This window comes from Erythrolamprus reginae, chromosome 7, assembly GCF_031021105.1.
Source record: "Erythrolamprus reginae isolate rEryReg1 chromosome 7, rEryReg1.hap1, whole genome shotgun sequence".
Lineage (NCBI taxonomy): Eukaryota > Metazoa > Chordata > Lepidosauria > Squamata > Dipsadidae > Erythrolamprus > Erythrolamprus reginae.
The window spans coordinates 1,465,823-1,537,751 of NC_091956.1; the positions used below are offsets into that span (position 1 = coordinate 1,465,823).

A 71,929-nucleotide genomic window follows, 5' to 3' on the forward strand; every position below is an offset into this window, starting at 1 on the left:
TATCAGTTCTGTGATACTTAGCTTGCAGCAGGGAGGCAATTCACAGTCCTCCTTCTTTCACAAAGTGAAACACACTTTGCTCTGATTTAGTTTCCAAGCGGGGAAAAATCAGCACACAAAAGGTCAAAGTCAGTAAAGCGGTCACGAAACACAACGATCAGATAATCCTCCACAATGGCCAAACCCACAGGCTGCTCTTTATAGCAGCCTCACTAATGACCACAGCCCCACCCAGCCACAGGTGGCCTCATTTTCTTTGATAATAATCTCTCAGTTGTTGCTGCCTATGCATCGCTCTCTGCATGCGTGGCTGTATCATTAACTCTTGTTCTGAATCCAAGGAGGAGCTAGATAATTGATCTCCTTCTGAGCTGTCTGCCCCACTCTCCTCCTCCCTGTCACTCATGTCTTCTTGGTCAGAGGAGCCTTCATCAGCAGATTCCACCGGGGGCAAAACAGGCCTGCAGCATGTGGATGTCTCCCCCACATCCACAGTCCTTGGGGCAGGAGCTAACCACAACAGTTATGATGTGCATATGCTCTGTACAGAAGTCTTTAGAGGAGAAACTCTTGAACCCAGAAGGATCTTGAAAAGTACAGGGGGTCCTTGACTTTACATGACAAAAGTGACTTATGGCTGTTTTTTGCATTTCAGACCATTGCAGACCATCCCCATGGACATGTGACCAAAATTCAAACACTTGCCATCTGGTTTATATTTGCAATGGCTGCAGTGTCCCAGGGTCAAGCGATCTCCTTTTGTGACCTTCTGACAAGCCAAGTCAGCAGGGAAGCCAGAGTCACTTAACAATCAGGTAAACTATCTTAACAAGGGCAGTGGCTCAGTCAACAACTGTGGCAAGAAAGGCCGTAAAATGGGGCAAGACTCACTTAACAAATGTTTCACTAAGCAATGGAAATGTTGGGCTCAATTATGGTCATAGGTTGAGGACTACCTGTAATGAAGGGCGGGAGTGGTTTTTATTTTATTTTGCAAAGTTTTCATGGGAGTAAAGGGAGATATTATTTCCCTGGCTAAATATGGTGCAAGAGTCAATATGTAATCCAAGGTCTCCAGTATCCTGGTTTTTAATAACAGAACAAGTGGTTTCAGTCAGCTATGGAACATAGTTTCCCAAAGGCCCAATTCTATATTATTTTATTTTGGGGGGACCAGGAACTTGGCATAAGTTACAAGAGATGCCTTTTTACAAGCCCGTGGCTAAAAAACAGGAGACCCTGAGTTCTAGTCTCACCTTGGGTGCAAAACTAACGGGTGACTTTGGGTGAAGTCCCATCCTCTCAGCTCTAGGAAGAAGGAATCGCCCCCTTCCCCACTCCCAAAAGTGCATAAACTTGTCCACATAGTCACTGGGAGTCAAGACTGACCTGTGAGCAGCAAAAAAATAGAAAAAAATGTAGTTTCAGGACATAAGGTCTTTGAAAGTGTGCCAAGACTCTTAGTTCATCACTCACTTGGGAATACATAATTTTTTTCCATTTAAGCAACTGTTTGCTAGGCCAGTCTCTCCCCACATGAACACGTGGCATCAGAATTTATACATTTTTGTTTGGCTGTCTTCTATTTTAGATTATTTCATTCGGCCCATATCTGACAAAACACTGATGCCATGAAGTTGATTCAAAATTTTATTCTACACCACATGATGGATCTATGGAAACACTGAAAGGTAAGCAATTAATTGCAAGGAGAGAATTCTGATCTTTTAATTAGTTTAATTAATTTGACTTCTATGCCACCCAATCCCAACAGGACTCAGGGTGGCTTACAACAGTGAAGGAAAAACCCATTGTGTATAAAATAATTTAAGTTCTATTTTAAGAATATCAGTATTTGCTGTCTGTAGTTTCTGTGTTTAACAAGATAAGGATTTCCTGTTTTTCCTTATCTTGTGACTGTCATTTTGGGATCTGTTTTTAACAAGATAAATGTTTGCTGTTTAACATGATAAATGTTTGCTGTTTACCCAATAAACCATATAAGGTACTATTCATCTCCAGGAGAAAGAAACAGGATCTAGACCATATTTAGGCAAGGAATTCTGTGTACCCCTGTGATAAGTTGAGGAATTCTATGTACCTTTGGGATTTGTAAAACCTATATAACCTGCTCTTTAGCTTCTGTACAAGTATCTCTTCTCTTGTGAAGAGTACCTGCTTTGCAAAACATTTTGGTATACGCAGAGAGAATAAACATTTCTGTTCTCTTTGTCCAAAAGTCTCGTGTGAACTTTTTCATAAAATTTCAGCGCACAACAGTAAATAGTATATTCAATAAACAAAGTCAAATAATTAGTAATAAGAACAGTAAAACCCATAATAAACCCTAGTGAACTATCTAATCGAACCCACATATATACAGAATCAATTACAAATCGGATGTGATAAGATGTTACATTCACATTGCTTGCCGACAAAGCCAGGTCTTCATGGCCTTTTGGAAGGACAATGTGGGCAAAGTGTTCACTAAGGTGTTAGCGGCCTTGGCAGATCACCTGACAAAATTCCCCATGCGTGTCCACTGTTACCTGGACGTCATCCTCCTTCTGGCTTATTCCAGGGCTCAAGCCATTCACAATATTCAGGTAACCCTAGATACCCTCAGACACCACGGGTTTTCCATTAATGAGGAGAAGAGTCACCTATCTCCTTCCACTTGTATTCCCCATTTGGGAGCTATCATGGACTCCCTGGAGTATAGAGCGTTCCTGTCCCAGGAGCGACAGGACAGCATCCTGTACTTATCATCTGTAGTCCTGTGCCATCGCTTAGTTTCTCTAAAAACTCTATCAACCCCCTGGGGAAACTAATTTCAGCAATTAATATTGTCCCTTGGACACGTTTACACTCCAGGGACCTGCAATGGTTCCTTTTACCTTTCCAGAAATCTGGCAGGGGCTCCTCTTCAGCAAAGGTCCTGCTTCCCCAGAAAGTCTGCCAATCCCTCCTGAGGTGGACTCCCTCCTTCCTAAGCCAGGGGTCCCTCTTCTTGGAGCCCACCTGTCTTATCCTAACTACTGATGCCAGCCTCTCCGGTAGGGGAGCGCATGTCTTGGGAGACCCAAAACTGCTTGCATGGCTGCATTTTGGATGATCTGATGTTTCCAAACACTCTTCAAAGGTAGCCCCATGTATAGAGCAAGTCCAGAAGAAGTGGAAGTCATTGGTAAAGCCAAAGGAGTGGCTGATCTAGGGCTGTAGTAGAGGTAGTAGAGACAGGTGTGCCCAATCTTAAACCTGAAGCAATAATTGTAGCTGTTCTTATATTAGTCTCTCCTAACTTAAAAACTGTGGTAGGCTTTGAGCTAAAATGTCCAGTGCCAAAACTCACAGAAGGAGTTGTAATAGTAGTAGTGGTTGAACCCAATGTCCCAAAGTTAAAGCCTCCAGTTAATCTCAGGGTGCCTCCGAAAGAGAAACTCCCACCACCGCCTCCCTGCCGGTGTGTGTGCCAGCCACGGCAGTGGGAGCCAAAGTCCCAGCTCTGAAGGAGAAGCCCACTGACATAATAGCAGTGGCAGGGGCGGAGGCAAGACCTCAGCTGCGGGGTCTTGTGCTTGGCCCAAGAAAATAGGCCCGAGGGGCTCTCCCCATAGCCAGGGCTTCAGCTGGCCTGACGTAGCAGAGATGCCGATAGCCCTGCTTGCCCACGTGGGTAAACATTTTGGCTGTTGTTTTCAGCATCTGGCCATTGGTTTCGGGCACTACAGGGCATTTATCCTGTTCCATTAAATGAGTCTCCTTCCCAGGGACTCGGGGCCGGCCGGCAGCCGCTCCTGCTAGGCAAGTGGCGAGCTGGCCGCTGCTGCTGCTGTCATCAATTTCACATCTTCTGTTAATAACTGACTGGCTGATTTTGAGCCAACCTCACCGCTGCTTTCTGCTGCGCTGCATGGCTGCTGTACTATTGGGTACACCAAGATTACTTTTTTGAAGCTATACTCTGTGGACTCCTGATCCCATTTTCTTTTCAGACTCAAGGAATCTTACAAGAACCCAGATTACTGTGCTCAGGGGAAGCCCAACAATTACTTCCACATCATTTTCAAACCATGCACTAACTCAAAAACGACAAGTCATTACAGAATGGGTTCCTGTTGTTTACCTCTAAAGGTATCATAGTGGAGACCTTTCTAGTTGGAAGGGCATGTTTATTTTGTGACTGCAGTAGGAATCTTGTAAACAGTCATGTTCCTCCTTTTTTTCCTCCATCTTTAATTGCCAGTCACCTGGGTTGATGAATTTTATGGGTCGCCAGATTTTATGTCTCTCCAACTAATTGGAACCTGCAACTAATCTCTCCTTACAAACCCATCTTTTAAGTTCCTGGCAATTGTCACTGATCCAGTTTAAATCACTTCCTGAGGGATTTATGGCAGCGCAATCTTCATCTGCTTCTCCATCACTAATGGATACATTGCGATTGCCATTGGCCCAGTATCTAAGAAGAGAAGAGAGGTTGGGTTGATATCAAAGCTGCCATCATATGCTTGGGTTTCATATTTGCTAGATGCCAGGTTACCATGAACAGAGGTGGGTTCCTCCCGCTTCGGACCGGTTCTCCCAAACCAGTAGTGACCTGCTGGTGATGTCATAATGATGGCATGGAACTGGTTTGGTCAGTGCCAATCCGTGGGCACTGGCATCTTAAAAAAAATTATATATATTTTCTTCTGAGCATGTGCAGACCCCTGTTTCTGGCACTGCGCGTGAGTCACCATCTTGTTTGTTTGTTGGCATTGTGCATGCACGCTCATGCTTTGCACACATGCACACACAATGGCAATGGAGAAAGCGAACCAGCAGGTAAGTTAAAACCCACCCCTAGCCATGAACTATGTGGGGAGGGAGCTGGGATGGACAGGGAAAAGCTAATGACTTATCGTAGCTTCCAGAGACATCTTCTCAAGGTCAAAGGCCTGGGAATGGAAGAAACAGTTCCCAAAACAATTTATTCAAAGATATTTGGACTGTAAGAGATCACCAAGTGGGGAGGTGCAGGGAAAGTTAACAGGGAAAGTTTGGCACCCAAACTTTTGTTGGTCATTCTAGCTTAAGGAACCAAGTTGGGGCAAGACTGACAGCTGGATTTCTGCATGCAGCACAAGGAGTACTGCTGCACTGCATCACTGCTGCCCCCTCTTGTTTACTTTCCCAGGCAAAATAGTCAATGAATTCCTGGAGATGTAAGATCAAGGCAACATGTGCTTCTTTGGCCAGAATTTGGAGAGCTTGCTTGCAAAAGAGAAGAGGACCAATTGCATAAGGCTGAGGCCAAAACCTTTGCCCCATTCTGAAGCATAGCTTATATTGGAGCAAGAATTGGCACAAATGAACTGGGTTCATACATTAGGCAAGGTTGGGTCATACATGTTCCAGTCTGCTGGAAATCCAACCCATTTTCTCAGCAGGTTATGTGAAAGCAGGCCATTGTATGAAGCCGTAATATTGTTGATTTTGTCTGGCTACAGCGCATCGTGTGATATCAGGAAGCAAGCATAAATTCTATGTTCAGCATAAACTGTTAGCATTAATCATACTCTGTAGCAACCATGCTAATCTGAGCTGCCTGGAGCTTAAATTAAGAACATTACCCTGGAGACTCACTGTATTGTTAATCGGGAACCATCTGACCATTCCCACTGGCCTTCCACGTTTTCATCCGTTAGGCCAATCCAGGCAGACTCGTTCAGGTTTGAAGTGATGAACTTCTACAAAGATACAAAAATGAAAATGAAAGGTGGGGTAACTTCACAAAATGGGATTCCACACTCAAGAGATTCAGACAGCTAGATGCAAGAACAGTTTTTTTCCCCGAACGCCATCACTCTGCTAAACAAATAGTTCCCTCAACACTGTCAGACTTTTTACTAAATCTGCACTTCTATTCTACTAGTTTTTCTCATCATTCCTACCATCCTTTTCTTCCCACTTAGGACTGTATGACTGTAACTTGTTGCTTGCATGCTAAGATTTTTATTAATATTGATTGTTTCTTCGTTGCTTATTTGACTTCTATGACAATCATTAAGTGTTGTACCACATGATTCTTGACAAATGTATCTTTTCTTTTATGAACACCAAGAGCATATGCACCAAGACAAATTCCGTGTGTGTCCAATCACACTTGGCCAATAAAGAATTCCATTCCATTCTATTCTATTGCAATTCCCTTTCCCTGCAGCGCCCAGCAAGCCATGCCCTCCAAGCGACACCACGTCCATCTTGGGAAAGGTGCAAAAAAGGGCAACAAGTATGATCAAGGAAATGGAGCCCTTCCCTTATGAAACCAGGTTGCAACGCCTTGGTCTCTACAGCCTTGAGAAACGGTGTTTAAGGGGTGACTTGATTGAAGTGTATAAAATCAGGCATGGGATAGAAAAGGTGGATGGAGAAAAATTCTTTTCTCTATCGCACAATACTAAGACAAGGGGGCCCTCCCTAAAGCTCACAGGTAAGAAAGTGAGGACAAATCAAGGGAAATATTTCTTTACCCAGAAGATGCCAGCATTTAGCCAACATGGAGTGCTGTGTTCAAAGCCGGGGTGGCGCAGCAGGTAGAGTGCTGTACTGCAGGCCACTGATGCTGACTGTAGATCTGAAGGTCAGCGGTTCAAATCCCATCACCGGCTCAAGGTTGACTCAGCCTTCCAGCCTTCCGAGGTGGGTAAAATGAGGACCCGGATTGTGGGGGCAATAGGCTGGCTCTGTTAAAAAGTGCTATTGCTAACATGTTGTAAGCCGCCCTGAGCCTTAGGAGAAGGGCGGCATAAAAATTGAATAAATAAATAATAAATAAATAAATAAATAAATAAATAAAAATAAAGCCTCCAAATATGAGGAGGATATGAGGAAGATATTGTCATAATCATCATAATCATTATAATATATGATGATGATAATGATGATGATTATGATGATGATGATGATAATAATAATAATAATAATAATAATAATAATAATAATAATAATGTCAACAGACTATATCTGCCCAGATTATCTGGTGGCAGAGGACTTTGACAAAAACAAATAGCAGCAGAAGAAAAAAAACATGCATTGGCAGAATACGTCAAAGAAAGTGAACAATCTGCATTAATTGAACAACCGGAAGCTTCTGAAAGAACGGCAGACTAAGAATCAGTGTAGGAAAACTGCAATGCCAATCAGAGCCGACAGCTAACGCAATAAAGCTTTCCATGGGCAGTTCCTTGACAAGATTGAAGGAAAAGTTGATAAGAAGAAGACCTGGTCATGGCTCACTAATGGAACACTGAAGAAGGAGACAGAAGGCTTGATTCTTGCAGCCCAGGAGCAAACAATCAGAACAAATGCAATCAAGGCCAGGATCCAAAAATCAACCCATGACCCAAAATGCAGACTTTGCAAGGAAGCTGATGAAACAATTGATCACATCCTCAGTGGCTTCAAGAAAATCACACAGATGGGCTACAAACAGAAGCACATCTGTTAGGTGTTAAGGAGTAAGCTGTGCTTCCCCTAAGAGTTACACAGAATGCACAGAGGAAACTGTGAAGGTAGCAGATATCTAGCTAATACTCCAGACATATGAGCAGTACTTCAAATAACCAGAACACATACATTAAATGTATAAATATTATTTACGTTAGGCAAATATCATAATCAGTAACAGTCCTAGTCATTCACAAATACAGTACAGCAATCAATATCCTCAATACATATACATTGCAACTCTTACTCAATGTATATATAGATCAACATTAGAACACATAGTTCTTACTACACACATTAGCCCTTACAATGGAATAGTCATATAGACAAACCAGCATAGAATCAGAGAGATATCAGAGAGAGTCTCACTAGGAGGAGTCTCAAAAGCTCTAGGTTCCAGGCTCTTATAGCTGACTGCGACATCAGCTCTTAAAGCAGCAGTGTGCTAATTCGTTTAACCATACATTGCTGGCTTGTTATATATTGTAAAGCCCAACCAGTTACGCACACAGCACTAATAACAACCCCGTGGCCCAGATGTTTCATTGGAAACTGATACAACTACCACCGACCAGTGGTAACTGGTAAGATCATAAACCTGAGAAAGTAGTTGAAAACAAACATGCCAAAATACTTTGGGACTTTCAAATTCAAACTGACAAGGCTTTGGAACAAAACACAGTCAGCTATAAGAGCCTGAAACCTAGAGCTTACATTGAGTAAGTGTTGCAATGTATATGTATTGAGGATATTGATTGCTGTATTTGTGAGTGACTAGGACTGTTACTGATTATGATATTTGCCTAATGTAAATAATATTTATAATTATTATTATTATTATTATTATTATTATTATTATTATTCATTAGATGTGTATGCTGCCCCTCTCCGTAGACTTTATACGTTTAATGTATGTGTTCTGGTTATTTGAAGCATTGCTCATATCTCTGGAACATTAGCTAGATATCTGCTACCTTCACGGTTTCTTCTGTCCATTCTGTGTAACTCTTAGGGGAAGCACAGCTTACTCCTTAACACCTAACAGAACTCACCAAAACAGATATCATGGTTGTTGAGGGCCAAAGAGTACAGTTTATTGATATCGCTGTACCAGGAGATGCCCGAGTCGAAGAAAAAGAAATGGGGAAAAATTAAAAATATTGTGACCAGGCCATTGAAACTATACAGCTATGGATGAAACATGTAACAGTAATACCCATTGTCATCGGGCACTGGGTACCAAGCCCAAGAATTTTACAAAATACATCAAGCAATTGCAGCTTCCTGCAATAACACGAGAGGAACTGCAAAAAACTGAGCTACTTGGAAGATCAAATATTTTAAGAAGGTACTTGGCTGATACCTAGGACGCTGGCAGCTACCCATATCAAACATTAGCACCAGTCAGTGGTATTTGTGAAACTTTTTAAAATGTTCAGTTGACTGAGTTTCATGTTTAATGAATAAAAGAGATAATAATAATAATAATAATAATAATAATAATAATAATAATAATAATAATAATAGCAGCAAACCTGTTCTTCTTTATTCAGGATTGAGATCAAGTGGGAATCTCTGGAGCTGCAAAAGTACTTGGCATCGTGCCAGGTTTTCTTTTCATTTGTTTTTGAAATATAGTAGATATTTCCACCAAAAAGCTTCCAGTTATCACTACTTTTTGATTCTATTTTAAACAGAGCTTCTAAGAGGAATTAACACAAAGAGAAAAATATATGTTAGCAGATTCTGCATTGTGTGGTCTCAGTTTTTACTTCTAACTGCAACTGTAGAACATCATTGGGGCTCGATTTTATTTTATTTTATAATTTAATTGACAGGATGTTATTCCATGAAAAATATTTATGCCACTTTCTAATGGGTTTATAAATATAACCAACAAACAAATGTTATTTCGAGTTATCCATAATTTTTCAACTGAGAAGGGTGAGTGTTTTGGTGTTGGGAAAATGTTTTAGGAGATAGTGCCTTGAAGCAGCCTTGAGCATCAGGACGAGGAAGAGAGGAGGAGGAGGAGGGCAGGAGGAAGATGAAAAGGAGGAAGGGAACACATTCAACAACAGAACTTTGGTGTCTTAAATTTGTGAGGATAAAAGATGAATGTATAGATGTTGGAGTGCATACAGATATTTATGGTCTCCTTCTTTATTACATTGGGGTAGAATGATAAATTATGACATAGCATTCTCTTCCAAAATAAAATACTTACGATATTTCCTTTTGTCTACAGCAAAGCCATCTTCAGACTCCTTGAACAGTTGTGGTATTTTCTCCACTAACCTTGAGGCTTCCAGAGCTAAAACCAGATGCAATTAGAAGTTAATTTCCTGTTCCACACACAGAACAGACACTCACAGGAAGAAACTTGGGCGGATAGGAAATGCCTTCCCCCTCTCCATCCCCCAAGATCTAGGAAGCTGCATGATTATTATTATTATTATTTTATTATTATTATTTATTAGACTTGTAAGCCTCCCTTCTCCGAGGACCCGGAGTGACATACAAGATGGGAAGATGGGATTATTTTTGAGCATTCGAGTCTGCGGAGAGGGGCGGCATACAAATCTAAATAATAAATAAATAAATAATAAATAAAATTTTGAGATTTCTTTTTTAACTTCCCAGTTTGACCTAACAGACCTAAAGAAGAGAATATTTTTAACTCAGGATTGAACTGCAGGGTCCATGATGGTCTCTGGGCTCCGGTTATTGTTTACTTATTTTTATTGTTTTATTTATTTGTCAAACAAGTATAGAATTGTATTTGTGATAACATAACATAACATAGAAAGTAATGATGGAAAGGATAAAAAGACAGTAGGATAGGGATGGTAGGCACAATGGTGCGCTTATGCACGCCCCTTACAAACCTCTTAGAAAAGGGGAGAGGTCGACTGTAGATAGGGTAAGGTTGAAGATTTGGGGGTTAGTGGAAGAAATTATAGTCAGGTAGTGAGTTCCAGGCGTTGACTTTCACTCTATTGCTGAAATCGTATTTTCTGCAGTCTAGTTTGGAGTGATTGTTTTCTAGAGATATTAATTTCTCAACTATGTATTGTCTTTCTTACCAGCTCTTCCCACCATCATGTTACTTGGCAGGATGTGTCTTTAGGAAAAGGATCTCATTTCCTCTTCCTTGGTCTCAAAACAGAATTGTGATTCCAAACTAGCCAGACCCAATTCAAGATCACCTTTTGTACTTACTGTTCTCTTTATGCTTGATCTTTTCATCCCTGACCCCGATGGACAAAGTGTTCCTTAGTTTTTTCATAGGCTCTTCATAAGGCCTCCAGTCTTCCGCAAGCACTGCATTGTCTAAAGCGATTAAGACACATAGAGGTTAAGGTTTGAAGTTGCCCTCTTGATGCTTGGACCATCAGCATTCACCAATGCAAGATCTTCTGAAGAGCTTCACATGGGAGACGGTTAACCCCAGTGAAACTGGTTCCCCAGGGCCTGAGAAAGATATTTATTCCCATCAATGCTAAGAGATGTCAAAAATTCAAGATGGCAGTTGCAACACAACACAACACCTGAAAAACAGGTGAGTTTGACAGCCCAGGCTTAGTATATTTTCAATAATTATATATAGTCTATCAATAGACCTTCTTGTATTTGAATATTTTATCTCTATCCTGTGTATTTTGTTATGCAAAATGGGTCCATTGACATTTTATTAGATTTATGTGGCCACTAAGTGTTCTGATTTCAGGCTGATTCATATAATACATGGAGTAAAGGAATTCTCAATTCATCTCATTGTAAAACATATCCTCTTTATTTTCTCCTTTACATTTCAACTCTGCACGCAGTTTTCTTTCCTCATCATTATTATCTCAGCAACTATGTAGATAATCATGGAAGTAACATGAAAGATATTCCACAAGTCATTCTAAAATTTATGACTAATTAGGGTTAGCCAGGAGTCATAAAGAAACAAATAATAAATCACGCTTCAGAGCAAGTTTGGGGGGCAGCCATTCTTTTTTTGCAAGATTGAACAAATTCAGTGTCTCTTCCGTTTCACACCCGGAAGTGGAGTAATTCATTAATTAATTACTCTCTAATATCCCCTCCCTCTTTCTTCCTGGCGTTTCTGAAACGAGCATCCTTCCATCTGTGGTCTCCCCCATTTGAGTCACTAGAACTCATGTCTATGTCATCAGCTCCATGGTCTTCACTAACATTGCTAACTGTCGGTAGAGCAGAGAGATTTATGATCTCTAAATCCAATTCATCCTCTGAATCTGAAAATTCCTCACGCTGCAAGGGAGTACACACAACACTAAGGACCTTGGGGAGCTTCTAGTATATTTATTTTTTCCCAAGTTTTTTAACTTGCATTTTGTCTTTAAACATTTTTGGAACAATTTGTATCCAGAAGTTGTGGGTGCTCCAACTTTTAAGGCTTTTAAGAAGAGAGTGGACAGCCACCTCTCTGGAATGGTATAGCATCTCCTGCCTGAGTTGGAGATTGGACTAGAAGACCTCCAAGGTTCCTCCTAACTCTGTCAGTCTGGATTCCATGAAAAGAGAATGTTCAACAAAGAAATTGTAGGGCCACTCAGCTTCTTTAGCTTCCAGGAAAGGAAAACATCCTTGAGCAAGAAGAATTAAACGTACATGTCTGGACTGATGTTGCCAAGAGAGCTGTAAGGACTCCTCCAGTGATAGAAATCATGATCCACCAGTACTTGGTAGGGATTTTCATAATACGACTTTGGTTCGGGTCAATCTTGTCATCAGGAGCTGGATTGTCTGGGGGTTCCTCAGGAGCCATGGCTTGGAGATAAAGGTCAAAGAAACAGCAGTCACATAAGACAACAAGGGACAAAAGGCCACACCCATAGCCCACCATTTTTGGAATGATGGCATTAAAACCAAAACTCACAAATGCTTAGCAGTCAACTGGTTGCACTTCCAGCATTATTTGCAACTATTATAGCAGCTACAGACTAACCTACCACGAAGCAGAGAACCTCAGAGCCTTCACAATGACAAAAACCATCAGGAAGGCCACACCTCAACCCCAGAATGTGCGGTTCTGTCAAAGGCCAAGGACAGCTAAATGTCACCCGAAGGTCACAGATGGAGAACGGAACAAAGGACCATGAAAGTTGGATATTAGACTTCAAGAGTTGAAGAACATCTAAATAAATCTACTGAGGGAAAGATGGCTTGACGAGGCTCAACAATCCTAGATTCTTGGAGCTCTTGAGCTCTTTGGATAATATCAGAGGGGTCTGGCTAAGGGATACGTAGGGGCATTGACAAAGACTCCATTTTGCCCATCTCTATTTCATGAGCTGCGCTGGTTACTCTTGGACCTCCAGGTGGAATTCAAGATATCTTGAAGTCATTTATACATAGGACCTAAGGATTATGAGACATAGGTTCCCAGATCAGCTCAACTACAATGGTTTGCTTCAGTTGCCCTCTGGAGAAGGAGGGTTTTCCATTGTTGGAGAGAATAGCAAAGAATTAAGAATAGTTGGCAGCATGTTAGGAGTATGGATGAAGCCAAACCAGACCTTTCGAGCCAAGAAACATTTCTACCCAGCAAAAGAGAAAGAAGCCAGGACCATCAGCCTCCTGATGAACTGAGAAAATTTCCTGGTCAGCTCTCCCACTGATGGGGGACAGATGGTCACTCGCAAAGCATCTTTTGTCTAATCGGTACCTCTTTGCTGAGAATTTCTTCAGGCAGGGTTGTTCTTGGCTCTTTGGTCATTTGACTTCTGCATGTGGATTGAGTAGTCCCTCCTGCCTCTGGCCTGGCTTGCTTGCTTTCCTCTCCCCGGGTGAAGGCACCACCTGACCTGTCACTCAAGCCGCCTGCTGATTGGCTGCTGCGAGTCCCCAGCAAAGCACAGCTGTAGAGGGATTGTGATGGCACTGCCAAGGGGGCAGCCCCTGGAGAAGCAGCCATTGGCATCCTCTAGCTCAGTGTTTCCCAACCTTGGCAACTTGAAGATATTTGGACTTCAACTCCCAGAATTCCCCAGCCAGCGAATGCTGGCTGGGGAATTCTGGGAGTTGAAGTCCAGATATCTTCAAGTTGCCAAGGTTGGGAAACTCTGCTCTAGCTCACATCTCTGGACTGGCCCTGGATATTATTGTGTGGGAGAAGTTCTCCTCTTCAAAGGAAAGGCTGAGTAGGTTCTCAGGAGCTTTTGGGTGCTCTGCTGCCCCCCCCCCTTCCTCCTGAGTTGCTGAGAGCCAGTTTGCTGCAAGGGTTAAGACACCCGGCCAGAAACTCTGTGTTCTAGTTGTGCCTTTGGCTTTGGGCCAATCTCCTGGCTCTCAACCCCGGGAAGAAGAAGGCAAGCCAAAAGCCAAGAAAACAATGTGGACTTGCCCCATAGTTGCCAGGAGTCAAGACTGATCACTGTATGTGGGGCTGTCCTTGAAAATGATTTAGGAGCTTCATTTGGTCCAAAATTCTACAGCCTGATGATGGTGGTGGTGGTGGTGGTGGTGATGTTATCATAGAAACATAGAAACATAGAAACATAGAAGACTGACGGCAGAAAAAGACCTCATGGTCCATCTAGTCTGCCCTTATACTATTTCCTGTGTTTTATCTTAGGATTGATATATGTTTATTCCAGGCATGTTTAAATTCAGTTACTGTGGATTTATCAACCACGTCTGCTGGAAGTTTGTTCCAAGGATCTACTACTCTTTCAGTAAAATAATATTTTCTCATGTTGCTTTTGATCTTTCCCCCAACTAACTTCAGATTGTGTCCCCTTGTTCTTGTGTTCACTTTCCTGTTAAAAACACTTCCCTCCTGAACCCTATTTAACCCTTTAACATATTTAAATGTTTCGATCATGTCCCCCCTTTTCCTTCTGTCTTCCAGACTATACAGATTGAGTTCATGAAGTCTTTCCTGATACGTTTTATGCTTAAGACCTTCCACCATTCTTGTAGCCCGTCTTTGGACCCGTTCAATTTTGTCAATATCTTTTTGTAGGTGAGGTCTCCAGAACTGGACACAGTATTATTCCAAATGTGGTCTCACCAGCGCTCTATATAAGGGGATCACAATCTCCCTCTTCCTGCTTGTTATACCTCTAGCTATGCAGCCAAGCATCCTACTTGCTTTCCCTACCGCCTGACTGCACTGTTCACCCATTTGGAGACTGTCAGAAATCACAACCCCTAAATCCTTCTCTTCTGAAGTTTTTGCTAACACAGAACTGCCAATGCAATACTCAGATTGAGGATTCCTTTTCCCCAAGTGCATTATTTTACATTTGGAAACATTAAACTGCAGTTTCCATTGCTTTGACCATTGAGTTGTGTCCGACTTTTGGCTATTGTAAGGACCAGGCCTCTCCATATCTTCCAATCTTGCGTTACTTCAACACAATTCACAATTGTGAACAGAAAACACAATCGCACAGTTCAACAGTCTGGCGGTTAGCAAAACTGCTGACCTTAGCCTGGGACAAGAGAGCTCCATTGCACTGTCCTCCAGTTACTTTCCGTGTTCAATTTTTAAAAAAAGGGTTTTGACCCTTAAAGCTTGGTACACACACATCTCCAGAAACATCTCCTCCTCCTTCCTCAGGCTGAGACCTCAAAAATCTTGGAATAATGTTTTTTATTTTATTTTATTTTTATATTATTTATTTATTTATTCATTCATTCTTTGTCCAATATACAATACACATGAAAGAGAATAGACATTAAGTAATATATATAAAGATAGGAAGTAAAAAAGAAGAGAAGTAATTGGGAAGGAGAGAATATATACGATATAAGGGATAAGGAAAGACAATTGGACAGGGGACGTTAGGCACATCAGTGCACTTATGTACATCCCTTACTGGCCTCTTAGGAACCTGGAGAGGTCAATCGTGGAAAGTCTAAGGGAGAAATGTTGGGGGTTGACACTATTGAGTCCGGTAATGAGTTCCACGCTTCAAAAACTCGATTGTTAAAGTCATATTTTTTACAGTCAAGTTTGGAGCGATTAATATTAAGTTTGAATCTGTTGCGTGCTCTTGTGTTGTTGCAGTTGAAGCTGAAGTAGTCGTTGACCGGAAGGACGTTGCAGCGTATGATCTTGTGGGCAATACTTAAATCATGTTTTAGGTGCCGCAGTTCTAAGCTTTCAAGACCCAGGATAGTTAGTCTATTTTCGTAGGATATTCTGTTTCGAGTGGAGGAGTGAAGGGCTCTTCTGGTGAAATATCTTTGGACGTTTTCAAGAGTGTTGATGTCTGAGATGTGGTGTGGGTTCCAGACAGATGAGCTGTATTCGAGAATGGGTCTGGCATAGGTTTTGTAGGCTCTAGTCAGTAGTGTGAGATTGCCAGAGCAGAAGCTACGTAGGATCAGGTTAACAACTCTTGAAGCCTTAATCTGGAAGCCTTATGTCATGTTATGATGTTATGTGATGTTATGCTATGTTATGCTATGTTTGTTAATATTTTATTTTAAGTAAGTAAATAAGTAAGGGAGGGAGGGAGGGAGGGAGGGAGGGAGGAAGGAAGGAAGGAAGGAAGGAAGGAAGGAAGGAAGGAAGGAAAGCATTACTTTTCCAGTCTTCTCTAGAGATACACAGTCTTTGTTCTGCATGATGGGGTCTCTGGGCAGCCTAGGAGATCTGGGAAAGTGAAGTTCATTTTCTTAGAGCTGGGCTTGATTCCTGGGGGGGGAGCGGGGGGGGGATGGGACTTATGAATACATCCAATAGGTTTTCGTGAGAAAGAGATAGATGGGATTGGATCCTTCCTTCCCCCACCCTGCTTTTCCAACCTCTTCTTTCAGTCTCTGGCTGGAGACTTCCTGGCAGTGTCTTCTATTTTATTTTTATTGCGGTGGTTGTTAAATTGTTGCAACAACACAAAATCTTTGGACTCTCCTAGCAAGAAGTCTATATTTAGTCTATATTAACACCATTACCCTCTGAGCCTTCCAAGCGTCCTGCTTATACACCTGTAATTGTCACGATGTACTGGGTCTTCTGCTTCTTATGGGGTTCTAACAAGTGGGACTCAGCTATCCTTTTCCCCAACTGAAGATTGCTATACCCCTTCTGGGGTGGTTGTCCTTTTCCCTCAAGTGCAGAGCTTTGGAGGATGTCAGGATTAGTAATATTTCATTTAAAGTTGAAAGGCTGTAATTATGCCTTTCGTAAACTCCTTAAAATCTATCTCTGCCATCAGGCATGGGGAAATTGATTCCCCCGGGCCATCCCGTTTTATGTATGGTTTGTCTGGGATGTATGACTGTTTTTATATCAAGGGTTTTAAACTGTTTTTAATTATTGGATTTGTACTGTGCATTGTAGTTGTGCTCAACCCCGAGTCTCTGGAAAGCGGCGGCATACAAATCTAAATAATAATAATAATAATAATAATAATAATAATAATAATAATTGGCGGAACAAAGCATTGCATGGGCAGTTTTTGGAGAAGATTGAAGGCAAAGTGGATAAAGAAAAGACCTGGTCATGGCTTACAAGTGGAACACTAAAAAGGAGACAGAAGGACTAATACTGGCGGCACAAGAACAGGCCATTAGAACAAATGCTGTCAAAGCCAAAATTGAAAAATCAACAGACGATCCAAAGTGCCGACTCTGTAAAGAAACCGATGAAACAATTGATCACATACTCAGCTGCTGCAAAAAGATCGCACAGACTGACTACAAGCATAGACATGATGCTGTGGCACAGATGATCCACTGGAACTTGTGCCGGAACTACCATTCATTCATTCATTCATTCATTCATTCATTCATTCATTCATTCATTTATTTATTTATTTATTTATTTATTGGATTTGTATGCCGCCCCTCTCCATAGACTCGGGGCGGCTAACAACAACAGTAAAAAACAGCATGTAAATCCAATACTAAAACAACTAAAAAAGCCTTATTGTAAAACTAATGATACATACAAGCAAACATACCATGCATAAATTGTAAAGGCCTAGGGGGAAAGAGTATCTCAGTTCCCCCATGCCTGACGGCAGAAGTGGGTTTTAAGGAGCTTACGAAAGGCGAGGAGGGTGGGGGCAATTCTAATCTCCAGGGGGAGTTGGTTCCAGAGGGCCGGGGCTGCCACAGGGAAGGCTCCTCCCGTGGGCTCCGCCAAACGACATTGTTTAGTTGACGGGACCCGGAGAAGACCCACTCTGTGGGACCTAACCGGTCGCTGGGATTCGTGCAGCAGAAGGCGGTCCTGGAGATATTCTGGTCCGGTGCCATGAAGGGCTTTATAGGTCATAACCAACACTTTGAATTGTGACCGGAAACTGATCGGCAACCAATGTAAACTGCGGAGTGTTGGCGTTATATGGGCATTTTTGGGAAAGCCCATCATTGCTCTCGCAGCTGCATTCTGCACGATCTGAAGTTTCCGAACAATTTTCAAAGGTAGCCTCATGTAGAGAGCATTACAGTAGTTGAGCCTCAAGGTGATGAGGGCATGAGTGTCTGTGAGCAGTGACTCCCGGTCCAAATAGGGCCGCAACTGATGCACCAGGGGAACCTGGGCAAATGCCCCCCTTGCCACAGCCGAAAGATGTTTCTCTAATGTGAGCTGTGGATTGAGGAGGAAGCCCAAGTTGCAGACCCTCTCTGAGGGGGGCAATGACTATCCCCCCAGGGTGATGGATGGACAGATTAGAACAAAATTTAAAACAATAAAAAACATCCAAACAAAGTGTAATGAGCAGCTGAGGTACTTGGCCAGTTAGCAATACAGCCAGAAAACTTATTTATTTATTAGATTTGTATGCCTTTCCGTGGACTCGGGGCGGCTCACAACACAATAAAACAATTCATAACAAATCTAATAATATACAATTTAAAATTTAAAATAGTTTTAAAAAACCCATTTTTAAGCAGACATACCTACAAACATACCATACATAAATTATATAGGCCCGGGGGAGATATCTCAATTACCCCATGCCTGACGACAAAGGTGGGTTTTGAGGAGTTCATGAAAGGCAAGGAGGGTAGGGGCAGTTCTAATCTCTGGGGGGAGCTGGTTCCAGAGAGTCGGGGCCGCCACAGAGAAGGCTCTTCCCCTGGGGCCCACCAACCGACATTGTTTAGTTGACGGGACCTGGAGAAGGCCGACTCTGTGGGATCTAATCGGTCGCTGGGATTTGTGCAGCAGAAGGCGGTCTCGGAGATATTCTGGTCCGATGCCATGAAGGGCTTTATAGGTCATAACCAACACTTTGAATTGTGACCAGAAATTGATTGGCAACAAATGCAGACTGCGGAGTGTTGGTGTAACATTGGCATATGTAGGAAAGCCCATGATTGCTCTCGCAGCTGCATTCTGCGCAATCTGAAGTTTCCGAACACTTTTAAAATAGCCCCATGTAGAGAGCGTTACAGTAGTCGAACCTCGAGGTGATGAGGGTGTGAGTGACTGTTAGTAGTGAGTCCCGGTCCAAATAGGGCCACAACTAGTGGACCAGGTGAATCTGGGCAAACGCCCCCCTCGCCACAGCTGAAAGATGGTTCTGTAATGTGACCTGTGGATCGTTGATTGGACATGGGGTGGAGATGTAAAGCTAGGTATCATCAGCATACTGATGATATCTCACCCCATGCCCTTGAATGATCTCACCCAGCGGTTTCATGTAGATATTGAATAGCAGAGGGGAGAGGACCGACCCCTGAGGCACCCCACAAGGGAGAGACCTCGGAGTCGACCTCTGCCCCCCCACTAACACCGACTGCGACCGACTGGAGAGGTAGGAGGAGAACCACTGAAGAACAGTGCCTCCCACTCCCAACCCCTCCAGCTGTCACAGAAGGATACCATGGTCGATGGTATCAAAAGCCGCTGAGAGGTCAAGAAGCACCAGGACAGAGGATAAACCCCTGTCCCGGGCCTGCCAGAGATCATCCATCAACGTGACCAAAGCAGTTTCCGTGCTGTAACCGGGCCTGAAACCCCACTGCTGGGGACCTAGATAATCGGCTTCTTCCAAGGACTGCTGGAGCTGGAGCGCCACCACCTTCTCAACAACCTTCCCCATAAAGGGAAGGTTGGAGAATAGACGGTAGTTATTAAGTACGGCTGGGTCCAGAGAAGGCTTCTTGAGAAGGGGCCCACAAGCGCCTCTTTATAGGTTGTTGGAAAAGACCCCCTCCCCAAGGAAGCGTTCACAATCTCCTGGACCCAGCTCCGTGTCACCTCCCTGCTGGCCGAAACCAGCCAGGAGGGACACGGATCCAATAAGCAGGTGGCGGACCTCACAGCTCCAATGGCCTTGTCCACTTCATCATGTGTCACCACATCAAACTTTTCCCAGACAGGTGGACAAGTACGGGCCCCAGTCACCTCGACTGACTCGTCAGTCAACTCTGTTTTACAATTAGAGTCGAGGTCCGCCTGGATCCGAGCAATTTTATCAGGAAAAAACGTGTTAAAATCCTCGGTACTACTCTGTAAGGGCTCCCCAACTCCCCCCTGATTAAGAAGGGAGCGGTTCACCCTAAGCTGAGCGGCCGGGTGGGATTCCACTGATGAAATCAAGGCGGCATGATACGTGAATCTTGCCACCTTGAGCGCCACTTTGTAAGTCTTAATATGAGCTCTTACAAGTGTTCAATAGGATTCAGACTTACTCTTGGCCCTTGACTTACTCAGTGCCTCAGGAATGGGGACATAGTGATGTTTTTAGGGCTGTTTCCAAAAAAAAAGGCACCTGTACCTTCCACCACAATGCCATATGCAACTGGTCATCCCTTCAAGAACCTTTGTGTATATGCTAATACCAAAGTAGCTATGTCCAGCAAGGACTCCATCTACCCCAATTCTACCGAGGAAATCCCCTTTTGGAAAATTTGGAACCAGGAGTAGAAAATTCACACTGTAATTCTACTTTGCTGAGGACCACCTAAAATGTAGAACTTTCCAAGGGTTGGAGGGAGAAACAGCTGAGCACTGGGTCCTGATTGGACAAACCAGGCAGCCAATCGGAGAGCGGCAGAAGCTGCATATTCTACATCATAAAGGAAATGGACTGTCTGAAGCTGCAGAAGGAAGCTGCAGTTGTAGGTATCAAGAGGTATCAAGAGAGGGGAAGGAGAAAGATTGATTAAGGCTCTTGGGCGATGAGTCTTTCTGCTCACCTGCTCAAGTCCAGGAGTGTCTCCAGGGTCTGCAGGTTGGCTAGGGACCCTTAGCATCCTGTCCCTAAGCCCTCTGCCATTGGGGGGGGGGAGAGTATTGGTGTGGGTCTCAAGGAGAAAGTGAAAAAAATGTTTCTTTGGGACATGGAAGGCGCAAATGCTCAGGCACCCGGACAGCACATTTTCTTCACTCTGTCCAAACTCTGGAGCGACTCATCCCAGGGAGATCCCTACCCATTCAGCATTTGGGAGGGAAAGTTTTCCTAGAGATGTGCTCTTCTGGTGTGCTGTTGTTTAGCAGGATGAGTTTTGCCCCTGACTGTCTTTGTGTCTCTGCTCGGGCTGTTCACAGGTGATGGACCTGTAGCTTTACTGCAGATGTTGGTTTGTGTAATATGTTTTGGAAGACTTTAGTTGGTCTGTGCTCTACAGAGAAGACTGGAGTCCTCTGTTGAGGTGGCATAACAGTTCACAGATTAGCCTAGAGTAGACCATCTGAGTGCACGGAGAAGCTAAAAATGTCAGACCCAGGAGAGTCACTACAAAGATGCTTTTAAATGTCAGGAGGATTAAGGAAGATCAGAAAGCCCAGCTGAGGGAGATCAGTGAAGAGAGGGCTTCTCAGGGCCAATTGTCCCCTGCCTGATTCTCCCCCTCTGCCCCTCTTCCAAGAAAACTAGATACAGATCGTATCATCCGAAGTCCAGTGAGAGAGAATATGGGGAAAAGAGAGTAACGAACTCAGGAAGAATAAGGAGAGACACAAGACTTCCCACAAGAGAGGATTTGTGGTAGGTTAACGGAAGGAGGGATTGTTATAGATCACAGCCCAGACCACTTGCTGGTTAAAAGCAGCTTCTTGTATGTATTGTGAGCTGCAAACAACCAGAACCACTTGTAAATAGTCTCAAGAGTAATTCATTGCTAGACAACTACGTTACAAGAATCTCAACAGACTGATTGCATTCTCCTGGGAATGGTCAGATAAGGTTTCAAGAATTGATGCTTTTGATGCTTCTTGAAATAGAATATACATTCAGGGTCCTCTGAACTCCTTGGTGCAACCCGTGTGCATTGCAGACCAGGTGGCTGTGCCACATTGGCGCAGTTCAAAAAAAAAAGGAAAAATAGCAAAACCCCAAGCAAAATAGCAAAAATAATTAAAAAGTCAAATACAATATGGCGGTGCATGTGCGGTGCAGGAAACTCGGCTTCTGTGCATGAGCAGAAGCAAAAAAAAAATCCCCCCAAAATGCCCCCCAAAAGATGGCAGCATCTACAGACTGGCACCAATAGAACCGACTCTGTGATGTCACCATTGGTTTGCTATCAGTTCTATAGAACCGATGCGAACCAGGAGGAATCCACCTCTAATTTGTGAGTGTGTGTCTGTATTTACACACACAAACACACACCATGTGCCACTTTCATACAAAAATTGAATAGAATCAGGATCCAAAATACAATTGTTGGATCCAAGGCCTTTTATTAAATGTTGTTTATTTCTGAAGTCCCCCCCAGTTTGTTGACCATATCTCCTCCTGATTTTAATACAAAAGATTGAGCTGGGATTGGGTTCTCTGTCTTGCAATATTAGTTTTTCACTGTCTACTCCATCATCTTCTTCACCAGTCAGGAGGAATTGTTAAATACTCTGAAGAGATCCAATGGGTCACAAAAAGTCACATCGTAAGTTGTTTCTTTTTCTCTACTAAAGAATATGTGGTTGGTACATGGTGCGATACAGTTCTTTCTTTTTCTCCATAAATTTTAGTACAAGTTTAAAACAGAATATAAAATAGTTACCCAAACTAACAAACAACAAAAATGATGGATGGATGGATGGATGGATGGATGGAAGGATGGAAGGAAGAAGGGAGGGAGGGAGGGAAGGAAGGAAGGAGAAGGGAAAGATGTTTACAATTTCCTTTGTAGCAAATATAATTACGAACTTACTTTGCAAAAAAAGTTAATTCCTATCATTCAATTAATCAAAGCATGTGCATTTCCATCCATTTAATGCAATCAGGAGTTTCTTATCAGCCAGAAAGATGTGGTCTTTTCTCTGATCGACAACATTCATTTAGTCGTCTCAACATCCAGTTTCAACCACATATTTCCCCATGCTTCCTCAAACTGCCTAGTTTTGTCACCTGGGTCTAACAACTTTAATTTTTCATTTTCCTCAACTTTGTTCGGTGTTATTTATCTTCTATACATATTCATTTTGCATCCAATCTTAAAATTTCCCCCAAATGTTATAATATTCTGAGTCATCCTGCTCTTGTTCTAACTTAATATACAATAAATAATTATACAATTTTTATTAATCTTTCTTCTGTTCCTGTGTGTATTTTATCTAATTCTGTTTTTTCTAAAGTAATACACTCTGTTTTAAAGTCCTTATATCTTGATTGTATCTGCATACTCATGTACCAATTCATCTTTATCCCTTGTTTATCTAATTCTTGACTAGGTTTCAATTCCCTCTTATCAGTTAAAATATCTTTATATCTTGCAATATTCCCCCAATTAAGTCTATTTGGGTGGATTAGTGCTTCTATTGTTAGTAACCAATACCTGTTAGGGTCTGGATAGGTGTTAACAGGCTCAGACTCAACCCCAACAAGACAGAATGGCTGCGGGTTCTGCCTCCCAAGGACCATTCCATCTGTCCATCCATTACTCTGGGGAGGGGGGGCATTTAACCCCATCAAAATGGGTATGCAACTTGGGTGTCCCCTTAGATCCACAGCTTACTTTGGACCGTCATCTTTCGAATGTGGCAAGGGGAGTGTTTGCCCAGTTGCAAGAAAAATAAAATACACAGGAACAGTATTTGTTTGTTTGTTTGTTTGTTTGTTTGTTTCTTTTTTTCTTTCTTTCTTTCTTTCTTTCTTTCTTTCTTTCTTTATTTATTTATTCATTCATTCATTCATTCATTTATTTATTTATTTATTTATTGGATTTGTATGCCGCCCCTCTCCAGAGACTCGGGGCGGCTAACAGCGACAATAAAACAGTGTACAATAGTAATTTGGTATTGATGATTAGAAATCAATTAATATAAAAACCAAACATACATACATACATACCATGCATAGAATTGTAAAGGCCTAGAGGGAAAGAGGATCTCAATTCCCCCATGCCTGGCAGCAAAGGTGGGTTTTAAGTTGTTTACGAAAGGCAAGGAGGGTGGGGGCAGTTCTAATCTCTGGGGGGAGTTGGTTCCAGAGGGCTGGGGCCGCCACAGAGAAGGCTCTTCCCCTGGGTCCCGCCAGGCGACATTGCTTAGTTGACGGGACCCGGAGAAGATCCACTCTGTGGGACCTAACTGGTCGCTGGGATTCGTGCAGCAGAAGGCGGTCCCTGAGGTAATCTGGTCCGGTGCCATGAAGGGCTTTATAGGTCATAACCAACACTTTGAATTGTGACTGGAAACTGATCGGCAACCAATGCAGACTGCGGGGTGTTGGTGTGACATGGGCATATTTGGGAAAGGCCATGATTGCTCTCGCAGCTGCATTCTGCACGATCTGAAGTTTCCAAACATTTTTCAAAGGTAGCCCCATGTAGAGAGCGTTACAGTGGTCAAGCCTCGAGGTGATGAGGGCATGAGTGACTGTGAGCAGTGACTCCCAGTCCAAGTAGGGTCGCAACTGGTGCACAAGGCGAACCTGGGCAAACGTCCCCCTCGCCACAGCTGAAAGATATTTCTCTAATGTGAGCTGTGGATCGAGGAGGACGCCCAAGTTGCGAACCTCCTCTGAGGGGGCCAGTGATTCTCCCCCCAGGGTAATGGACGGAGAGATGGAGTTGTCCTTGGGAGGTAAGATCCACAGCCACTCCGTCTTGTCTGGGTTGAGTTTGAGCTTGTTGACACTCATCCAGGCCCTAACATCCTCCAGGCACCGGCCCATCACTTCCACTGCTTCGTTGGCTGGACATGGGGTGGAGATGTATAACTGGGTATCATCGGCGTATTGATGATACCTCACCCCATGCCGAAACCAACCAAGAGGGACACGGATCCAGCAGACAGGTGGCGGAACTCACAGCTCCAAGTCAAACTCCTCCCAGACTGATGGACAAAGACGTTTAGCCCCAGTCACCTTGACTGACTCATTGTCAGCCGATACTGCTATGCAATTGGAGTCGATATCAGCCCAGATCTGAGCGACTTTATCAGCCAAAAATGGGTTAAATTCCTCAGCACTACCCTGCAAGGGCTCCCCAACTGCCCCCTGCAAAGCATCACCTTGTCCTCCGTGCAAGCAGAGAACAGCTTTTTCAATATCCATATTTATTTAGGGGCATGCGCCTTGCAGTGGAAATGATGGTTCTAGGCCAGATGTAAAAATGCAATTCTGTCATTTTTCAGATTCATCGAAACATCGTAGTAAGCAGAAAAAAGGTATGCACACTTTTACACTTTTATAGCCAAGCATTTAATTTGGCATCAGTTACGGTTGGCCACTGTGTCAATCGTTGAGTGTTTATAAGATTTGTAATACAATTGCAACTATGAAAGACATTCATATGTCTGTATAGGTCGTGTTTTGTTTATGTTTTTGTTTTGTTTTGTTTATGTTTGTTTTGTGGCATTTTGTGGTATTTTTTCTTAATGTAAATAACTAATAAAGGTTATTAGATAAAGATAACTAATAAAAAAAATTTAAAAATGCAATTCTGTCATTTTTCAGATTCAAGGACACACCATGATACGGAGGAAGAAGAGGGTATGTACAGTTTTATAGCCAAGCATTTAATTTGGCATCAGTTACGGTTGGCCACTGTGTCAATCGTTGAGTGTTTATAAGATTTGTAATACAATTGCAACTATGAAAGTTGTTTTTGTTTTGTTTTGTTTATGTTTGTTTTGTGGCATTTTGTGGTATTTTTTCTTAATGTAAATAACTAATAAAGGTTATTAGATAAAGATAACTAATAAAAAAAAATTTAAATGCAATTCTGTCATTTTTCAGATTCAAGGACACACCATGATACGGAGGAAGAAGAGGGTATGTACAGTTTTATAGCCAAGCATTTAATTTGGCATGCAATTTAATATTACTCCTTAATATTTCCAAATGTAAAATAATGCACTTGGGGAAAAGGAATCCTAAATCTGAGTATTGCATTGGCAGTTCTGTGTTAGCAAAAACTTCAGAAGAGAAGGATTTAGGGGTAGTGATTTCTGACAGTCTCAAAATGGGTGAGCAGTGTGGTCGGGCAGTAGGAAAGGCAAGTAGGATGCTTGGCTGCATAGCTAGAGGTATAACAAGCAGGAAGAGGGAGATTGTGATCCCCTTATATAGAGCGCTGGTGAGACCACATTTGGAGTACTGTGTTCAGTTCTGGAGACCTCACCTACAAAAAGATATTGACAAAATTGAACGGGTCCAAAGACGGGCTACAAGAACTGTGGAAGGTCTTAAGCATAAAACGTATCAGGAAAGACTTCATGAACTCAATCTGTATAGTCTGGAAGACAGAAGGAAAAGGGGGGACATGATCGAAACATTTAAATATGTTAAAGGGTTAAATAGGGTTCAGGAGGGAAGTGTTTTTAACAGGAAAGTGAACACAAGAACAAGGGGACACAATCTGAAGTTAGTTGGGGGAAAGATCAAAGGCAACATGAGAAAGTATTATTTTACTGAAAGAGTAGTAGATCCTTGGAACAAACTTCCAGCAGACATGGTTGATAAATCCACAGTAACTGAATTTAAACATGCCTGGGATAAACATATATCCATTGTAAGATAAAATACAGGAAATAGTAAAAGGGCAGACTAGATGGACCATGGGGTCTTTTTCTGCCGTCAGTCTTCTATGTTTCTATGTTTCTAATATTATTAATTTGGAGTGCTCTTCTTGTGCACTTCTGCTCTTCCAACAGAAATCAGATTTGCATTCTCCTTGCAATTTAAGAAAGCTTTAAAAATGCTGCTATTCCAAATAGGGTATCAGGGCTCCAAATAGCCTCCAACATTAAATCAGAGTCTACGGCACATTTATTCCTCAAAGTTCTAATTTACTAATAGAGCCATGTTGGCACATCTGGGTGAAAGCTGAATCTGTAGAGGTGCAGAGACCAAGGGTGATTTGGGCTTCCTAGAAAGTATGGGTTATGGCTGCATGCCACTAATTACAAACAGTCGCCGTCCCATTTTCCCACAGTAGAAAATGCATAATAAAATAGTATAGCCTGGCAGGCCTTAGATCCCAAATAAAATGGCTTTGGCCTGGCACAGGGTTTCAGGCAGCTGTTAAGTATCTGGGGTGATGGAACACATGAAGAGCAGATATTCTTCCATGTTTCTTATACAGTGATACCTCATCTTACAAACTTAATTCGTTCTGTGACCAGATTCGTAAGTAGAAAAGTTCGTAAGACGAAGCAATTTTCCCCAAAGGAATCAATGTAAAAGCAAATAATGCATGTAACCCCATCCCAAAAGTCACCCCTTTTGCCTTGCACCATTGGGAATCCCTGCCTCCGAACTTCCGTTGCCAGCCAAAGCAGCCGTTCTTGCATTGCTGGGGGGAGTTAGGGAGCCCTTGCAGAGTAGTGCCAAGGATTTTAACACGTTTTTCGCTGATAAAATTGCTCGGATTCGAGCGGATCTCGACTCCAATTGTAAAACAGAGTCAAATGACAACGAGTCAGTCGAGGTGACTGGGGCTAAACGTCTTTGTCCATCTGTCTGGGAGAAGTTTGACTTAGTGACACCTAAGGAAGTGGACAAGGCCATTGGAGCTGTGTGTTCCGCCACCTGTCTACTGGATCCGTGTCCCTCTTGGTTGGTTTCAGTCAGTCGAGAGGTGACACGGAGCTGGGTCCGGGAGATTGTCAACGCCTCCTTGGGGAGTGGGTCCTTTCCGGCTCCTTATAAGGAGGCACTTGTGTTCCCCCTCCTCAAGAAGCCTTCCCTGGACCCAGCCATACTCAATAACTACCGTCCAGTCTCCAACCTTCCCTTTATGGGGAAGGTTGTTGAGAAAGTGGTGGCACTTCAGCTCCAGCGGTCCTTGGAAGAAGCCGATTATCTAGGTCCTCAACAGTCTGGATTCAGGCCTGGCTACAGCACGGAAACTGCTTTGGTCGCGTTGATGGATGATCTCTGGCGGGCCCAGGACAGGGGCTTGTCCTCTGTCCTGGTGCTTCTTGACCTCTCAGCGGCTTTCGATACCATCGACCATGGTATTCTTCTGCACCGACTAGAGGGGTTGGGAGTGGGAGGCACTGTTCTTCAGTGGTTCTCCTCATACCTCTCTGGTCGGTCGCAGTCGGTGTTAGTAGGGGATCAGAGGTCAACCTCTAGGTCTCTCCCTTGTGGGGTGCCTCAGGGGTCGGTCCTCTCCACCCTGCTATTTAATATCTACATGAAACCGCTAGGTGAGATAATCCAAGGGCATGGGGTGAGGTATCATCAATACGCCGATGATACCCAGTTATACATCTCCACCCCATGTCCAGCCAACGAAGCAGTGGAAGTGATGGGCCAGTGCCTGGAGGATGTTAGGGCCTGGATGAGTGTCAACAAGCTCAAACTCAACCCAGACAAGACGGAGTGGCTGTGGATCTTACCTCCCAAGGACAACTCCATCTCTCCGTCCATTACCCTGGGGGGAGAATCACTGGCCCCCTCAGAGAAGGTTCGCAACTTGGGCGTCCTCCTCAATCCACAGCTCACATTAGAGAAACATCTTTCAGCTGTGGCGAGGGGGACGTTTGCCCAGGTTCGCCTGGTGCACCAGTTGCGACCCTACTTGGACCGGGAGTCACTGCTCACGGTCACTCATGCCCTCATCACCTCGAGGCTTGACTACTGTAACGCTCTCTACATGGGGCTACCTTTGAAAAATGTTCGGAATTCAGATCGTGCAGAATGCAGCTGCGAGAGCAATCATGGGCTTTCCCAAATATGCCCATGTTACACCAACACTCCGCAATCTGCATTGGTTGCCGATCAGTTTCCGGTCACAATTCAAAGTGTTGGTTATGACCTATAAAGCCCTTCATGGCACCGGACCAGATTACCTCAGGGACCACCTTCTGCTGCACGAATCCCAGCGACCAGTTAGGTCCCACAGAGTGGATTTTCTCCGGGTCCCGTCAACTAAGCAATGTCGCCTGGCGGGACCCAGGGGAAGAGCCTTCTCTGTGGTGGCCCCGGCCCTCTGGAACCAACTCCCCCCAGAGATTAGAACTGCCCCCACCCTCCTTGCCTTTCGTAAACAACTTAAAACCCACCTCTGCCGCCAGGCATGGGGGAATTGAGATCCTCTTTCCCCCTAGGCCTTTACAATTCTATGCATGGTATGTATGTATGTATGTTTGGTTTTTATATTAATTGATTTTTAATCATCAATACCAAATTACTATTGTACACTGTTTTATTGTCGCTGTTAGCCGCCCCGAGTCTCTGGAGAGGGGCGGCATACAAATCCAATAAATAAATAAATAAATAAATTTCCCTGAGGCTCCCCTCGCTGGGATTCCCTTCTTTTTTGCCGGCACTGCTTTGAATGCCAGCAAGGGGAGGCTCAGGGAAATCCCAGCGCTTCAGCTGGCAACAGAAGTCTGGAGGCGGCGATTCCCAGCAGCAGCGGCTCAGGTTTGTAAGGTGAAAATAGTTCAAAAGAAGAGGCAAAAAAATCTTAAGCACCAGGTTCGTATCACGAAAAGTTCATATGAAGAGGGGTTCCTAAGACGAGGTATCACTGTACTTTTAGGTTGAATGTGATTTTGCACCTAAACGTTTTGTATTTTTGAACTACATCGTTGTATTTTTGTATTTTGGGTTTTTTTTTTGTATTTTTGTATCATTCATTCATTCATTCATTCATTCATTCATTCATTCATTCATTCATTCATTCATTCATTCATTGGATTTATATGCCCCTCCTCTCTGGGCACTCAGGGTGGCTTACAGCATAGAAAGGAACAATACAAAATATCTTAAATCCAGTTTTTAAAACTAAACTATCTAATCTAAAATCCCAAGTTATTAAAAAAAAACAGTCACTCTCATTTTAACATTTGTTAAATGTTAAACAGTGTCATTTGTAAGTTACAATGCTTGATGTAGTGATAGAAAGGGAGGGAGGGGAGGAGGAAGGAAGGAAGGAAGGAAGGAAGGAAAGAAAGAAGAGGAAGGAATTTTGCTTTATTTGGTGTTGGATTACTAGTTTCAACATTTCTGAACAAAATGAAATGGAAATTGAACTGAAAAGATTGATGTTTATTTGTTTATTTTGCTCATAAAAGCCCCCCCCCCCCGTTTTTTCAAGCATGTCACTTTATAAATTTTTCTAGGCCCCTAATTCCAAATATTTTCAATACCTTAGGCATTGAATTACTAGTTTGAACATTTCTGAACATAATGAAATGAAAATTGAACTGAAGAAATTGATGCTTATTTGTTTATTTTGGTCAGAAATGGCCCCCACGAGGCTGTGCTCAATTTTTTCAGGTTATATACAAATTATGCTGTTAATTTCAAAATTACATGCTTGCTTTTAGTAAAATGGACTTATTTCATAAAATGAGCTATCTGGCCATCATGTACTTGCTTTTCAAAAGGATATTCCAAATATTTTCAGCCAAATCTATATAAAAACTGAAAATAATGGAAAACAGCAAGGCCAGGGGGAGAGGTCTTATTTCTGAGCAAAATAAATCAACAAGCATCAGTTTTTTCAGTTCAATTTTTATATCATTATGTTTAGAAATGTTCAATGTATCATATCAATACCAAAGGGGGAAATTGTTTTTGAGATTTGGAACCTAAAAAAAATAAAAACTGAAAAGAAAATTGCCAAAAAATGGGGCGGGGGCTTTTATGAGCGAAGAAATCCCAAACAAGCATTACTTTTTTCAGTTCAATTTTCATATCATTATGTTCAGAAATGTTCAAATTAGTATACCAGCGAAAAAGGTTTTCAAAAAAGTTGTAACTGGCAGGCTTTTAAAAAATGTAAAGGAGCAATAATTGCACACAGCCGAAATGTGTTTTTGGATTTCTGAGTGAAATAAAAATATAAGCATCAATTTGAAACCTTAGGGAATCTTTTTCTGATGATCAGAAATGTTCAATTTAGTAAATCAATGTGTAGGATATTAAAAATATTTCGGATTTGGAACCTAAAAAAAAAAGGTAAAGTGCAACTGATTGCACAGAGCCCGGGGGGGGGGGGGGGGCAGGCCCTATTTCTGAGCAAAATAAACCAATAAACATAACTTTTTTCATTTCAATACTTCTATCATTGTGTTAAGAAATGGTCAAACTGGTAATTAAATGCAAAACATTTTAATAATATTTTGATTTTGGAGCCTGAAATACATATAAATTGAAAAAATTGCACACAGCGGAGGGGGGGAGTTTTATGAGTCAAATAAACAAATAAGCTTCAATTTTGCAGTTCAATTTTCATATCATTATGTTCAGAAAAGTTCAAATTAGTATCCCAGTGAAAAGGTTTTTAAAAACGTTGGATCTGGCAGGATTTGGAGCCTAAGAAAAAGGTAAAGTAAAAATGATTGCACACAGCTGGGGGGGAGGCCCTATTTCTGAGCAAAACCCCCCAATAAACATAACTTCTTTCAGTTCATTTCTATTTTTCTAATGATCAGAGATCTTCAAAATAGTGATCCAATGCAAAAAGTGGGAAAAAAGTTTGAACTGGCAGCCTGAGCTGGATAAAAATGAACAAAATTGCACAAAAACACTAGGGGCGGGCTTTTATGAGCAAAATAAACAAATAAGGAATAACTTTTTCATCTCAATTTTACTTTCATTATGTTCAGAAAAGTTCAAATTAGTATCCCAGTGAAATTGGCCAGATTACTTGTGGGACCACCTTCTGTCGCACGAGTCCCAGTGACCGGTAAGGTCCCACAGAATCAGCCTACTCCAGGTCCCGTGAACAATGTCATTTGGCAGGGCCTAGAGGAAGAGCCTTCTCTGTTGTGGGCCCGGTCCTCTGGAATGAGCTCAGAGAGGGGTGGCATAAAATCAAATAGATAAATGAATAAATGAATGAATGAATGAATGAATGAATGAATGAATAAATGAATGAATGAATGAATGAATGAATAAATAAATAAATAAATAAATACTCTTCCCTCATCCTCCTGCTCCTCCCACTAATGCTGTTACCTAGTTGGGTAATGGAATGTCTCTAAGAACTCAACAAAACACATAGAACTCCAAGAATCCTACCCTCCTCTTTCCTCCTCCTCCTCCTCTGCCTCCTCCTCCTTGTCCTCCATGCCAGAATTAGCATTTTATTTATTTATTTTATTTATTTATTGGATTTATATTTATCATCAATAAATAAATAATATATTTATTATCCTGAGGTAATATTCAAATTACAGTAGAAATGCTGTAATTATTGTAAAGTGGAAAGCCTGTTGAGTCACAATGAATGTGCTACAACCTGATTTCTTAAGAATTGTATAAACTGTAATGCACCTTTGCATAGGTGTGGTTCGTAGTGGTTAGTTCTGGGTGGTCCCTTGTTGGTTTGTAATGTGTGGTTAAGTGGTGGAGTGCTGTTTAGTAAGGCAGTATTGGTGTTCTGTAAATAGAATATAGAGAATATAGTTTTGCTACCAGGGAGATGTAAAATTCTCAAAAGTCCCTGCTGTATTGTTTTCCTTCTGCAAGGTCTTCAGTTCCTGACATCTTGGCTGCTTCTGACCAGTAAACCTCTAACACAGCTCTGACACTCCCCCTCCTCTTCCTCCATTCTCTTCCCTCCTCCTCCTGCTCCTTCCACTAATGCTGTTACCTAGTTGGGTAATGGAATGTCTGCAAGAACACAACCAAGGTCAGAGAGCCCCAAGGATCCCGTTTCCTCTTCTTCCTCCTCCTCCTTCTTGCCTGGAATGGAATTCCTGCAGCATCTCAGCCAGTAAATCAAAGTTTCCTCATTAAGGCCGCCTGCTTAATGAACCTATAGGCAGACATTGTGCTTTGGGGGGGATAGGATTCTTGGGTCATGCCGTTGCCTGGAGACCATCCTATTTGACATATTGGAGGTCAGTTGGTTTTCTGTCTTTGCTCTAGGTCCACCTGCAGTGCAAAGGCCACCACGTAAGTAGACATCTTAAAATCCATGTAGTAAGTTCATGTAGTAAGCCATCTGGAATGCCTAAGAACTTTGGTTGCCCAAGGCCAGCCATTGCTCTGCGGAGGGTGAGCACAGCTGGACCCAGTGCTGGTACTCTGTTAAGTTGGCTGCTTAAGGCTGCTGGGCAAAGTGACAACACAGAGTGTGGGCGAGTGGTGAAGGGTTGGGCTAGTATTAGACAGGTCCAGGTTGAAGCACATCCTCAGCTGTGGAAACTCCCTGGAGGAAGGGAAGGGACGAGGAAGAGGAGAGGAGGGGAAGGGGAGGGAAGGGCAGGTGAGGTTATTCCATCCCAAGAGAGTCAAGGAGCAGTTGGGTCCAAGGCCCAAATCTATGGGTTCCTTCTTATATTGGATACTTTGACCCTTCAGTGGTGTGTCCAAACTCTACTCCCTACTTACTCAGTGAAGTCTGGCATGGACGTTGTGTCTATAATCTAAGGCCACCACAGAGTATAGGGCAGGCTTAACGTCTCCTCCAAAGGAGAGCATTTCATGAAGGCTTCTCCATGAACAGGTTTGCTTGTTGAGAGCAATTGTAGAATAGGATGTCACAGCATGTGAAAATGCATCGTGAAGATAGTGTGATGCTTATTGTTATCTCTTAAGATCATTTCTAATCAAGGCTTCCTTTCCAAACACAGGCAAGCGAAACAAATTACTACTATGTCTCGAAAGCTACTGTTGCGCAACACTTGGCATTATCATGCTCTTCTGTCTGTTTTTGTACACCCTTTGGTATATCCGTTTATGTAAGTTTCTAGTTTTATCCAACTAATCAATTTTGAAGCTCTATAATTGTATGTGGGAATGAGCTTGGGAGACAGAGGGGGATAGAATTCTTTATTGGCCAAGTGTGATTGGACACACATGGGTTTTCTCTTTGGTGCAAATGCTGAAGCTGGTGGTCCAAGCAAGGACCCATAAAGAAGCTGAGCTAGCGTCTTGGCCATAAAAAGCTTAATAGCAGCAGGAACATATTAACCTCGCTTTGTGCGGAAAAAATTAAGAATGGAGCTCGCTGATCTTTATACTTCAACACATTCCATACATCACTCGGTCCGTGATCTCTCTCTTAGCCGCATTTCTCACATTCCTTTTCCTGCTTCACTTAGACAAGATTTATTTTCCTAACTACATAACTTTGAAAAAACAGCAGCACTGACTAAATACAATAAAAAATACTTTGGCTTACTTTAGCGTGGCGAAAACACCTCCATATTTCTTTTCAGACACGTTGAAACTCCACCCTTCCTGCTCCACTAGCCCCCTGACCTGCCAAATACATCACTACAATATTTAACCCATTCCTCTCCTTAATATCTTCTTCCAGACCTCTGCTCTCTACGTTTCTGGACCCTTCTGAATTTAGGGTTAACCCAGCAAGCATCTGATTCTCCCTCACTAGATCCTGAACTCATAGCCCCATCCTGTGGCTGGCCTCCCACCTGTTCTACTACCTGTATCCCCGGGCCCCCCACTACTTCATAAACACTATCTGAATCCGAGTCCTCAATATCTTCATCATCCTCCAACTGATCAGGAGCATGTACAACAGGTTCCAGGTATTGTTTTCTTCAGATATTTAGTAAACGTTATTGACTTGTTCAGTATTTTTCGTAGATGTTCTCAAAGTTTCCCTATGTCTATATTTGAGCAGCTACACAAGTAATATAGCCACCAATATCTACTAATTAACAGTGTAGTTCTTAAATCTGTCTTTAAACAATCAGTTGATCTTAACAATCTTATAAATCAATGAAAAAATTTTGGTTTCTATATATCTTTCCTAAATAAATCTTAGATAGTTTCATGTCCCAGTGGGAAAAGATTTCATGCTCTTTCTGTCCTGGTGCCTTGGGCACAACAGCAAATGCCTGTCAATCCAACATTATTATTTGGTAATTAAACCTCTCTTTCAGATGCTATTGAAAAGGCAAAACGGGATCCACTTCGGAAGGCAATGGCACAAATTAGGCGATATATGATTACACGGGATCCTGACTTTGCTCTCCTTAATGGTACGTAAAGAGTTCCACTCCAGATGTGCAAACGCATTCCTGCCCCCAAGGCCACCGAGCCCATTTTCCTTCCTCTGGCTAGATTGGTGGGTTGCATTGGAGTGGAAGGAGCATTCGCATCCATCTGCTGCTGGCCTTGAATTCTTCTCCAGGTCACCTCTAAACTGGTTCTGCAGAAGAATCAGGATTTATTAAAAAGATAGGCTCCTTCCACACAGTGAATAAAGTGATTGTCAATCTACTGATGGTCGGGGAACAAAATCTAACAAAAGCATGAGGGAACCAAAAGGAAGAAGCTCAAGCCAATTAAACTGGGGTTATTTGCAAATATTGAGACCGTTGCTTTATCATCTCCCCCCCCTCCTCCCCCTGCTTCCATCCATCTTCTGTATTCCCTATTCCCTATTGAATAACATTGAAGACACTGCGCCCCTAGTGGATGACTTTATAACACAGCAGTCTTAAAGAAGGATTTACTAAAGACATTATTATCACCCTGACCTGGATTGACTGATGAATTTTGAACTATTTATTCATTCAAGAACTGATTTTATAATAATTGATTCTAATTTATATTATTGTCTCAGATTAATTTATAACTGACCGGTTAATTTCCTATATTTTAGCACTTTACTATGAATTTTTTCTATCTTCTATTTTATATTTATATTTTTCGATATATTTTATTAGTGTTTTAATTATTACTAATTTAATCTATTTTTAACATTATCGGGGGTTTTTAATTAATGGATGACTGGGGTGGATGTAATAATGGGTATGGGATGAATGATTGGTATGAGTGCGATGGTTGGGGTGGGTGGGGCTATGGTATGGATGAGATGAATGGAAATAGTATGAATGATAGATCTGGCCCACCTGACGCTGGAGGGGCAGGAGGGGTGAGGGCACCAATCTCTGGGGTGACAGAGGGTCGGAATATTCCGGTATTGCTGGGGAGAGGCAAATATGGCGGGGGCCATGGAGTTAGCCGTTCCAGGGGAACGAGGGATCGTTGCTTAATAACGATCCCTTATTCTGGCTCCGTGAGCTCAATCTTGGGCACTGGTGATGAGTGTAATTCTGGCCCTGGGCTCAGGTTGCTGCTGCTCAATGACAGGCCGGTGGTAAATAAAGCTCTCCTCATCCAGGATTGATCCTGGATGAGGAGGCCGACCTGGCATGTATTACTGAAACCTGGCTGGGCCCAGAGAGAGGAGTTCCTCTCTCTGAAATTTGCCCAGCCGGGTTTCAGATATGGCATCAACCTCGACCCCAGGGAAGGGGGGGAGGAGTGGCTATTATAGCCAGAGAGAGCCTTTGCCTACGTAGACTCATTGCTCCAGAGATTGCGGGTTGCGAATCTCTCTTGATGAAGTTGAACGTAGGGGTTCAGGTGGGCTTGTTTCTCACGTACCTGCCTCCTAGCTGCGTGTCAAAAGCCCTGCCTGTGCTGCTCGAGAAGGTAGCCAGGTTGGCGGTGGAGTTCCCCGGACTTATTTTCTTGGGGGACTTCAACCGGCAAAGCCTCTGGACTGGCACAGGAGTTCATGGCCACCATGACAGCCATGGACCTGACTCAAGTAGTACAGGATCCAACTCACGAGGGAGGGCACGCACCCGACATGGTATTCCTCTCTGAGCAATTGAATAATGGTCTGAGACTAAGGGGCTTAGAAGCATTGCCTTTGTCATGGTCAGACCATTTTCTACTACGGCTTGACTTCCTGGCTCCAATCCTTCCCCGCAGGGAGGCGGAACTGATTAAGTTGTTCCGCCCCAGACGCCTGATGGACCCAGAGGGCTTTCAGACGGCGCTTGGGGTTATTCCAGATGCACTCGTCCACAGTTCGGCGGAGTCTCTTGCAGAGGCCTGGAACAAGGCTGCAGCGGAGGCTCTTGATCGGATTGCGCCTTTGCGACCTCTCCGTGGCGCTAGACCCCGTAGAGCTCCATGGTTCAACGAGGAGCTCTGGGAGTTGAAATGCCAGAAGAGACGTCTAGAGAAGCGATGGAGGAAGAGTAGGTCCGAATCCAATCGAACACTTGTAAGAGCTTTTATTAAGACTTATAAAGTGGCGCTCAAGGTGGCAAGATGTGCGTGTCATGCCGCCTTGATTGCATCAGCGGAATCCCGCCCGGCCGCTATGTTTAGGGTGACCTGCTCCCTTCTTAATCACGGGGGAGTTGGGGAGCCCTTACAGAGTAGTGCCGAGGATTTTAACACGTTTTTCGCTGATAAAATTGCTCGGATCCAGGTGCACCTCGACTCTAATTGTAAAACAGAGTCGACTGACAACGAGTCAGTCGAGGTGACTGGGGCCCGTACTTGTCCACCTGTCTGGGAAGAGTTTGATCTGGTGACACCTGATGAAGTGGACAACGCCATGGGAGCTGTGAGTTCCGCCACCTGCTTACTGGATCCGTGTCCCTCCTGGCTGGTTTCGGCCAGCAGAGAGGTGACACGGAGCTGGGTCCAGGAGATTGTCAACGCTTCCTTGGGGAGTGGGTCTTTTCCAACAACCTATAAAGAGGCGCTTGTGCGCCCCCTCCTCAAGAAGCCTTCCCTGGATCCAGCCGTACTTAATAACTATCGCCCAGTCTCCAACCTTCCCTTTATGGGGAAGGTTGTTGAGAATGTGGTGGTGCTCCAGCTCCAGCAGTCCTTGGAAGAAGCCGATTATCTAGGTCCCCAGCAGTCGGGTTTCAGGCCCGGTTACAGCACAGAAATTGCTTTGGTTGCGTTGATGGATGATCTCTGGCGGGCCCGGGACAGGGGTTTATCCTCTGTCCTGGTGCTTCTTGACCTCTCATCGGCTTTCGATACCATCAACCATGGTATCCTTCTGCGCCAGCTGGAGGGGTTGGGAGTGGGAGGCACTGTTCTTCAGTGGTTCTCCTCTTACCTCTCTGGTCGGTCGCAGTCGGTGTTAGTGGGGGATCAGAGGTCGACCCCAAGGTCTCTTCCTTGTGGGGTGCCTCAGGGGTCGGTCCTCTCTCCCCTGCTATTCAATATCTACATGAAACCGCTGGGTGACATCATCCAAGGGCATGGGGTGAGGTATCATCAGTACGCTGATGATACCCAGCTTTACATCTCCACCCCATGTCCAATCAACGAAGCAGTGGAAGTGATGTGCCGCTGCCTGGAGGCTGTTTGGGCCTGGATGGGTGTCAACAGACTCAAACTCAACCCGGATAAGACGGAGTGGCTGTGAGTTTTGCCTCCCAAGAACAATTCCATCTGTCCCTCCATCATCCTGGGGGGGGGAATTATTGACCCCCTCAGGGAGGGTCCGCAACTTTCGCGCCCTCCTCAATCCACAGCTCACATTAGAGAACCATCTTTCAGCTGTGGCAAGGGGGGAGTTTGCCCAGGTTTGCCTGGTGCACCAGTTGCGGCCCTGTTTGGACCGGGACTCATTGCTCACAATCGCTCATGCCCTTATCACCTCGAGGCTCGACTACTGTAATGCTCTTTACATGGGGCTATCTTTGAAAAGTGCTCGGAAACTTCAGACCGTGCAGAATGCAGCTGCAAGAGCAATCATTGGCTTCCCCAAATATGCCCATGTTACTCCAACACTCCTCAGTCTGCATTTGTTGCCGATCAGTTTCCAGTCACAATTCAAAGTGTTGGTTATGACCTATAAAGCCCTTCATGGCATCGGAGCAGAATATCTCCAAGACCGCCTTCTGCTGCACGAATCCCAGTGACCGATTAGGTCCCACAGATTGGGCCTTCTCTGGGTCCCATCAACTAAACAATGTCAGTTGGCGGGCCCCAGGGAAAGAGTCTTCTCTGTGGTGGCCCCGACTGTCTGGAACCAGCTCCCCCCAGAGATTAGAACTGCCCCTACCCTCCTTGCCTTTCGTAAACTCCTCAAAACCCACCTTTGTCATCAGGCATGGGGGAATTGAGATATCTCCCCTGGGCCTATATAATTTATGTATGGTATTTTTGTAGGTATGTCTGCTTAAAAATGGGGTTTTCTTAACTAAAATTTTAAATTGTAAATTATTAGATTTGTTATGAATTGTTTTATTATGTTGTGAGCTGCCCCGAATCTACGGAAAGGGGCGGCATACTAATCTAATCTAATCTAATCTAATCTAATCTAATCTAATCTAATCTAATCTAATCTAATCTAATCTAATCTATAAATAAATAAGAGCGAAGAGGGGAGGAGACCCATTCAGTCATTGCTAACCTCCAGCCTCTCCACCAACCGGATGCCAGTCCTCAAGGCACAAGATTTAGGGCATGGGAGGAAATGGGCTCTTGATAGACCAGGAGGCAGCTTCAGATCTGAGGAGGTGCTCTTGCTACTTGTGTTCCAGATACTGATTTGATCCTGGAAGCTGAGAAAGTGGCAAGAGAGTTGCTTCCATGGGCTCAACAGATCAATGAAATTCAAGCAGAGATTGGTAAATTTCTCACAGATTGAGATTAATAAGAATCTGGATAGAGGGATAGCTTTCTCTGAGACAAAGTTGTTGCAGTGGAATTTTTTTTTTTTTTGCAATTTTCTAGGCACCATCCACCAGGCCTGCAGATTGGGGAGGGGCACCCTGCTGTTTTTTAAATATTGTCTTGGGCAGATTGTCAGCTATCCCAACTTGGCCTGTTAGAAAAGAAAGACTCTCAGGCTCACGATTAGCGAAAAGTTAGCTTTACTAAAGCCAAGTGGTTACAGCAGAAGCAAAGCTGGATCTGGGGGTTTTGGGCCCAAGGCATATGGTCCCCCTGTTCCCATCCACCCCCACTCCTGGTTACCAACAAGGATCCAATTCAGGTCTAGCAAATAGTTTGGGTAAAAGCCCCTCTTTTTTTTTTAATATACTTTATTAATTTATTAAGAATGGGAAAGGGGGATGGGGGTACGAAAGGAAAAGTAGGAGGGGGATGGGGTAAACAATGTTTTTATACAGTAACTTATATATATTGTTGTATATTTATTTCAAATATTTGTCTATAGATAATTATTTTGCATTCAATATTCATATTTACATAATCTTATATCTATAAAATATAGTAGTTTAGGAATAACGTAGAAAAAAGAAAGAAGTGGTTTAGGAGTGAGATAGGAAAGAGAAGAAAGAGAAAAAAGAGAAAAGGAAAGAAAAAAAGGAAGAAGAAAAAGGAAAAAAGAAGGGGGGGTAGTACCTGCAGACTAGCAGAAATATGTGTTGTGACAACTTAGTTTTGGTTATGTTTGTTAGTTTTATGAGTAAGAGATATTTGTGAGTTATGATATTGGTAAGCTGTTAGTGGTTATCGAGTGGATTGAACTCAGACAGGGATTGTATTGATTTTGATCAGAATTTCTATTGTGTATATCTTTCTTTTAATTTATGTTGAGAAATTTTGATTGATTTTTGTTTTATTGTTTTTAAAGTTAGATAACCATCTGAACCATTTCTCCCAGGCCTTGTAAAACTCTGGATCGTTTTTGTTTTGTATTTCCATTGTTATTTTTGACAATTCAGCGCATTCCATGATTTTACTAATAATGGTTAAGTTTGTCGGGGTGTCTTCTTTTTTCCAATGTTGTGCATGTGTTAGCCTGGCGGCCGTCAGTATTTGGATAATAAGGTATCTGTCTTCTTTGTTTAATTTCTGTCTAAAAATGCCTAGGAGGAACAATTCTGGTTTGATTGTGATCTTTGTCGATATGACTTGGTCCATTATTCTTTTAATTTGTGTCCAAAATGTTTGTGCGTATGTACAGGTCTACCACAAATGAAAGTATGTTCCCTGATTCTTCTTGCATTTCCAACATAGGGATGATACGTTTGGGTACATTTTAGAAAGCCTAGCTGGTGGAAGGTGCCATCTATATATCATTTTGTATAAATTTTCCTTGTAGGATACAGCAAGTGTCATTTTATAGTTAATTGTAAATATTTTTTCCCACTCTGTGAGTTTTATTTTATATCCAAAGTTTTGTGTCCATGCAATCATGGATCCTTTGACTTGCTCTTCTATAGTATCCTGTTTTAATAGATAACTATATAATTTGGAGATCATTTTTATGTTCTATCCAAATAGTATTAAGTCGAGAGGATTAGGATTTTGAAAGCCGAGGGTACTTTTGTGTTGTTTGTATTTTGTGTTTATTTGTAAATATGTAAACCAGTCTATAAATATTCCATTGTCTTCTAGTTGTTGTCTAGTGAGAATGTTATCATTAGGATCTAGTAATTTGGAATAGGTTATTGTTTTTGGTACTGAAAGAGCGGTCTGGTAAGTAAAGGATTCATTTGGGGATAACCATTTTGGAATTGCTAAATAATGATTTTTTTTAATCTGTTGCCAGGTCGATATTAATGTATTTCTTATATAATGGTTTTTAAAGTATTTTGGTATTTTGTTTGGTTCTGCCATTAGGAATGTGTGCCATCCTGAGTGTAAATTAAATCCTTCCAAGGAAAGTAATCTTGTGTTTTGTAGAGTTATCCAATCTTTGATTTTAGTTAAAATAGTGGCTTGATAGTAAAGATAAAAGTTGGGGAGGCCAAAGCCGCCTCTTGATCTATGATCTTGCAGGTTTTTTAACTTTATTCTTGCCTTTTTTTTTGTCCAAATGAATTTCCGAATTACTTTATGCAATTGTTCAAAAAATGACTTGTTCAATTTGACCGGAGCTACTTGAAATAGATATAGGTATCTGGGGAGAATGTTTGATTTTATTGCGGCAATCTTACCCATCGGTGATAGTTTTACATTTGTCCATCTAGTTAGATCTTTTCATATGTCCTGTGTAAGTTTGTCGTAATTATCTTTTTTTAAAGTACTATTGTTCGCTGAAATCGTAATGCCAAGATATTTGGTTTTTTTCACTGTTTTTATATTGAGAGCTTGCTCTAATATGGAGTTTTGTTCTGGTGTCATGTTTTTGGTTATAATTTGGGTTTTGTCTGGATTTATTTTGAGACCAGTTATTTCCCCAAATCTATGAAGTTCGCTCATTAAAATATGGGCTGTTTTAAGTGGATCTTGAATTGTAAATACTATGTCGTCTGCAAAATCTTGAAGTTTAAACTGTTCCTTTTTTATTTTAAGTCCATTTACTTGCTCATTATTTCTTATGTTTTTTAGTAGTGTTTCTATGGTAATATAAAAATTAAAGGTGCTAAGGGACATGCCTGATGTGTCCCTCTTTTTGTGGGCTGGATGGCTCTGCATTCCTTCGTGTGATCTTGTTGGCTAATAAAAATGTTTGCAAGAAGGTGACCAAACTCAGAGAGCACCACTGGTCAATCTATGAGATTTTGATATATTTAGTGGAGGATAAATGTTTTTCACACAGGACTTGTAATTTTCCTCCCAGAAAAGCTTTTCCCCTTTTATTTTACGTTCTTATTTTCCCCCTCTGCCCATTCCCATCTCCTACATTTTGAAAACTTCACTATTGTCCTATATGCTTTTTTGTAAAAAAAATGGATGAAACTGTGCTCCTTATAATTTTTCATTCTTCTTTCCCTTTTCACGTCTGCAAGTCGACCTTCAATACAAACTGAATCGCAAGTGGGAAGCCCATAATGGCCACATTTATAGACTTAGTAAAACGGAGGGACCTTACAAAGTTGCACTAACTGCATGCGATGAATATAATGCATATCTAACTGATATTCTAGATGACGCCGAGGAGGTAAGCAACCCTCCCATCTCCCTCTTCTGATGGAATGTTTTGATTGTTGATGAGTTTGCTTGTTGTATCCTTCAGCTTTTGGGCTGTCCCCACTGTCAGACTAGCCTTGATCTGGCAGAAAAGGACTCTAGCTTAAGAATAGATTGTCTCTGGATAATCTCTGGATAGCAAGACATCTGATTGAAAGCTGTCGTTATGCGTTCAGGCCAAGGGTGAAGGAGAGGGCTTAGATGGGGCTTGTGGGGTCTGGGTGGCGGCAGTGGCAGGCTTGGACCCACAACTTGATGCTGGGGGTTAAAGCAGGAAAGCATCTGTGGGCAGCAAATGGCAGCCATTTGTGGCCCTACTGGAATGCTCTGGTGGTGTATGTGCGTGCACGTGTGCCCTTAAATTTCCTGCACATGCGCAGTGTACCATTTTACCAAACTTGGCATTTCCTTGCTTCTGTGCATGCGCAGAAGCAAGCAAATGCAGCCGTGCTCTCCTGGTGTGGTGGAGGGCGGGGGTAGGGGGTTGAAGGACTCAGGTGCTTAGTTGGGAAAGTTGCCCAGGAATCGAACGGCAGGCAAAGGTCGCACCGGGGCAATTTCCACGCAGGAAAAGCTCTGAAAAGGAATTTTGCTCAGCTGCCTTTCCCAGGGCAACGTCGATCGAAGGTAGGCAACGGGGGCAGTGAGATGCTGAGCAGAGGTGGGCTGCCACCATCTTCTTGGCTTTCCGTTTGGAAAATGCATTTCTAATCTGCTTTTCTAGAAGATTTGAAGTCCATCGAAGAGTAGTCCTCTCCGAATGAGCTACATGAAATATCCATGGCATGTTTGCTTGCCTTTTGCATCATTTATTTGCATTAAATGTTTGGGTATACAGTCTGTATAAATGCTGTATACAGTCATCAAATATTCAGAAGTTGTTTAGGAAAATGGTAAATAGTAGGAAATGGAAGCTACTATTTACACTCTAGGATTAATGTTTGCTGGTGGGTATTCAGAGAACAATAAGTTCAACAAGAATGTTGCTTCCCAGGAAACTTTCCCAAACAAGCACCTGAGTCCTTCCACCACCACACCACCCTCCAGCCTGCTTCACTCACTGTTCTCCTCAGGCATGGCTGGAAGCCATTGTTCCGCTGCCAGAGTTCGGCAGCCCCAGATGCTGCTTTTCCAGCTACTTTTCTGCCCCTGGCAAAGATCTTGGCTCAGCTTTGCCCTCCACCTGCAGGGGCACGGCCATTAATTCCCACTGCCTGGTGGTAGCAAGGCTGAGGGGGGGACTCAGACCAAGCAAAGAAAATCACCCAGCTCTAGAGGCCCGGCCTGGCAGCGCGCCGCTCTCCACCAAGCCCAGACATGGACGAATCAGCTGCAGCAGTGCAGGGTTACGGGAGCAAACAGAGTGCCCCTCCACCGAGCAACATCCTCCCTCCAACACTTCTGCACAAGTAAGGCCACCGCGACATCTTACCTGTGCAGAAGTGGGTGAGGAGGAGGGAGGATCTTACTCAGAGATGGGGCACTCTGTCTGCTTCCTTTGCTCTCCAAGCAGCAGCCAATTCACCTGAGTCCGGGCTTGGCAGAGACCGGTGCTGTGCAAGGCCTCTAGTGCTGTGCTCCTATAGGCCGCGACTAGCTTGAGGCAGCCACCATTGCTGCTCCGAGACATGACTGTGGCATGGGAGAGCACAGCAGGCTGTCTGGCCAGAGCTCAGGGGGTGCTGCTGCTACTGGCTGGGGCTGCGAGATTCAGCTGCTGCACATGTGCAAAATGTCGACCATAACCACAGTTCAGAAAATAGCCAAAAGAATGACTTCAACCCCATCTCTACCTACAGCATCACCTTATGTGCAAAGATTCATACATACCATGTTAGCTACAGAAAAATCAAATAATCCATCACAAACGATACAAACGATACTTTTAGCTATCCAAGAAACTATGCTAAAACTCCAGGAAAAGGTAGACAAAACCCATGAAATAGAGAGAGAAGATATGCAGAAAATGGACAGTAAGATAGGTGCAATCCATGAAATACTTGAGAAGAATGAACAGCAAATAGTGCAGATTGAAAAAAGAGCAGACCAAACAGAGAAAAACATTGACATAGTGGATCAGAAATTAATGATTATTAATAGAGATCTCGAAGAGTCTCTAACATAATTTTGAAATTGATAGAGCTGCATTTTATCTTAGGTTCCAAAACATAATAGAGGCCAAAGAAGAAGATATGGCAGATATAACGACAGACATAATAGCAAATACAGTGATACCTTGTCTTATAAACTTAATTGGTTCCGGGATGAGGTTCTTAAGTTGAAAAGTTTGTAAGATGAAACAATGTTTCCCATAGGAATCAATGGAAAAACAATTAATGCGTGCAAGCCCAAAATTCACCCCTTTTGCCAGCCAAAGCGCTCGCTTTTGAGCTGCTGGGATTCCCCTGAGGCTCCCCTACATGGGAAACCCCACCTCTGGAAATCCCAGCATTGCAAAAACGAGTGCTTCGCTGGCCACGGAAGTCCAGAGGTGGGGTTTCCCAGCGAAGGGAGCATCAGTGAAATCGCAGCATCGCAAAAACACCGAAGTCCTTGAAACCACACCTCTGGAGCTCTTTGTTTTTACGATGCTGCTATTTCACTGAGGCTCCCATCACTGGGAAACACCACCTCTGGACTTCCGTTGCCAGCGAAGCACCCGTTTTTGCGCTGCTGGGATTCCCCTGCTGGGATTCCCCTGCAGCATCACAAAGACACAGAAGTCCGGAGGTGGGGTTTCCCATGGAGGGGAGCCTCAGGGGAATCCCAGCAATGCAAAAACGGGTGCTTTGCTGGCAACGGAAGTCCGGAGGCAGGGCATTCCAGTGGCAGTGGTGGGTTTGTAAGGTGAAAATAGTTTGTAAGAAGAGGCAAAAAAAAACTTAAACCCCAGGTTTGCATCTCGAAAAGTTTGTATAACAAGGCATTTGTAAGACGAGGTATCACTGTATATTAGAGAGAGAGAAACAAGACATCATAAATGAACTGGATGAAACTATGCCCAGAGACAGAAATTGCCAATGGAAGTGCACATTACATGCACAAAAAAACAGTTAAGAAATGAAATTTTGAAAGCCGCAAGATATGAAACAATATTCTACAAAGGGAAAGAAGTCAGAATTCTAAAACAAGTACCAAAAAGGTTAAAAAACAATAGAAAAGGGTACCGCGCATTAGCATAACAACTTAATATAAGAAGAATTTTATTTAGGTGGTTGATTCTGGGGGGGGGGGATGTTAATTACGTGGAGAGGGGAAAGGATTGAGATAGACAATGAAGCAATGGCCCAAGAATTCTATGATGAATTTATGGCAGAGAAAGAACAAGAACCAGAAAGCAAGAGTCAAGAGGAATGACCGTTAGAGGCAGCGGAAACAGAGAAAGAAGATACCATAGAATGCAAAGAGCAGCTAACAGAAGGAGTTCTTACCAGGGCGCAGACAGAAAACAGAATTAACAAGAAAAAAACCACATAAGGAAAGAAAAATGGAACAATCCCTAAACCTACTCACATTAAACATTAAAGGGTTAAATTCATATGCTAAAGAAAAATAATTTTTACAAAATTACAAAAGCAAAATCTTAGTATAATTTACTTACAGGAAACACACGTAGCACAACAAGATGTAAAACAGTTAAAAACAACAAATTAGGAAGATTATTTATGGCATTATCACATAAAAAAGAGGGGAATAGCGGTATATATTTAAGGGGTATTGTACCCCATGGGGAAAGTTATACCGCCCCGAGTCTTTGGAGAGGGGTGGCATACAAATCAAATATATTATTATTATTATTATTATTATTATTATTATTATTATTATTATTATTAGTTTGTTAGTTAGTTAGTTAGTTAGTTAGTTAGTTAGTTTGTTTGTTTGTTTGTTTGTTTGTTTATTCATTCATTCATTCATTCATTCATTCAATTTTTATGCCGCCATTCTCCTTAGACTCAGGGCGGCTTTACAACATGTTAGCAATAGCACTTTTTAACAGAGCCAGCCTATGGCCCCCACAATCCGGGTCCTCATTTTACCCACCTCGGAAGGATGGAAGGCTGAGTCAATCTTGAGCCGGTGATGAGATTTGAACCGCTGACCTTCAGATCTACAGTCAGCTTCAGTGGCCTGCAGTACAGCACTCTACCTGCTGCGCCACCCTAGCTCATTATTACAGTAGTACCTTGACTTACGAATTTAATTGGTGCGGGAAGGAGGCTCGTAAGTCAAAAAGCTTGTATGACGAAACATTGTTTCCCATAGGAATCAATGGAAAAGCGATTAATGCGTGCAAGCCCAAAAATCAGAAACCGGCCGCCACCCCCTCAGGCCGCTCCGTCCGGGATGAGGCTCCTCCGGAGGGATGCACGGGGGATCCAGAGGAGCCCCATCCCGGGCGGAGCGGCCTGAGGGGGCCGGTGCGGCGGCGCCTTCGTCTCCTCCCACGCCCCGCCCCCGCTCAGCAATCGGCTCGGCAGCATTGCTGGCATTCCAGGCGGGCCGCCCGGCATGAGCACCGGTTTCGTGCCTCTCAGGCCGGGCAGACAAGAGGTGTGGCGCTCCCACGGGGAAAGGAGAAGGCGGCGGCTCAAGCCCTTCCCTGTGCACCCCTCCGGAGGAGCCCCTCTGGCGGTTGTCCGGGTGGGTGAAGGTGGCTGGGCCGCTGACAGGGACAGGCGGTGAGCGCTTGTATCCCGAATTTGGGCTCGTAAGTAGAACAGAAATATCTCTCGCATCTCGAAATACTCGTATATAGAGCAGCTCGTATGTCGAGGTTCTACTGTATTATTATACAATTGGATAGAGAAAAAAACAGAAATAAAAAACAAACAAAATAAAAGAGGACAACATAGAAAAGGCAATGTAAAAACAACTGTAATTCTAAATACACAAGTTTCCATAAACTTCTTGTATGTATTGTATGATTTGTCTTATTTTTGTATGTGTTTGTTTGTTATTCAATTAAAAAAAAATAAAGAAGCCAAATCTTGCAGCCACGTTGCGTGCATGGCCTGTGCATAGCCGGCTCAATTTCTGCTGGTGGAACGGTGTTCCACCCCGTGGTCCATGCTGCCCACCCCTGCCCGTGGGTATCAAACCCCAGCAGCTCTACCTGGGGGTTGAACAGAGCTGTGGAGAGCTCATTTTCAGCGTGGGGTTCAGGCTCCTTCCAAGCTCCACCTGCCCCTTCAAAGATTGGCAGTTCCCTGCAACCTGCCACGGAGCTTTTGGGCACAACTGTGGAATGGTGTGGCAGAGCCTGGCTCTCCCCAAACCCTGGTAGCTCACAGTAATTTGTTGGGCTGGGGGATTGACCATCTTTGAGGGAGAATGTAGGATTTTATTCCCCAAGTGCAGCTCTTTGGAAAGCCCAGAGTTGTGCTGAGTCTTGAAAGAAGAAACCTGCAACCAAGAAAACTAAGGTGCAGCAATTGCAGAGGTGTGAACAGTGTTGGGAGAGACGGTCTTTCCTGCTAGCTGGTAGCCTTGCAGGGCTCCTCCTTCCTGGAAGCCCCAGAACAGGGGTTTGAGCAGCAGGTCAGAAGGAGGAAAGAAGGTGTCCTGTCGAGCTCTCTGGTAGAATCCTCCCAAAAATGCACAGATACAATTTCAGACACACACACGTTTGAAAATTCAAAACAATGTTCTTTATACAGAAAATTCAAATAAACAGAGCACTCTTTTTGTATAGCAAAGAGCACTTGTCTCCAAACAAATTGGTAATTTGTACAAGTCCCTTATCAGTTCTGAGATACTTAGCTTGCAGCTGTGAGGCAATTCACAGTCCTTCTTTCACAAAGTGAAACACACTTGACTCTGGGTTAGTTTCAAAGCGGGGGAAAATCAGCACACAAAAGGTCAAAGTCAGTAAAGCAGTCACGAAACACAACAATCAGATAATCCTCCACAATGGCCAAACCCAAAGGCTGCTCTTTATAGCAGCCTCACTAATGACCACAGCCCCACCCAACCACAGGTGGCCTCATTTTCTTTGATAATAATCTCTCAGTTGTTGCCTATGCATCGCTCTCCGCATGCGTGGCTGTATCATTAACTCTTGTTCCGAATCCAAGGAGGAGCTAGATAATTGATCTCCTTCTGAGCTGTCTGCCCCACTCTCCTCCTCCCTGTCACTCATGTCTTCTTGGTCAGAGGAGCCTTCATCAGCAGATTCCACCGGGGGCAAAACAGGTCTGCAGCATGTGGATGTCTCCCCCACATCCACAGTCCTTGGGGCAGGAGCTGGGCCAGAGCTAACCACAACAGAAGGTGAGCAGATATGTCCTCCCCACCAACCTGAGGTGGCCAAGTGACTTTACTTCCTCCACCCTGGGCATGACCTGAGTTTGCATCAGATTGTGTTCATCCTGGAAGCACTGAAGATGGTGGCTGATTTTATGGGGACAAACTAAGGGCAGAGCGAGGGATGAGGGAAGACGTACGGGCTTAGGAGGAGAGGAGACAAGGACGGTGGAACAAAGAAGCTCCCTGTTCTTCTCTCATCGTGGTTAGGTGTAAATGTGGAATGGCCCATAGACGAGGTTTGATCATGGCTTCCAAGACCCTGTTAGTTCACCCAAACGCCTCCTCGGTTCCCCCTGGATGTTCCATTGTTTCGGGAGCCTGATCTGCCCCACTCTTTGCGCTTGTACCCTATGGGCTGCATGGCTGCTGCTTCTACAGCTTCCTCCACTGATGCTCCTGGGGAGGCTCTGATTCTGGACATGTTTTGGGCTGAAAATCTCTCCGTCATTCACTGTAAATGATGTCTGGGGTTTTTTTCTTTCAGGCGTTCTTGGTAAATATGGTGAAAGACAAAATGGTTCCTTCCTGGATTGGAATGAAAAAACATAAAACAACATATAAAAAAAAAACCAAATATTACTGGGTATGGACACATTCCAATACAACAGTCAATAAATTGTAAGTATCTAATTCAAGTTTGTTTCTTATAGCCCAAAATGTCTTCAGATTTGAGACAGGTGACAGAAGTTACAATGGTTTTGTGCATGATTATATTATTGCAATTCAGTAATTGTAAATGAGGACATAATAATAATAATAATAATAATAATAATAATAATAATAATAATAATAATAATAATAATATTTGTGTAATTTTTCACCATATTTGTGTCATTATGTGGGAGTCATTACAAATTGCTGAAGATAGATTGGAATATAGCAATTCTCTCTGCATATGTATACATAATTGTATGTGGGTGTGTGTGAGTGAGTGTGTGCGTATGTGTGTGTGAATGTGTGTGTGCAGAACAATCTTTGAATTATCAAGGACATGCACGTAGAAACAGGGTATTGCAGTAGATAGGAGTAATTGTCCAGTGTCACACAGAGAGATGTGTTAAAGTGCATGTAGTGTTTACTTTAACAAACAGAACAGTTCAAATAAACAGTCCAAGTCATGCAAGTTCAGATCAGTCAATCTCTAGAAGTACAACAATCTTCTTACCAGTTTGCTTTTGTCACACACATTCAACAAAGATATTACAGCTTACAAACACATCAGAACATCAGCGCATAACACAGAGATCACTTCTAAGTCAAAGAATCAATCAGAATGAAACAACGGAGAGAATAAACCATAATCTCTAGCTCCCTCCTATGGCAACGTGCAATACTACAGCCAATGAGAGCATAGCATACATTTTAAAGCTATATTAAACCAATCCACACAACCATACATTGTTGGCTTCTTTATATATAACCAACTAACATTCTCCCCTTTGGGTAGGCTAATATATAAGACTTTACATTCTCAAATTATAGCTTTCATAGCGTTCCTTATGCTTAATAGCACCTTGAGCTTTTGTAAACTGATCTGCAATATTTTTATTTATTTATCTATCTATTTATTTATTTAGTCAAGTACGTATTGATAGTATAGAAAGATATAATAATGTTTATATGCGATACTAGTAAAAGAGAAACATTAGGACGGGGTGAGGTCAAGATTGGATAGACTAACGGTAAGGTTTTCGGAGAGGGGCGGCATACAAATCTAATAAATAGATAGATGGATGGATAGATAGATAGATAGATAGATAGATAGATAGATAGATAGATAGATAGATAGATAGATATGTGATGATATTACAGAGTCAGGTAGTGAGTTCCATGCATTAACTACTCGGTTACTAAAGTTTTATTTCCTGCAGTCAATTTTGCTGTAAGTTTGTATTTGTTGTATAATTGTGTATAATTGTGGTTGAAGATGAAATAATCATTGACAGGAAGGACATTGTAGCAGATGATTTTATGGGCTATGCTTAGATTGTGTTTAAGGTGACATTGTTGTAAGCTTTCTAAACCTAGGGTTGTAAGTCTAGTTGCGTAGTGTATTCTGTTGAGAGTGGAGGAGTGGAGGGCTCTTCTAGTAAAATATCTCTGGACATTTTCTAAAGTGTTTATTTATTTATTTATTTAGTTAGTTAGGTTAGTTATTTATTTATTTAGTCAGTCAGTCAGTCAGTCAGTCAGTCAGTCAGTCAGTCAGTCAGTCAGTCCAACCATGAAGGTTGAAGAGAGTAACATAGATAGATAGATAGATTTTTATTGGCCAAGTGTGATTGGACACACAAGGAATTTGTCTTGGTGCAGATGCTCTCAGCGTACATAAAATAAAATATACATTTGTCAAGAATCATGTGGTACGACACTTAATGATTGTCATAGGGGTCAAATAAGCAATGCAGAAGCAATATTAATAAAAATCTTAGGATATAAGGAACAAGTTACAGTCATACAGTCAACATGGGAGGAAATGGGTGATAGGAATGATGAGAAAAACTAGTAGAATAGAAGTGCAGATTTAGTAGAAAGTCTGACAGTGTTCAGGAAATTATTTGTTTAGTAGAGTGATGGTGTTAGGAAAAAACCTGTTCTTGTGTCTAGTTGTCTTGCTGTGCAGTGCTCTGTAGCGACGTTTTGAGGGTAGGAGTTGAAACAATGTGTGTCCAGGATGTGAGGGGTCAGTAAATATTTTCCCCGCCCTCTTTTTGACTAGTGCAGTATACAGGTCCTCAATGGAAGGCAGGTTGGCAGCAATTGTTTTTTATGCAGTTCTGATTCTCCTCTGAAGTCTGTGTCGGTCTTGTTGGGTTGCAGCACCAAACCAGACGGTTATAGAGGTGCAGATGACAGACTCATCTAGTAATATATATCAAAGAAAGGATAAAAGAAAAGAAATAAGAATAAAACACGTCAATGGAGAATACAGGAAAAGATATCTGAGTGGAAGAAAAGATATAGGAGATATAGGAGAGACAATTGGACTTATGTACGCCCCTTACTGACTTCTTAGGAACCTGGAGAGATCAATCGTGGAGAGTCTAAGGGAAAAATGTTGGGGGTTAGGGGTTGACACTACGGAGTCCGGTAATGAGTCCCATGCTTTGACAACTTGATTGCTAAAGTCATATTTTTTACAGTCTAGTTTGGAGCGGTTAATATTAAGTTTGAATCTGTTGCATGCTCTTGTATTGTTGTGGTTGAAGCTGAAATAGTCATTGACAGGCAGGACATTGCAGCATATGATCATGTGGGCAATACTTAGATCGTTTTTAAGGCATTGTAGTTCTAAGCTTTCAAGACCTAGGATTGTAATTCTAGTTTTGTAGGGTATTCTGTTTTAAATGGAGGAGTGAAGGGCTCTTGTGGTGAAGTATCTTTGGACATTTTCAAGGATGTTGATGTCCAAGATGTGATATGGGTCCCAGACAGATGAGCTGTATTCAAGGATGGGTCTGGCGAACGTTTTGTAAGCTCTGGTAAGTAGTGTGAGATTGCCGGAGCAGAAGCTATATAGGATCAGATTAGCAACTCTAGAAGCCTTTATGGTGATATTGTTGTAGTCGGCTTTGGCGCTTAAGTCATTTCATATTAGTATACCAAAGTCTTTTACTGTGTTGGGGTTGTCTGTGAGATTTTGTTTATTCAGTTTATATAGGAGGGTCGGATTCTTTTTGTCGATGTGGATAACAGAGCATTTGTTGGTTGATATTTGAAGTTGCCAGGTGTTAGACCAATATGAGACAAACTCAAGGTCTTTTTGAAGAATAACTTTGATGTCCATGGTGTTGAAGAGTTTTACATTGTCAGCGAAAAGAACACAGTTGTTCGTGATATGATCGCAGAGGTCGTTGATGTAGAGAATGAAAAGAGTAGGTCCTAGTACTCTGCCTTGGGGAACACCATTTTTAACAGGGACGGGGGTAGAAATGGCGCTTCCAATTTTGACAGCAGGTAGAGTGCTGTACTGGAGGCCTCTGAAGCTGACTGTAGACCTGTAGGCCAGCGGTTCATAGAAACATAGAAACATAGAAGACTGATGGCAGAAAAAGACCTCATGGTCCATCTAGCCTTCCCTTATACTATTTCCTGTATTTTATCTTAGGATGGATATATGTGTATCCCAGGCATGTTTAAATTCAGTTACTGTGGATTTACCAAACACGTCTGCTGGAAGTTTGTTCCAAGGATCTACTACTCTTTCAGTGAAATAATATTTTCTCACGTTGCTTTTGATCTTTCCCCCAACTAACCTCAGATTGTGTCCCCTTGTTCTTGTGTTCACTTTCCTATTAAAAACAGTTCCCTCCTGAATCTTATTTAACCCTTTAACATAGTTAAATGTTTCGATCGTGTCCCCCCTTTTCCTTCTGTCCTCCAGACTATACAGATTGAGTTCATGAAGTCTTTCCTGATACGTTTTATGCTTAAGACCTTCCACCATTCTTGTAGCCCGTCTTTGGACCCATTCAATTTTGCCAATACAGTAGTACCCCTAGATACGAGCATAATTGGTTCCAGAAGGGAGCTTGTATCTCGAGCAAACTCGTATCTGGAACAAATTGCTTTAGACTTTGTTTTCCCCTCCGAGATAACCAAAAGCAAGGATTCATGCGCCACCTAGTGGATGCTCGGCTCGTATTCCGAATTTCAGCTCGGAACTTGAACAGAAATGTCTCTCCCCTCCTAGCTCGTATCTGGAAATACTCGCATGTAGAGTAGCTCGTATCTAGAGGTCCTACTATATCTTTTTGTAGGTGAGGTCTCCAGAACTGAACACAGTATTCCAAATGTGGTCTCACCAGCGCTCTATATAAGGGGATCACAATCTCCCTCTTCCTGCTTATTATACCTCTAGCTATGCAGCCAAGCATCCTACTTGCTTTTCCTACTGCCCGACCACACTGCTCACCCATTTTGAGACTGTCAGAAATCACTACCCCTAAATTCTTCTCTTCTGAAGCTTTTGCTAACACAGAACTGTCAATGCAATACTCAGATTGAGGATTCCTTTCCCCAAGTGCATTATTTTACATTTCGAAACATTAAACTGCAGTTTCCATTGCTTTGACCATTTATCTAGTAAAGCTAAATCATTTACCATATTACAGACCCCTCCAGGAATATCAACCCTATTGCACACTTTAGAGTCATTGGCAAATAGGCAAACCTTCCCTACCAAACCTTCCCCTATGTCACTCACAAACATATTAAAAAGAATAGGACCCAGAACAGACCCTTGTGGCACACCGCTTGTAACCTGACTCTGCTCAGAATACTCGCCGTTAACAATAACTCTTTGATGTCTACGCTTCAGCCAGCTTGAAATGGGATGGATTGCCATGCAGGACCCAGTCCCGTGGCTGCTGGCTGGCTGCATTGGCAGTGGCACCTCGGTTAGTTCCAGATTTCTTCCTTCTGGCAGCTCCTGGGTGGGACTAACTGGGGCGCCTTTGACAATGCAGCCAGCCAGCAACCACGAGGCTGGGTCCTGCACGGCAGCATCAGCAGCGGTCCATCCCGCCTGGGAGCCACCAGAAGGAAGAAATCCTGCAGGAAGGAAAGGATTTCTTCCTGCTGGCAGCTCGTGGCCAGGATGGATCACCCCTGGCGCCACGCAGAAGACAGTGGCCAGGAGACGTGCTCGGTGCCCTCCCTGCTGAAGTCGCCCCGCTCCCATTCTGGTTGTGGTGGGGTGGTTCAAGCAGGTAGGCGGCAGGTATGGCATCTAACCTTCTGCTACATTGGCCACCTCTCCGAGCTGCTTCTCGCAGTGGCTCAGCCAGGAGACGCGCCCAGCACTCTGCCTGCTCGAGCCGCCATGCTCCCACTCTGGCTGCAGTGGGGCAGCAGGCACATCTCCTGGCTGAGCCAGCGCAAGAAGCAGCTCGGACAGGTGGATGCTGTACACCATGCCTGCCCGCCATGGAACATTTTTTCCTGCTGGCGGCTCCCAGCTGGAACTGACAGCTGCCACCACCAAGCCTCCCAGCCCCAAGCCCCACGGCCATTGGTCAGTCCCTGCAGCGCCGCCCCCCCCATTCAGTCCCACTCGGGAGCCACCAGCGGGAAGAAATCCTCCAGGAAGGGGAACAGCTCATCAGGGAGACTCTAGCAAGCGCGCGAAGCAGGAGTGGCATCGTCTCCCCGCCTAGCTGCTCTCCTTCTGCGCGGATTTCTTCCCACTGGTGGTTCCTGGCCAGGACAGCTCCTAGCCACAATTCTGCACATGCGCAGGAAATTGAAGGGTGTGTCCCCCCCCCAGAGCATTCCGGTAGGGCTGCAAATGGCTGTGCTTTACTGTGGAGGACCTTCCCCAGTGCTTTCTTTCAGGGAGATCATAATGAGGAAAGGACCAAACTCAACAGTGCCCCACATATGAGTACCCATCAGCCTGACTTCGCTTCCCATTGCTACCCCCAGCTGAAATCACCAGCAAAGAGGGGAATAGAAACACTCCAGAATTCTCCCCAACCCTCAAATCCTCAATAGAAGGATGCTATGGTCCATTTTTTTCTATTAAAAAAACCTAGCTGCCTAGAGATGTGTAATCTTTTGCCCTGGGCTTTTCCAAAGGATGAAGGGGGAGATGTGTCATCAACATTTTAGTGAACCCCGTTTCTATTTCTCTGCCATAATGATGCTCATTATGTCTGGAGCACTGACGGCTGCTGTTTCTTTTTTTTTCAGTTACTGGCATGACAGTACAACAAAACCAAAACCAGAGCAAATCTATGCAAAACTGCAACATCGTTGTGATAAAAGATTGGAGTGCTGGATTCAGTCTGGCGATGATTGGGGACCAAGCATTTGCAAGAGGAAACCTGAGGACAAATGGATAAACTAATTCTTTGCTGATCGTTACCCAAAATTATATTTGATGAACTCAGTGAGAAAAAAAAGCCAGTTGATAAAGCTGCCTCCTAAAAACCGTTGCCCCAGTCAGCCAGTGTGGAGGCCTGAAAGAACTCAGCTTCCCAAGACCTTTCCCATCCAGCCTTCATTGATGAAATAAGCTCTCTATTTAACCAATTAAGGGGCAAGTAAAAAAGAATTAAAAGAAAAAAACTGTCTTTCCTGTATTCATTTTATTTAGTTCTTGCTGGGCAAACTTTATTGTTGGTAAGCTGCTCAGAGTCACTGATTTCAGTGGATGGAATCTGGTGAGAACAGGATTCTGTCCTCTCTTTGACCTTTTGGTGACGTTTGGTAGCATCAAGTGGGGGATCCTTTCAGGCCAGCTCTGGGGTTGAGATGATGATGTTATGCATGAGCCTCCCGAAAAATTCAAGGGTAAAAAAGTCAGACACACACACACTTGAAAATTCAAAAACAATGGTTTTTTTCACAAACACCCTAACACCCTTGAAAATGTCCAAAGATATTTCACCAGAAGAGCCCTTCACTCCTCCACTCGAAACAGAATATCCTACGAAAATAGACTAACAATCCTGGGCCTAGAAAGCCTAGAACTACGGCGCCTAAAACACGATTTGAGTATTGCCCACAAGATCATATGCTGCAACGTCCTACCGGTCAATGACTACTTCAGCTTCAACCGCAACAACACAAGAGCACATAACAGATTCAAACTTAATACGAACCGCTCCAAACTTGACTTTAAATAATATGATTTCAACAATCGAGTTGTCTGAGTGTGGAACTCATTACCGGACTCAATAGTGTCAACCCCTAACCCACAACATTTCTCTCTTAGACTCTCCATGATTGACCTCTCCAGGTTCCTAAGAGGCCAGTAAGGGGCGTACATAAGTGCACTGGTGTGCCTTTCGTCCCCTGTCCAATTGTCTTTCCTCTCTTTCACCTATCTTATATATTCTCTTCCTTTCATATATCCTCTCCTCTAAGTTCACTTTTACCCTTATATATATATTACCACATGTCTATTTTCTTCCTATGTATTTGTGTATTGGACAAATGAATAAAATAAATTAAAAAATTAAAAAATTAAAAAGAAACAAAGCACTCTTTTTGTATTGCAAAGAGCACTCTTTCCAAAACAAACTTGTAGCCAGTAAAACCTCTTAAGCAGTCCCCAAAGTACTTAGCTAGCAACTGTGAAGAACGTCACAGCCCTCTTTCTTACACCAGTTGAAACAAACACGCTTTGCTATGGCTTGGGTTCAAAGTCCTGAAAAAAATCAACAAACAGAGATTTCTTGAAACGCCAGGCTCTTCCTCCAAAGACAAACAGATAATCTTCCAGGCGCAGCAGCCGACAAGCTGTCCTTTTATCAGCAGCCCTAATTAGTTGCACCACACCCAGACGCATGTGAATTCTCTTATTCCTGATAATATCTACGCAGCTGCTCCTTTCTATTCAGTGCTCTGCGGCTGCGTACATCATCCGAATCCAGCGATGATAACTAGGAGTCTGCACTGCCTCCTCCTGAGTCCAATTCCTCTTTATCTCCTGATACCGACTGTTCGCTGTCAGCAGAAGAAGGCAGTAACACTGGCCTATGACAATACAAAAGGCAAGGAGGGTGGAGGCAGTTCTAATCTCCGGGGGGAGCTGGTTCCAGAGGGTCAGGGCTGCCACAGAGAAGGCTCTTCCCTTGGGTCCCACCAAACGACATTGTTTAGTCGACGGGACCCGGAGAAGGCCAACTCTGTGGGACCTAACCGGTCGCTGGTATTTGTGCGGCAGAAGGCGGTCCGGGAGATATTCTGGTCCGATGCCATGAAGGGCATCGGACCAGGAGCTGGGGCACAGAGCTAACCACAACAGATGATGGAGAATGGTATGAGGTCAGTAATTCTCGCCCAGATCACAGGCTCCAGTGGTGTGGATAGGGAGTGAGGTCCAACCCAGGGTCACTCTATTGTGGGCTGCTTCTTGAGCTTGGCATTCAGGGTTGGAAGGGACTTTGGAGATCTCTTAGTCCAACCCCCTTCTCAATCAAAAAACTCTACACCATCTCAGACAAATGATCATCCAATCTCTTCTTAAAAGCCTCCCATGTTGCAGAGGAATGTAATCCAAAGTCAACCCCTCCTTGGGGTTTGCCATACCTGTGGGAAGAGGGTTGGAGTGGCAGCAGTGACAGACAGTGGTGGGGTACAGCAGCAGCGATCCCAGAAGGCTGAAGCAACAGATCATTGGTATTTCAGGAGGCCGAAAACTGACCACCGATTGGCTGGTCACAGGGCTGTTGTGTTCCTCACATCGACAGCAGCACACACTAAAGAGGCAGTATGTCAGGGTTCCAACCAATAGAGCCATTTCAAAACAGAATTCCGAGGCAGATTGATTCCTCAAAGAATGGCTTATTCGGAGATATCATCTTGATACCAGTTCTGAATATTCTGTGCTTTCCACCACTTTGAATGTTTTGCTGTTCTTTCTGCTTAGCAATTATTTATTGGGCTGTAATCTCATATCTTCTCCTGCTTTTTTCTTCTCTACAGACATCTTGTCCAGTCAGTGAAGCAGTGGAAGTGATGTGCCGGTGCCTGGAGGCTGTTGGGGTCTGGATGGGTGTCAACAGACTGAAACTCAACCCGGATAAGACGGAGTGGCTGTGGGTTTTGGCTCCCAAGGACAATTCCATCTGTCCGTCCATCACCCTGGGGGGAGAATCATTGATCCCCTCAGAAAGGGTCCGCAACTTGGGCGTCCTCCTCGATCCACAGCTCACATTAGAGAAACATCTTTCAGCTGTGGCGAGGGGGGCGTTTGCCCAGGTTCGCCTGATGCACCAGTTGCGGCCCTGTTTGGACCGGGAGTCACTGCTCACAGTCTCTCATGCCCTCATCACCTCGAGGTTCGACTACTATAACACTCTCTACATGAGGCTACCTTTGAAAAGTGTTCGGAAACTTCAGGTCGTGCAGAATGCAGCTGCGAGAGCAATCATGGGCTTTCCCAAATATGCCCATGTCACACCAACACTCCGCAGTCTGCATTGGTTGCCGATCAGTTTCCGGTCACAATTCAAAGTGTTGGTTATGACCTATAAAGCTCTTCATGGCACCAGACCAGATTACCTCAGGGACCGCCTTCTGCTGCACGTATCCCTGAGACTAGTTAAGTCCCACAGAGTGGGTCTTCTCCGGGTCCTGTCGACTCAACAATGTCGTCTGGCAGGACCCAGGGGAAGAGCCTTCTCTGTGGCGGCCCCGGCCCTCTGGAACCAACTGCCCCCAGAGATTAGAATTGCCCCCACCCTCCTTGCTTTTCATAAGTTTCTTAAAACCCACCTCTGCCGCCAGGCATGGGGGAACTGAGATACTCTTTCCCCCATGGCCTTTACAGGGTTGTCTGCAGCTAGCTACGTTTTAGTCACAAATGTCCAGACATGAGTCATGCTTCATGACACAAGTTCTGTCCCTGATGCTCTGATGGGAGAAGTGGCCATGAAAGTGGGAAAGGGTTGTGAGCAGCGTTCTCCGTAAGCTGCGCACATGTGCACGTGCGCTCCCCAAAATACCCCACCGTGCACCCTTTTCCATGGGTGTGCGCTCCCCATCCCCCTGCCAGCCTGTGGGTGTGTGTGCGGTGGCGGGGAGGCGCCAGAAGTAGAATGAAAGGGAGCTGCAGCCGCCCCTGCCTCCCCACGGTGCCTCTGGCCCCCTCACGCCCCTGGCCTCTTGGCCCTGCCCCTGCCCGCCTGATCCACCCCCTCTCCTCCACGGCCTCCTGCCTTGGGGCGCGACTTCTCCCGCGGCGGTGGCTGCGGCTTCTCCTTCTCCATTTCTGCGCTCCCAGCTAGGGGGCTGCGAGAGAGGGGTTTCTTCATGCGCTTCGGGAATACTCATCCCGCCCCTCTCACAGCCCCTTCACTGGGAGCACTTTCATCCCGGACTTTCAGCAAGGGGGCTCTAGTAGAGGCAGGGCAGCCGTTCCCGAAGCACTCGGAGAAAGCGCTCTCGCAACCCCCTCGTTAACAGAGAGAGAGAGAGGGAGAGAGAAAGTAAGTGAGAAAGAGAGAGAGAGAGAAAGAGGGGGAGAGACATAGCAAGAGAGAGAAGAGAAAGAAAGAAAGAGAGGTAGAAAGAGAGAGAAAGAAAGCAATAGAAAGAGAGAAAGAAAACAAGAGAGAGAGAGAGATAGAAAGAGAGGGAGAGAGAAAGTGAGAAAAAGAGAGAGAGAGCAAGAGGGGGAGATAGAAAGAGAGAGAAATGACTCTTGATTTAAATCATATGGTAAAAAGCACCCAAATTATAACAGGGGGAAAAAACCCCCAGCCGTTTGTGTGCTTGTGTGTGTGTGAATTCTTTTGCCCATCTCTATTTCATGAGCCGCGCTGGTTACTCTTGGACCTCCAGGTGCAATTCAAGATATCTTGAAGTCATTTATAAATAGGACCTAAGGATTATGAGACATAGGTTCCCACACTTGAAACCTGTCTATATCACCAGATCAGCTCAACTACAATGGTTTGCTTCAGTTGCCCTCTGGAGAAGGAGGGTTTTCCATTGTTGGAGAGAATAGCAAAGACTTAAGAATAATTGGCAGCATGTTAGGAGTATGGATGAAGCCAAACCAGACCTCAGTCTCGTCTCTCGATCTCTTGATCCAGGCAGCAAGCAGCAGGCGGCAAGGAACTCCGGCAGCACCCACAGTTCAGATGGTAATTGTGGCCGCCATCTTCCGAGCCTCAGCTGATCGGCTGGTCGACTCTCGGTTTTTACGAGGCATGCTCTCAGCTGGGCTCCTCGGGTGATGGTCCTCGGCATTTCTGGCATCCTCGGGGATCTTAAGTAGCTGCCAGCAGCCCCCTCCGATGTGCTCTCAGCTAGGCTCCTCAGGTGATGCCCAGGTCGCAGTGGCTCTCATTCGCCCCCCACGCTGGGCATCTTAGATTGTCCTTCTTACCAGTGACAAAGAACTGGTGGGATCATAAGCCAGAAAAAGTGGTCGAAAATGAGCAAGCAAAACTACTCTGGGACTTCCGACTTCAGACTGACCGAATTCTGAAGCATAACACACCAGACATCCTGATTGTGGAGAAAAAGAAAGTATGGATCATCGACATCGAATCCCAGGGGACAACAGGATTGAAGAGAAGCAGCTAGAGAAATTAGTGAAATACAAAGATCTAAAAATCGAGCTGCAACAACTCTGGCATAAGCCAGTGAAAGTGATCCCAGTGGAACTTGGCACGCTGGGCGCAGGGCCAAAGGATCTCAGCGGACATTTGAAAACCATCGGAATTGACAAAATCTCCATCTGTCAATTGCAAAAGGCCACTTTACTGGGATTGGCAAACATAATTCGCCACTACATCACGCAGTCCTAGGTTCTTGGGAAGCCCCCGACTGGTGATGAAATACGAAATCCAGCATAGTGATCTTGTTTGCTGTGTTGTATTGACATAGTAATAATAATAATAATATTATTAATAATAATAATAATAATATTAATAATAATAATAATAATAATAATAATAATAATAATAATAATAATATGCAAAATGGAAAGACTGCTGAGTCACGATGATTAAGCTACAACCTCATTGGTTTAGAATTGTATAAACAATAAACCATTTTAGAGGAGAGGGCTCAACTGGGGCAGGGGGGTCATCGGCAGGCTTGGACCCTCAGATTGACTCTGGGGATTAAAGCAGGAAAGCACCTGTGTGTGCCAAACCCAGCAGCTCTACCTGGGTGTTGAACAGAGCTGTGGAGAGCTCATTTTCAGCGTGGGGTTCAGGCTCTTTCCAAGCTCCACCTGCCCTTTCAAAGCTTGGCAGTTCCCTGCAACCTGCCATGGAGCTTTTGGGCACAACTGTGGAATGGTGTGGCAGAGCCTGGGGAAGGATTGGAGCCTTAAAATCAAGCTGCAATAGAAAATGGTCTGACCATAACAAAGGCAACATCTCTAAGCCCCTTAATCTCAGATCATTACTCTACTGTCGTGAGAGGAATACTATGTCGAGAGTGTGGGCCCCCTGAATTGGACCCTGAATTACTTGAGTCAGGTCCATTGCTGCCAAGATGGCCATGAACTCCTGCACCAACCCAGAGGATTTGCCAAGCGACGACAGATTGAAATCCCCCAAGACAATAAGTCTGGAGGACTCTACCACCAGCCTGGCTACCTCCTCAAGTAGTGCAGGCAGGGCTGTTGACACACAGCTGGGAGGCAGTTACATGAGCAACAAGTCCACCTGTGCCCCTAGGTCCAATCTCATAAGAAGGGACTCACAACCTGCAATCTCAGGGGCAGTGATCCTATGGCAGCTTGATGGTCTTCCTGGCTATAATTGCCACTCTTTACCCCCTTCCCTGGGGTCATGGCTGGTGCCACACCTGGAATCCATCTGGGCACATCTCAGAGAGGGGAGACCAGGTCTCAGTCACACATGCCAGGTTGGCCTCCTCATCCAGAAGGAGATCCTGGATGAGGGGAGCTTTATTTACAACTGACTTGGCATTGAGTAGTGGCAGTCTGAGCCCAAGGTCCGAATTTTGCTTGTCACCAGTCCCCCAGCAGGAGGCAATGGGGCTGGAACAAGGAATCGCTTTCAAGCAGCAAGTTCTTGCTCCCCGAGAGCGGCCTACCCCATGTCTCCCACCATATCTACCTCTCCCCAGAAAAACCAGAATATTCCGGCCCTCTACCACCCCAGAGATAGGCTCCCCCACTCCTCCTGCCTCTACAGTGCCCAGTAAACTGTCCATTCCATTAAGCTCATTCATCATATACTCACTCATACACTATCCTAGAATTTAAAATGTATTAAACAATTAAAATCTAAAAATTGCCCCTTCATAGTTAATTAATTAAAACTTCCCAATAATTAATAAAAATAACTATAATCTTCCCTAAAGGAATACTAATAAAAACATAACTAAATTTAGAAAAACTAGGCTTACAGATATTAAACAGTGCTATAAATGTATTAAAAGATTTCACAGTACCACTACAAATATTAAAAATACATTAAAAACATAGAAAATGTTAAAATATCTATCCCAAAAACACAGAATCTCAGTTCTTCAAGGAATGTCCAGAATCTTATAATGACCCACAGGTGTTCTCTTTTTATTAGGGTCTTATTACCTCCTCTTCTTAAAGTTCTGTAAGTAGAGGTATAATAGGTATAATAGGTGGTAATGGTGTCAACAAGGACACTGTCTCTCTGATTCACAAGGTATGGCCACCTCTTCAAGACAGGGCCATGCAGAGGGATGGCTAACATGGTGAGAAGAGCCCCAAAGACTCTCAATATAAAATAAGCAAAAATGAAGCTGTTTCTTCTTCTTTTTTTAAAATAAACTTTATTAATTTTTAGTAAAAAAAGACATACAGACTTACAAACATTTAAACACATATTAGGGGTTATAATTACCCCTCTTTTCTTGAAATCAATTTTTAATACAGAAAAAAGGATAAAATCATAAATCTTTAAATCAAACTAATATTCCAATTGAAAAGAAGAACATTGTTTACATATTCTAATAAACATAAAGTTAAATTGATAAAAAAGAGAAGCTAACAACACTAACAACCACAAAAAATATCAATAACATTTAATTATATTCATACCGTTTTCGTTACCTTATTTTCAACTGTATTCTTATCTATCCATGTATAAACTTTATCCCAAATAATATAAAAATCAGATTCTTCTTGATCATTCAGCCTTCTCGTCATCATATCCATCTCTGCACAATCCAATTTTTTTTTAACTACATCCTCTTTTTTGGGGATATTTTCCCCTTTCCAATGTTGTGCATAAACTATCCTAGCGGCTGTTAAGATATGTACAACCAGAAAAAAAAATATCTTTTTAATATTTCTGTTTAGCTAAGCCTAGGACAGTGATGGGCAACCTTTTGAGCTTGGTGTGTCAAAATTCGCCAAAAAACTGAGCATAAGTCGGGTGGTGTGTCACCTTGAGAAAAAAACATAATTTTGTGATATTTATAGTTTAAATAACAAATATGTATAATTATTTAACTTACCTGCTTAGTGACTTTTTCGTTAATCTGTCAGTTGGTTTCTTTTGTTGGTCTTGCTGTTATTTAACTTGTGTGGGGTGCCATGAACTAAGATAAGTGAGGGGGAGGGGGAATTCTTCCAGTGATGGCGAACCTGTGGCAGTCCAGCTGGACTGCCACAGGTTCGCCATCACTGATTTAGTGACTTTTTTGTTGCTGAATTTCATTGGCTAAATCTTCAATTGAGGTTGAAGGCATCCACTCAAATTAAATGTGTAGAGACCCAGCTTTTAACAGGAAAGAAAAGGAAATACAAGATTCCCTCTTTTTCTTTTTTCTTGTTAAAGAAAAAATATTTCTTTTATTTACAGGCTATATTTTATTCAAAAATCCCAAATGGCCTACAGCAGTGATTTTCAACCTTTTTTGAGCCGCGGCACATTTTTTACATTTACAAAATCCTGGGGCACACCACCAACCAAAATGACACAAATCTAATAAATAAATAAATAAGTAAATACATACATACATACATACATAACCCCCTCATATATACAATCCTATGTAACATCCCCTTATAAATACAGTCAATCATCAATCATCCCTCCTCAAATTTATACCACTGTCTCATTTCTGGGTATTTCTCCTGTCTTTCCCCCTTTTCTCTCTCATGTTTCTCATTTCTCTCTCTTCCTCCCTTTTCCCCTCATTCCTTCTCCCTCTCACTTCTCCTCTTTTTCCATCCCTGTCTCTCTCCCCCCCTTATGTGTGTGTGTGTATACACACTCGAACCATTTCCAAAACCAATTGAGGGCTGGTTTTTTTTCCTCTTTTATTCTTTTCAAAAACAGGTGTGGGCTGGGGGGGGGTTTCTTATTATTTGGGTGCTTTTGACAATATGCTTCAAGAATCACCTCTCTCTCTCTCTCTTGTTTCTCTCTCCTCTCATTCTCTGCCTCAATCATTTTATCATTTCTCCTTTTTTCTCCCCTTTTTGTTCTCATTTCTCTCTCTCCTTTCCTCTCCCTATCTGTCTCTCTTGCTTTCTCTCTCTCTTGCTATCTCTTTTTCTCTCTTGCTTTCCTTTTCTTATTTTCTTTCTCTCTCTCGTTCTTTCTCTCTCTCATGCTTTCTCTCTCTTGTTCTTTCTCTCTCTTGCTTTCTCTGTTGCTCTCTCTCTCGTTCTCTCTCTTATTTTCTTTCTCTCTCTCTGTTGCTCTCTCGTTCTCTTATTTTTTCTCTCTCTCTCTTGTTCTCTCTCTCTCTTTCTTTTTCTCATTTTCTCTCTCTCTCTCTTGTTCTTTCTCTCTCTCTCATGCTTTCTCTCTCTTGTTCTTTCTCTCTCTCTCTCTGTTGCTCTCTCTCTCTCTCGTTCTCTCTCTTTCTTTCTTCTCTGGAGGCCGGCGAGGGTTTTCCTTAGTTCGAATGTTCTGAGCAAGCTGGCAGTGGGATGGGAGGCAGCCCCTTTACTGACAGCCCGGGACGGGACTGTGAGAGGGGTGGGCGTTCCCACAGCGCTCGGAGCGGCTAGCGGACGGATCGCCAGTGTCGCTGCAGCCACCAGGAGGAAATGGGGGAGCTGCCTTTCTGGCGGCAGTCCAAAGTGGCGGGATTAGTCATCTGTTGTCCTCCTGATGCTGCTGATGTAGTGTCAGGGACAAAACGCCCACCCACTCCTGAGGGAAAAGACGGACCGATTGGGATGGGAATTAGCATCTCTCCCGCCGCGTTACTTAGGCAAGGCAAGGCAGAAACTCACCGGACGCGGTGCCTCAGGAAGGCAGAAGCGCCTCAGGAAGGCAGAAGCAAAGCGCCCCCACCGCCCGCTCGCTTTCCAACGCTGCGCCCATTGCGCCGGGCTCTTTGCCTGAATCCGCCTCCTTTCTGAGGCTCGAGCGAGCCTCCTTCGCCGGCAGCCGGGGGGGCGGCTTCTGCAAGTGGGAGCTCTAGGGCTGAAGCCTCAGCCCTGGAGCTCCCACTTGCAGGAGCCACCTTGCGGCACACTGGTTGACAAACACTGCCCTACAGGACAAATGACAGGCGCTCACTGAGAAAATGGAGACTACCGGGGGAGAAGGGAGGGGGGAGAGGAGGGGCGTGGAGAAGGGAGGGGGGAGAGGAGGGGGCACTACCCCCGTGAGCGAGTCCACACTGCACTTTCCTATTCTCGCTCTTTGCACGTCCATGTCCCTTTTTTTTTTTGGTGCTTGGAAGTCAACAGCGCGGACCCTTTAAGAATCTGCGCTTGCGCCCTGCCGGCTTTTTTTTGAAACGGGAGGGGGTGGTGAGAGTGAGGAGGCTTTTTTTTTTTTTGCTCGTGTTGCGTGCGTTCGGCAGGCGGGCACAGACGGTGAAGAAGGCCCACGTGCGTGCGCCTGCACATTCTCTCTGAAAGTTTCTCTGGCGGCCGCGTGTCACTGAAAATGGCTAGGCGTGTCAGTGCTGACACGCGTGTCATAGGTTCGCCATCACTGGCCTAGGAGATTAAATTCAGGGGATTTTTCTATTTCATAAAAAAGAAGCTGTTTCTATACCCCCAGTATAAAGTTGTCACTTGAGTATCTGCTATGCAAGTTTTTTGTGGAGGATTTACAAGGCGATGTATGCAAACATTCAGTACGACCAAGCTGAGAGGAGTTCTGTTCATTTCGCATGATTTTTTGTGTTTCTCTGGCTTTTGGGGCAATGTTAGTTCTTGAAAAGAGTACCAGTGGAGAGCAGAAATTTCAGAGCATTAATAAATCGGAAATTGGAAGAAGGCCAAGGTTTGGACTTTGATTTATTTCTCAGATTGGTCTCAGATTGCTATTTGGTCATTGACATTAACTTGATACTCCACCTTTGATATCATCAGCTACCCTCCCCCTTGGGGGTGCTGATTGGGGTCCTGAGCCCCAGCCACCATTCCTGGCAATCGGTGGTGGGAAGACTCAGGTGTAATGGAGAAGAAGGGAGGGTCCACAACTTGGGCGTCCTTCTTGAGCCACAGCTGACTCTAGAACACCATCTTTCAGCTGTGGCAATGGGGGCGTTCGCCCAGGTTCGCCTGGTGCCCCAGTTGTGGCCCTACTTGGACAGGGAGTCTTTGCTTACAGTCACTCAGGCTCTTATCACCTCAAGGTTCAACTACTGCAATGCTCTCTACATGAAGTTTGGAAACTTCAAATCGTCCAAAATGGAGCCGCGTGAGTAGTTATGGGCCTTCCAAGGCATACCCATTTTTCTCCAGCACTCAGCAGACTGCATTGGCTGCCGATTAGTTTCTGGATGCAATTCAAAGTGTTGGTTATGACCTATAAAGCCCTACATGGCATCGGACCAGATTATCTCTGAGACCACCTTCTGCTGCATGAGTACCAGTGACTGGTTAGGTCCCACAGAGTTGGCCTTCTCCAGGTCCTGTCAACTAGACAATGTCATTGGTGGGATCTTGGGGAAGCGCCTTCTCTGTGGAGGGCCCGGCCCTCTGGAAACAGCTCCCCCCCGAGATTCGTACTGCCACCACCCTTCTTGCCTTCCATAAAAGCTTAAAGACCTATTTATGCCACCAGGCTTGAGGCCACTAGAACCTAGCCCCCTGGCCGACGAATGTAGTATGTTTTGCTGTGTGAATGGTAATGAATGATTTTAAATCTTATTAAAAATGTTAAAAGTTTTTTAGTTATATCAATTGTATTTTTAGATATGTATATGGTACATTATTTTTGACATGTCATCAATTTGAACACAATTTTAAAGTGGGGAATATCAGTTCAGTTATTCGAACTGGAGATTCTTGTTGAAAATCCATTTTAATAATGTCAAAGTGAGTAGGGGGTGCTTTTTCCATATCATGGCAACCAACGCTGGATGCAATATTCCAAGGATGGTCTTACCAAGGCTTTATAAAGCAATATTATCACTTCACATGGTTTTGATACTATCCCTTGGACTGTGTTGGCTTTTTGGACAGCTGCAGCACAACAATAAAAAACATCCAAACAAAATGTAATTAGCAGCTGAGGTACTTGGCCAGTTAGCAATACAGCCAGAAAACTTATTTATTTATTTTATTTATTTATTAGATTTCTATGCCTTTCCGTGGACTCGGGGCGGCTCACAATACAATAAAACAATTCATAACAAATCTAATAATATACAATTTAAAATTTAAAATAGTTTTTTAAAAAACCATTTTTAAGCAGACATACCTACAAACATACCATACATAAATTATATAGGCCCGGGGGAGATATCTCAATTACCCCATGCCTGATGACAAAGGTGGATTTTGAGGAGTTTACCAAAGGAGTTTACGAAAGGAGGGTAGGGGCAGTTCTAATCTCTGGGGGGAGCTGGTTCCAGAGAGTCGGGGCTGCCACAGAGAAGGCTCTTCCCCTGGGGCCCGCCAACTGACATTGTTTAGTTGACAGGACCCGGAGAAGGTTGACTCGGTGGGATCTAATCGGTCGCTGGGATTCGTGCAGCAGAAGGCGGTCTTGGAGATATTCTGGTCCGATGCCATGAAGGGCTTTATAGGTCATAACCAACACTTTGAATTGTGACCGGAAATTGATCGGCAACTAATGCAGACTGCGGAGTGTTGGTGTAACATGGGCATATTTGGGAAAGCCCATGATTGCTCTCGCAGTTGCATTCTGCACTATCGGAAGTTTCCGAACACTTTTCAAAGGTAGCCCCATGTAGAGAGCGTTACAGTAGTCGAACCTCGAGGTGATGAGGGCATGAGTGACTGTGAGTAGTGAGTCCCGGTCCAAATAGGGCCGCAACTGGTGCACCAGGCGAACCTGGGCAAATGCCCCCCTCGCCACAGCTGAAAGATGGTTCTCTAATGTGAGCTGTGGATCAAGGAGGACGCCCATGTTACAGAACCTCTCTGAGGGGGTCAATAATTCCCCCCCCAGGGTGATGGACAGACAGATGGAATTGTCCTTGGGAGGCAAAACCCACAGCCACTCCGTCTTATCCGGGTTGAGTTTGAGTCTGTTGACACCCATCCAGACCCAAATAACCTCCAGGCACTGGCACATCACTTCCACTGCTTCGTTGATTGGACATGGGGTGGAGATGTAAAGCTGGATATCATCAGCGTACTGATGATACCTCACCTCATGCCCTTGAATGATCTCACCCAGCGGTTTCATGTAGATATTGAATAGCAGAGGGGAGAGGACCGACCCCTGAGGCACCCCACAAGGGAGAGACCTCGGAGTCGACCTCTGACCCCCCAGTAACACTGACTGTGACCGACTGGAGAGGTAGGAGGAGAACCTCTGAAGAACAGTGCCTCCCACTCCCAACCCCTCCAGCTGGTGCAGAAGGATACCATGGTCGATGGTATCAAAAGCTGCTGAGAGGTCAAGAAGCACCAGGACAGAGGATAAACCCCTGTCCCGGGCCCGCCAGAGATCATCCATCAACGCGACCAAAGCAGTTTCCATGCTGTAATTGGGCCTGAAACCCGACTGCTGGGGACCTAGATAATCGGCTTCTTCCAAGGACTGCTGGAGCTGGAGCGCCACCACCTTCTCAACAACCTTCCCCATAAAGGGAAGGTTGGAGACTGGACGGTAGTTATTAAGTACGGCTGGGTCCAGGGAAGGCTTCTTGAGAAGGGGCCCACAAGCGCATCTTTATAAGTTGTTGGAAAAGACCCCCTCCCCAAGGAAGCGTTGACAATCTCCTGGACCCAGCTCCGTGTCACCTCCCTGCTGGCCGAAACCAGCCAGGAGGGACATGGATCCAGTAAGCAGGTGGCGGAACTCACAGTTCCAATGGCCTTGTCCCCTTCATCAGGTGTCAGCAGATCAAACTCCTCCCAGACAGGTGGACAAGTACGGGCCCCAGTCACCTCGACTGACTTGTTGTCAGTCGACTCTGTTTTACAATTAGAGTCGAGGTGCGACCGGATCCGAGCGATTTTATCAGTGAAAAACGTGTTAAAATCCTCAGCACTACTCTGTAAGGGCTCCCCAACTCCCCCCTGATTAAGAAGGGAGCGGGCCACCCTAAGTAGAGCGGCCGGGCGGGATTCCACTGATACAATCAAGGCAGCATGATAGGCGCATCTTGCCACCTTGAGTGCCACTTTGTACGTCTTAATATGAGCTCTTACAAGTGTTCGATCGGATTCAGACTTACTCTTGGCCCTTGACTTACTCAGTGCCTCAGGAATGGAGACATAGTGATGTTTTTAGGGCTTTTTCTCAAAAAAAGGCACCTGTACCTTCCACCACAATGCCATATGCAACTGGTCATCCCTTCAAGAACCTTTGTGTATATGCTAATACCAAAGTAGCTATGTCCAGCAAGGACTCCATCTACCCCAGTTCTATTGAGGAAATCCCCTTTTGGAAAATTTGGAACCAGGAGAAGAAAATTCACACTGTAATTATACTTTGCTGAGGACCACCTAAAATGTAGAACGTTCCAAGGGTTGGGGGGAGAAACAGCTGAGCACTGGCTCCTGATTGGACAAACCAGGCAGCCAATCGGAGAGCGGCAGAAGCTGCATATTCTACATCATAAAGGAAATGGACTGTCTGAAGCTGCAGAAGGAAGCTGCAGTTGTAGGTATCAAGAGGTATCAAGAGGTATCAAGAGGTATCAAGAGAGGGGAAGGAGAAAGATTGATTAAGGCTCTTGAGCGATGAGTCTTTCTGCTCACCTACTGAAAGTCCAGGAGTGTCTCCAGGGTCTGCAGGTTGGCTAGGGACCCTTAGCATCCTGTCCCTAAGCCCTCTGCCATTGGGGGGGGGGAGTATTGGTGTGGGTCTCAAGGAGAAAGTGAGAAAAAATGTTTCTTTGGGACATGGAAGGCGCAAATGCTCAGGCACCCGGACAGCACATTTTCTTCACTCTGTCCAAACTCTGGAGCGACTTATCCCAGGGAGATCCCTGCCCATTCAGCAATTGGGAGGGAAAGTTTTCCTAGAGATGTGCTCTTCTGGTGTGCTGTTGTTTAGCAGGATGAGTTTTGCCCCTGACTGTCTTTGTGTCTCTGCTCGGGCTGTTCACAGGTGATGGACCTGTAGCTTTACTGCAGATGTTGGTTTGTGTAATATGTTTTGGAAGACTTTAGTTGGTCTGTTCTCTACAGAGAAGACTGGAGTCCTCTGTTGAGGTGGCATAACAGTTCACAGATTAGCCTAGACCATCTGAGTGCACGGAGAAGCTAAAAATGTCAGACCCAGGAGAGTCACTACAAAGATGCTTTTAAATGTCAGGAGGATTAAAGAAGATCAGAAAGCCCAGCTGAGGGAGATCAGTGAAGAGAGGGCTTCTCAGGGCCAATTGTCCCCTGCCTGATTCTCCCCCTCTGCCCCTCTTCCAAGAAAACTAGATACAGATAGTATCATCCGAAGTCCAGTGAGAGAGAATATGAGGAAAAGAGTGTCAAGAACTCAGGAAGAATAAGGAGAGACACAAGACTTCCCACAAGAGAGGATTTATGGTAGGTTAACGGAAGGAGGGATTGTTATAGATCACAGCCCAGACCACTTGCTGGTTAAAAGCAGCTTCTTGTGTGTATTGTGAGCTGCAAACAACCAGAACCACTTGTGAATAGTCTCAAGAGTAATTCATTGCTAGACAACTAGGTTACAAGAATCTCAACAGACTGATTGCATTCTCCTGGGAATGGTCAGATAAGGTTTCAAGAATTGATGCTTTTGATGCTTCTTGAAATAGAATATACATTCAGGGTCCTCTGAACTCCTTGGTGCAACCTGTGTGCATTGCAGACTAGGTGGCTGTGCCACATTGGCGCAGTTCCAAAAAAAAAGGAAAAATAGCAGAACCCCAAGCAAAATAGCAAAAATAATTTAAAAGTCAAATACAATATGGCGGTGCATGTGCGGTGCAGGAAACTCGGCTTCTGTGCATGAGCAGAAGCAAAAAAAAAATCCCCCCAAAATGCCCCCCAAAAGATGGCAGCATCTACAGACTGGCACCAATAGAACCGACTCTGTGATGTCACCATTGGTTTGCTATCAGTTCTATAGAACCGGTGCGAACCAGGAGGAATCCACCTCTAATTTGTGAGTGTGTGTCTGTATTTACACACACAAACACACACCATGTGCCACTTTCATACAAAAATTGAATAGAATCAGGATCCAAAACACAATTGTTGAATCCAAGGCCTTTTATTAAATGTTGTTTATTTCTGAAGCCCCCCCTAGTTTGTTGACCATATCTCCTCCTGATTTTAATACAAAAGATTGAGC

General features: G+C 43.9%; 1 protein-coding gene and 1 long non-coding RNA gene across 4 annotated transcripts; one reads left to right on the forward strand and one right to left on the reverse strand.

The window, feature by feature from the left end:
- Positions 1-4,149: 4,149 nt before the first annotated feature.
- On the reverse strand, positions 4,150-7,886 carry LOC139170076 (uncharacterized). The gene is made up of 3 exons (XR_011559561.1): positions 7,800-7,886; positions 5,629-5,732; positions 4,150-4,462 (listed from the first exon to the last, which is right to left on the reverse strand). It is a non-coding gene; the product is annotated as an uncharacterized lncRNA (long non-coding RNA).
- Positions 7,887-10,327: 2,441 nt separating this feature from the next.
- On the forward strand, positions 10,328-55,861 carry LOC139170077 (CD209 antigen-like protein B). Of its 3 annotated transcripts, XM_070756825.1 has the most exons (11): positions 10,328-11,053; positions 25,013-25,045; positions 25,335-25,370; positions 25,617-25,652; positions 32,715-32,741; positions 33,422-33,529; positions 34,186-34,342; positions 34,700-34,798; positions 42,299-42,450; positions 49,270-49,403; positions 55,479-55,861. In XM_070756825.1, the coding sequence occupies exons 1-7, from the start codon at positions 10,991-10,993 to the stop codon at positions 34,198-34,200; spliced, it is 318 nt and encodes a 105-aa protein (XP_070612926.1). In that variant the 5' UTR covers positions 10,328-10,990; the 3' UTR covers positions 34,201-34,342; positions 34,700-34,798; positions 42,299-42,450; positions 49,270-49,403; positions 55,479-55,861. The 3 variants fall into 3 exon arrangements, with proteins under 3 accessions (XP_070612926.1, XP_070612924.1, XP_070612923.1); XM_070756822.1 differs by lacking the exon at positions 34,186-34,342 and having other exon boundaries at positions 10,826-11,053; XM_070756823.1 differs by lacking the exons at positions 34,186-34,342; positions 49,270-49,403; positions 55,479-55,861 and having other exon boundaries at positions 42,299-42,376.
- The last annotated feature ends 16,068 nt before the right edge of the window (positions 55,862-71,929 follow it).

Coding starts and splice junctions, on each gene's coding strand:
- LOC139170077 (XM_070756822.1), top strand. CDS start 33,484: ATGCTCTTCTGTCTGTTTTTGTACACCCTTTGGTATATCCGTTTAT. Junction 34,799..42,298: donor TGACTTTGCTCTCCTTAATG/GTACGTAAAGAG, acceptor CACGTCTGCAAG/TCGACCTTCAATACAAACTG. Junction 49,404..55,478: donor AATACAACAGTCAATAAATT/GTAAGTATCTAA, acceptor TTTTTTTTTCAG/TTACTGGCATGACAGTACAA.